Source organism: Lactuca virosa, chromosome 2 (assembly GCF_052849685.1).
Source record: "Lactuca virosa cultivar CGN04683 chromosome 2, Lactuca_virosa_CGN04683_v6, whole genome shotgun sequence".
Classification (NCBI taxonomy): domain Eukaryota; kingdom Viridiplantae; phylum Streptophyta; class Magnoliopsida; order Asterales; family Asteraceae; genus Lactuca; species Lactuca virosa.
The window spans coordinates 212,651,353-212,723,441 of record NC_136427.1 but is presented as its reverse complement, the minus strand read 5'-3'; positions in this window follow the sequence as shown (position 1 = coordinate 212,723,441).

Here is a 72,089-nt window from a genome sequence, read left to right as displayed (position 1 = left end):
TATTTATCATTATACTTATAATGAAGGAAGAATTATAGTCCTTGTCCTACCTGTTCGGCTAACGACCCTCCACCAGTCAAGGAAGCGGTGGGTGAGAGTGGACACCCATTAAACTGCCATTTTATAGGCAGTAACCTTATACCCCCCCTTATAGACCGGCTTTGTGAATGAGACCTACTAATGGTAAGACGACTTGCTCTTATACATATAATATATTAAACTTTTAATATTATAATAGTATAAGGGTGTATTTTAGACATTTAAAATACTTGGTGGTTTAATCTATTAATTAAACTATACTCTTAATTTAATTAAATTTAAACCATGTCATTATGGAATTATTAATTCTCTTTTAATTAAACACTTTAATTATCTATTAATAAAGTCCATAAGAGTTAATTGAATTATTCAATAAAAACATCATAATTCCAATTATTAAATTCAAAATTAAAACCATTTAATTAATTGTTTAAGTTATGAACCCAAGAGTTTTAGAATTCAATTCTTTTTTTTTATCATAAAAAACTTTTTCCAAATTCCAAAACTTGAGGGCAAGTTTTGTAACTCTTGAAAACTTTTGGATTCCATAACTTATGGAGTTAAATACTTGTTTTATGATGAAACGTTTCATGTTCCATAACTTAAGAACAAGTTATGGAATTCTTTAAAACATTAAGACCAAGTTTTGTAACTCCATAAAAAACTTTGAATCAATTTTTTTAAAAACTTTTTCATATCCATAACTTATGGAGGTTTCAAAAAACTCTTTAGATCAAACTTTTAAAACTAATAAAATAATCATATCATTTTATCTTTTACTAAATTTGACCTAATTCAACTCATATAGCAAATGATTCAAATTTTACAAATAATTAGTTTTTCACAAAAACAAGTAATTATCTTAAAATTTGACAAACGTCATGTTTTTTTTTCCTTTTTTTTCAACTTGAAAATAAAACATTTGCATCAATATAACAGAAAACAACCCATGGCTCTGATACCACTGTTGGGTTTTGAGAATTCTAACACTCCTATGGTGTACATGCAACCCTATAAACCTTGGATCTATGTTTTCTCTATTATACATGCAAATATTAACTATTCCAAGGTTTCATCCTAACTAGCATATTATGAAGCACCTATACTACAAAGTTCTAGTTAGATGACATACCTTTTGATGTAGCTTGATGTCTTCAAGCGTTAAGAGCTTAGCCCCAATAGTGTGGAAGCCTCAAATGGAATCACAAATCACCAAAACACCTTGGAAGAACTTGAGAGAATATGTATGCACACTAAAATCGGCCCACTCTTATTTTCACACACTTGTGCCAATTTTGTGAGTCAATGACCCCTTTATATATTATGGAGGATTATGGTTACATCCATGTAAACCCTAATACCCATGACCTTTCATTTACATAGGATCCATGGGTTAAAAGCTCCATGGACCATCCATGAAAGCTTAGCCCAACCTAAATGAACTTGGCCCATTCCATATATATAAGAGTCCATATTTAATTAGTTCTTTTTGATCACTTAATTAATTCTAAATTAATTCTTGATCAATACTAATTAAATAATATGATTCCATATTAATATACTAGAACTTATAATATATTAATATAAATCATAAATATACTATTCTCAAAAGACTATCCATATAAATTGTGCCGGTGAAGTGCAACCCAAATGGACCATGCCGGGTCGGGTCAAGTACATACCAAATATAGTTATGGACTTAGACATTAATCCAACATAAATTTCATGAGGAAGAAGATGGATCCCTTCCTTGAGCTGGAAGAGATCCTTTTATACCTGTTTACTAACGGATCGTGGGGACCTTGTCCAGCGAGTGTCAGACGTGGCCTCCTCTTACTGGGAGTATTATGCCCACGCTAACTAACTTCCAGGTAACGTCAGTTCTGGGCGTCACCTAGGCTTTTTGTCACGCCTTGATTGGTCGTGAATGAATGAGAAGATCACGGGGAATATTCTTTCCTCGTGAGGGAAAGTGAACTGTCACCCTGGTGTTGGCTAACTTAGGCCAAGGCCGGATCTTGGCCAAGGTTCTAGCGTGGTAACGTCTCAGTTATGCTTTCCGTTATATTTAACGTAGCCGTACAAGGTAACGTTAACAAGTCCCTTAGGCCAATAGGCTTCTGCGTTAATGACGTAGCAGAGTCGTTCTGGTCTACTCACAGACACGTGGCGGGATGCTACTGATAGCTTATGCGGTTGTCAGAGCAAAATCGCCATTCTTCGGCAGTTTCATCATGAAAACGGTTCGCTACCCCTTTAGTGGCATTTAAACATCTATCCTTCCGTGCGTTCCCTCCTTACCTCCTGCCTTTCTTTCTTTGTCTTCTTGCCTCAAAGAATCCTTTCAACCTTTTCTTTACACTCTTCAATGGCTACTGCACGTTCCTTGGGAATAGATCTTACTGCCGAGGAGTGGGAGTCTTTCGAGTTCCGATTCGGGTTTGTCCCCGAACACGGAGTGCAAATCCTCATTTCTGATGCATCGCTTTACAGCCCTCCCGAGGGCAAAGTCGGTATTCCAATCGCCCTATTTGAAGCAGGTCTGCATTTGCCTACTACAGATTTCTTCAACCTGATTATCTGGGAGTATGGGTTTTCCATGAGAGAGCTGACCCCTATTGCTATAAACAAGATAGTGGGCTTTGAACTCCTCTGTCGTGCCCTAGGGCACCTGCCTACTATTACGGCATTCAAGTACTTCTTTAATGATTCCACTCAGTCGGGGACTGGAACCCTTTCTCGCCGGCTGGGAGTCCCTACCCTTATTCACGACAAAAAGTCCAAGAGAACTGGCAGGAGTAGTTTCTGTGGGTCAACGACGACCTTGTGGTGCTTAGCTACCCAAGGACTAAGGTGTATGTGGATCGTGCTCCAACGCTTGTTGGTGCTGATAAAGAACTGGTTGATTCCCTGGAGAAGATCAACATCAACGGCGAGGTCTGGCTCGACTACTTCTTGGTCGTCGGGGGAATGAGCGCCGCTTGGAGGGCTCGAGGGAAAATGCCTGAGTTTTTCGTCGAGAAAGAAGGTATAATGTTTCTCCTTCTTTTTTCTCTTGTCCCCCCCCCCTTTTTTTTTCTTTTTACTTGGGGTATAACCCTTGAAAATGAGTAATCTTTACTAACTGTTGTTGTCTTTGCTCTGTTACCAGGTGTAGAGGAGGTTATACCCTTGGAGAAAGCTCTTCAAGGTCTATTCGACGGTGAACTTCAATGTCGCGACGTCGACCTTGTAGAGACTCTTCCACCCCCTGTTAATGGTCAAGGAATCAGGGCTACCGTCGGATCAGAAGGGGCTACTGGCACCGGCGAGGATCCAGACCTGCAGGACGTCGTTTTTACTGGCGTATCTTAAAAAGATCCTGCCCCTTCCGGGTCCCCAAGGAGTCTTCGCCGTGTTAAGAGGCGCTTTGCTTTTCTGGAAGCCTCTTCTGGCGGTTGTGCCGAGACGGTTATCGCCGAGCCCCCTCTCCGCAAGAAGCGTAATCTGAGTTTCTTGCTAAGTGGTTCCAAGAGTTCCGCCCGTGCCCCCGATGAAAGTCCTCCGAAACTGCTGGAGGGGGCAAACAACACGGCAACTGAACCGCCCAGTCATTCAGAGGAAGAAAACATCAACATGACCAACCCCGATCCCTCTGCCGGAGGAGCCGAGTCGAAGACCCGGTCTTCGCCTTCCCAAGGTCTGATATCAATTGTTGTTGGAAAGGCAGGAACTGTTCCTCCTTCTGCAGGGGCTCACTCATGTGCTTACAAACCATCTTGGAGTCTAAGCTCCAAAGACCTAGTATCTGACCATGACACCGCTCTTGAGTGGTGTCGCCATGCCTTTCCCCCTGCTACAAACTGAGTCTTTATCTGTTTTGGGGGATGAGCACATGGCCGACGGTCTCCGCTACGCTGCTGCCCAAGTGTCATCCTACCTGGTTGCTGCTGCTGAGCGCATCTCTGACATGGAGAATATCCAATCCCAGGCGGATAAGGTGGGGGTTGAATGTGTAGAGCTGAAAACCCAGGTGACAAAGATGGAAGCTGACAAGCACAGCTGGGAGGCCGAGTGGTAGTTGGCGTTGCTCGAGAAGGCGAGCTTGAAAGAGCAAGTGGCAAAGCTGGAGGAAGAGGTGAGGTGCTTGAGTGATCGTGTGGGATCCCTGAGTTTGGAGAATGTCGGCCTAAGTGAGCGGATGGCAGAGCTGGAAGTTGATCTGGTTGGGAAGAATGCTGCAAAAGGAGTGATGGAGAAGGATATCTCGTGGATCCTTAGCGATGGGCTCAGCCAAGTGATGGACAGGGTGATTGAGATCCCTCAGTTTCTTCAGGGTTTAGTTCATGTGTAGGCAGATTGTGTGGCGGCAGGTGTGGAGCAGGGGAAAAAAGCTGCTAGCGAGCTGGTGATTGTCGGGGAGTGTGATCCAGAGGGCAAGGTGGACGTGGCCGCCAAGACCCAAGAGATGGAAGATGCCATGGCGACTTTTACTGAAACAGATTTTGATGGCTATAGTAAACAGATTTTGATGGCTATCTTCTCCTGGGTAGACTGGACATAGTCGGGCTCCGTGATCTTTGCCAAGACGTTTAGAGCGATGGGTCGGGCCCAGACTCAAGCTCTTCCCCTGGTGATGGTAACACCCCTGCCCGTAAGTAGCGCTGTTTTCTTTGTTTGTTTTGATGTAACCCATGTGAACAATATTTTCTATGTCTTTCTTTGTATTTTGTTTTTGTTGCCCTTGGTAGCAGCCTTAAAGTCCGGGAGTCCGGCAATCTGACAATGTTTACTTTTTACTATTGGGTATGAATGTTTCTCACTACCGCATATATTCTATTGTTTTGTTGCTTTGTGTATGGTTTATGTTGACCATTACATAGTACTTATACATGGTTTGCTGATATCCCTGGTTTGACTTCATTTCTTTGTGAACTCTTTGTTCTTTTCTAATGCTGATCTTTGAGAAATTTGTTCTAATTTGCTGCTTAAAGACCCTAGGTGTAGCCAAGATCGTCATCTTGAGGCTCACCCGATTATGCTTTTCTCATTAGTGGAAGGTTATGACTCTTCTACACTCATGTCACATGGTCTTTTGTATGTTTGCTATGATGTGATTGATGAACATGTTTTAGGGGAAAGGTTATGAACCTTTTTTATACAAACCCCCTGGCTGCCTCCTTGTACTGGTTTCGCTTGTGTGACGTTGGATGATCAGTCCTTGTTGTCACACGGTAAACATACACAACCTCTTTATTTTACTTTTCAAGCTTGAAAATAAGAAGCATCTGAATTGCCCTTTCTTTTTATTCTAGTTTTGTTGTTAGAGTGTTATAAGACTGAAAGTAGTAAAGTAATTTTTGCTGATTACATTTACGTGTTAAAACTAATATACAATGCCTTTGCTAGCATTGAATCTATCTTTTACACTCATTTTAAGAATAAAAATGACGCAGGCTCTGTGCATTCTAAGTTCTTGGAATGACACGCCCGTCCTGAGCTTCTAGGACATAAGCACCATTCTTATGGGCTTCCACAATTTTGTATGGTCCTTCCCAAGTAACACTAAGTTTCCCCAATGGCTCGGCATGACTGGACTCGTTTTTCCTTAGCACCCATTCTCCAACTTTGAAATTCTTGACCTGGACTTGTCGGTTGTAATAGTTCTCGGTGCGCGATTTATACAGTGCTTGGCACATCTGTGCAACCTCACGTTTTTCTTCGAGCTTGTCCAGGTCCTGGCGTTGCCCCTCTTCATTGCCCGCTTCCTCAAAACTTTCTGTTCGCAGGGAGCCTGCCACTATTTCCAAGGGGAGGACTGCTTCCGTCCCATAAATTAGACTAAATGGGGTTTCTCCCGTGCTTGACTTTGTTGTGGTACGATATGAACACAACACGGTTGGGAGCTCATCCACCCATACGGACTTTGATCTGAGTAGCATTTTCTTCAAATCATTGACTATGGTTTTGTTTGATATCTCATTATGTCCGTTGGCCTGAGGGTGCGCTACTGACGTGAACCGGCGATGGATTTTCTTGTCTACGCACCACTCCTTGAAGGGATTTCCTTCAAATTGTGTACCGTTATCACTTATGAGGATCCTAGGAGTGCCAAAACGAGCCAAGATGTTCTTGCTCATGAAATTTATCATTTTCTTTCCAGTAACGGTGGCCAGTGGTTCTGCCTCTATCCATTTGGTAAAATAGTCCACGGATACCAACAAAAACTTCACGCCCCCCGACGCTGGTGGGAATGGTCCCACTATGTCGATCCCCCATTGATGGAAGGGTCAGGGGTTGGTGATGCTATTTAATGGCATGGCGGGTTGATTTTTGAAAGGAGCGAATGTTTGACATTCTTTGCATTTCTTATTAGGGCTGCGGCGTCGTTGTACACGTCTGGCCAATATACCCCTAGGCGGAGTATTTTTCCTGTGAGCGCTCGAGCACCTTCGTGTGCTGTCGCGTCCCCGGAATGACTTTCTTTTAGGAATGTCTTCCCCTCTGTTTTAGAGATACACTTGAGCCATGGGCTTAAATACCCTCTTTGGTATAGTTGGTTGTCCCTGATTGCAAAATGCGACGCTCTGATTTTGACTTTTCTCCCCTCCTCTGGGTCATCCGGGAGCACGCCGTGGCGCAAGTAATCGACATAGGGTTTGGTACATTCCGGAGTAGCCGATATTGTATTAACCTTTTGGTTATCGATACTTCTCTCCGGGAGTACTTCAATTAGCACTTTCTTTGTTAAGTGATCATATATAAAGTAGAGGCTAGCTTGCTGAGAGCATCTGCCCTTGCATTCTTTCCACGGGAGATTTGTTTTATTGAAAAACTTTTGAATGTGCTGGTTAAGCTACGGATTGCATCTAGGTATTCTTGCATCCTAGGGTCCTTTGCCTCATATGTTCCATTTATTTGGTTTGTGACAAGTAATGAATCACTGAGATCCACTAGTTGTTTTGCACCAACCTCCTTGGCTAGTCTCAGACCCGCTAGGAGTGCTTCGTACTCTGCCTCGTTGTTTGATACATGGAAGTCGAATCGCAGCGCGTAAGTGATCTCTTCACCCTTGGGGATTTGTAGGATCAGGCCTGCGCCTGAGCCTTCCTTACTTGCTGCTCCATCGGTGTACAACTTCCAAAGTTCCTTGTCGGCTTCAGGCTCTAAGGGATCAATAGAGATTGTCGTCGACACTCCCTTAATAGTATCTGGGATCTCTACCAGGAAGTCTGCGAGGGGTTGGGCCGTGATGCTGGTCCTGGGGTTGTAATGGATATCATGTTCACCAAGTTCGATGGCCCATTTGGCCAGGCATCCAAACTTTTCTGGCCTTAGCAGCACCTGCTTTAGCGGGTAACTAGTCAGAACATCCACCTTGTGGGATTGAAAATACCTCTGTAGCTGTCTGACAGCATATACCAGGGCGAGGACCAACTTCTCTAAGGTCGGTTAATTGACCTCCGGTCCTTGCAGGGCCCTACTAAAAAAATGGATGGGAACCTGCTTTCCTTCCTTCTCCACTGTTAACACAGAGGAGATAGCCTCTTCAGAAGCTGCTAAATACATCTGTAATGTCTCCCCTGGTAGCGGGTAGGCAAGAGCCGGTAGTTGGTGTAAGGCATCTTTCAGTTGTTGCAATGCCGCATCTGCTTTTTCTGTCCATGTTGAATCATGAAAGTGACCCTCTTGAACTTTGCTACCGCAGCCACTTCAGCACCCGCAGTCAGTCTTTTCATCAGCAACCGCAACCGGACTCTTGCTACCGCAGTCAACTTAGCTAGATTACTTCATTTGTCTTTATTGTAATACACTCTATTATCCAGTATGCCTTGCATTTCTGAGTTTCTATAAATAGAGACTTATTCTCTTGTATCCAATACGGATAATTTATGCTTCTATTCTAAATACATTTCTCTGAAGTTATCTTCTCTATTTCTCTATCTTTCTACTCTTCACTTCTTACTTGTTACTGGAACATAACTAATTATAACCTCTCTTCGGAGCAAGTCTTTTAGACTTAATCACCAAGTTTGATCTACCTTATTAACTCGGTTTGAATGCATTCCTTGTTATGAATCAACTTGTGTGTTTTCTTGATATAACATTTGTCGTCATTTCTATTTCTTTACATTTCCGCAACTAACTCTCTAAATATTTAACTCTAACTTATTAATATTATTGTTGAGCTTTCAGATCCTTTGAGATTAACTATTCCGCAATATACTTGTTCTAACGTTTTGTTCAAGTGTATCTCTAAGTTTTTCTCTCAACAATTGGTATCAGAGCCATAGTGGTTGCTTTTTGAAAACGGAACTCTGATTTTTTTTTCAAAAGGCTTTCTATACCACTTAAGCTCATCTCTCAAAAAAAAAACAACTTCAAAATGGCTCAATCGTTATCTATGAATGTTTCCAACAGTGTTGGTGGTTCTAACCGAGCCCCAATACTGGTAGCAAATGAATATCATCACTGGTCACAAAGAATGGAAAGGTACTTGAGAAGACTTGGTAGAGATGTATGGCGATCCGTAGAAGAAGGACCACATGTCCCAGTACTTACACCTGTTCAAACCGACGACGCTACAACCAGATTAGGAGGAGGTCAACCAGTCATGAGCCGTCCCACCAAGGATGATCTCGATAAAATGGAAAATGATGCTGTTGCTTTTTATGAAATCTCCTGTGGAGTTGCTCCTGACAACTTCGATATTATCATAAATTGCAAATCAGCAAAAGAGATCTGGGAAGTTCTCAAGAATTTTACGAAGGCTCAGAACAAGCACAAAACAAGAAGCTTACTACCGCACTCAATGAGTTCAACAACTTCAAAGCTCATACTGGTGAAAGTTTGGAAGACTCCTTCAAAAGGTTCAACCTGATAGTCACCAAGTTATCCAATGCGGGCACCATCCGCAGTAACCATGAAACCAATCTTCAGTTTCTTAATGGTTTGGAAAGACATTGGACTACGTCTAAGATGATAGTCCAAGGCGATAGAAAGATTCACTCTTTGTCACTCTACAAGCTCTATGGAGAGCTGCAAGCACAAGAATCCACCGTACTCAAGGATTGTGCTGACTTTGGAGGACCACTTGCTCTCATAGCACAAACTCCACCGCAGTCACCTTACTCTTCCTCTTATGACACTCCACCACAGTCATACGAAGCTGATTTAGAGTATGATGATGAAGAAGAATTTCAGAAGGCTATTGCTCTGGTTAGCCAACAGTTCAACCGTCTACCACCTCCTTCCTTCCGCAAGAATCAGCAGTTCAACAAACCTCCATTCAACCGTAACTTCGGTTCCCAGAATAACCATTCTCGATATCCCAAAAGTTCTCATCCACCACCGCAATCTCAAAATAATCAACCAAAGGAGGTACCGCAGTCTCCTCAAACCACTGACTCCGGTACTCCCTCAGAAGACAAGACTGATGTTGTAATTTGTCACAAATGCAACAAAGAGAATCACTTTGCAAGAGATTGTAAGGCCAATGTAGTAAAAGACCGAGCCTTCTACCTTAGAATGGCTCAAGAACTGGAAGACAAAGAAAAGACGAAAAAGGCAAGGGCATACGTGGCCCATGTCAAAAGAGACCATCAAGTTTGGTCATCCGGAGACGAAGATGAAGCCATCAGCAATGTCAAAGGAAAAGGGAAAATCTGCATGCTGGCCACTACGGATGATGATGGGTCTACAACGCTGAACTAGAACTACTGCTACATGGCAAAAGATGGAACTCTAAGCATTGTCGAACAGGTAAAACTCATGATCCAAACTCTAAATTATAGCATGCATGACTGTCAACCCTACATAGATGATCTTAATAACACGTGTGCTGCCGTCCTTTCAGACTATAAAAAAGCCTTAGATGAAAAGAACATTGCGTCCCAAGAGATGTTCCACGTAAGAGGACGACTAGATAACAAAAGACTTAAGATGGATATGTTAGAGCAGGACCTAGAGTTAGAAAAAGATGCAAGAATGTTAAGTGAAACCCAATTAGAGATAGCTTTGAATCAGAGAGATTTAGCTCAGAGTGAAATTGTACGCTTAAATCTCTTAATTGAAAAATTGTTTAATGAAAGTGAAGCTATTGAAAATTTGGTGAACAATGGAACCATGGACAATACATACAATTGGGGTTGGTCAAATGGATATCCTACCGCAATGGATTCCTCACCCCGGTTCAACAAAGACAGATTGTATGTCCCTCCGGACCGAGAATTTCATTTCCCTGTCAATGACAAAACCTTTCCCGAAGATATCAAAACTCACTTCAGTAGACTGCATAGTCTAAGCAATAGCTGTGTCATTGAGGAAATAGTGCCTGAGGTTTCGGGTTACACATGTGATCTAATTCCTATCTGTGGCACCGTTTATCCAAATTCTCAAACATCATCCGTAGTTGATGAAGAAATCGTTGTTGAGGGTCACACATGTGACCTAATTCCACCTCTGTCCTCAGACCGCAGTTCATCACACTGCAGTAAAAAAATCTCACAAAAGTCCCACCGCAGTCTCAACTCAGACTTACTCTGCAGTAGTTAAAACATCACTACCGCAGTCCTCAGCAAAAGGAACTGTGACTCTTCAGGCGATTCATCATGAATTACCTATAGAGAACTTTGAAGTGGGACAATGCTCTCAGATCCCAGAATCTTCAAGTTCGGATGACTCAAGCCCACGTTTTCAAAATTATCCTAAGAATTCCAGGAAACCGCAGTTGAACATCGATGACTGCGGTTCACCAAAATCCTTGGCCAAAAAGGCCTTCAAAGAGGAAATTAGATCTCGAGGCACAAACAGACAAAGTTTTTCAAAAAATAAGAAGCATGTCAGAATTCCTAAGTCCAAGAGTCCAGAAAAATTTGTTTTCTCACACTACATGTCAAAAAACTCTCCTATCAAGAAAACAAACAAAAAGGAAAGTCCAGCTTCAAAAGTCACTCCTGCTTCCTCTGTCAATACAAAAAGGGGTGTTCAGTCTTTTCAAAACAATGGTTTTCAGGTCTATTCCTCAAATGATCCTAAATGGAAAGGTATTTTACCCACACCAACACTTTTAAAGTCACGTCAAAATTTCAACAAATGGAAGGGTATTCTACCAACTCCACCAAAAGGAACTCAGAAATCTACATGTGCAAAATCTTTTCAAAAATGTACTTTTTCGAAATCCAACAACACTCATGTCAGGAATTACCCACCTCGGACCGGTAACAAGTCCAATTCATCCTTTAAACCACTGACCAAACATAATGTCAGAACAAAAAACAAAACCTCCTTTTGTAAATGTCAGTTCAGTTGTCAGAAGAATTTATCTTATGTCAAATCCAATCAGAGTCAGAAACCTAATACTTTTTCCAAAACTCACAACACTCCAGATCTGATCAAACACCCAGCACTAGGACTAGAAGTTGACAAGAGACCTGTCCCTGCAACCTCGGTCCATGCATCATTCAGAAACACATCAGTTGCCCCAGGCTCCAAACTAGTTTGGATGCCTAAACTAACCGTGTAATTCTCAGGCTTTGTGCAAGGAGGAACAAGAAGATGAGTGGTTAATTGACAGTGCCTGCTCCTTGCACATGACCGGAAGGTTAGAGTACCTTCGGGATTTCAGGTCAATATGCAATGGTGGAAATGTCACATTCGGCAACAATGCGACTGGTGTCATCCGCGGTTACGGTGTTCTCACTACGGGGAACTTCTCCATTCAGAAGGTTGCTTATGTAGAAAGCCTCAAACACAATCTCATCAGTGTTGGCCAACTATGTAAAGCATGACATCGTGTTGAATTTGATGATCAATTTTGTTACGTAATGACAAGTGACAGGAACACTTGCCTGATCAAATCCCGATCCGAAGGTACCATGTACCCCTTAGATGTCTCTCTGATCATTGGCAGACCGCAGTTATGTTTCCTGTCCAAAGCTGTATCAGAAGTCAGCTGGCTATGGCACCGCAAGCTAGCTCATCTCAATTTCAGGTACATCAACAACTTGGTCACATGAGAACTAGTCCGAGGTCTCCCTATTCTCAAATTCAGCAACAATACTCTCTGTCCGGCTTGTGAATGTGGTAAACAGTCCAAAGCAAGTCACCCTCTGATAATGGACTCTTCTATTTCTGAACCTCTGGAGCTATTGCACATTGATCTCTGCGGTCCATCAACCGTAGCCAGTCTCCACCACAAGAAATACATACTAGTTATTGTTGATGACTATACACGCTTCACATGGGTCTTCTTTCTCAGACTCAAATCAGAGACACCGCAGATTTTCATCAACTTCATCAAAGAAATCGAACTTCAGATCAAGCTTCCAGTTAGACGCATCCGCAGTGATAATGGCACTGAGTTCACTAATCATCTTCTCAACAGTTTCTTGGTGTCAAAGGGCATCACTCACAACTTCTCAGCCCCATATACACCGCAACAAAATAGAGTAGTTGAAAGAAGGAACCACACTCTAGTAGAAGCAGCCAGATCCATGCTTAACTTTGCCCATCTTCCTCTGTACTTCTGGGCTGAAGCTGTAGCAACCGCATGCTTTGTCCAAAACCGAAGCATTGTGTGCAAACACCTAAATAAAACACCATATGAGGGCCTTAACAACCGCAAGCCAAATGTTCGTTTCTTTCATATCTTTGGTTGTAGATGTTTCGTGATCAACAACCGCGATCAGCTTAACAAATTTGCACCGAAGTCTGATGAAGGCATATTCCTTGGTTATTCCACTAACAAGGTTGCTTCTCGAGTGCTCATCAGGCGTACAAGGCTGATCATTGAAAGCTTCGATGTGAAATTTGATGATTCTCACATCCGCAACGCCCCTCCATCCACTGAAACCACTGCAATCATGGAGAGTGACATTCCTGCTTCTTCAGGACCCTTGAATCTAGTTGAAGTCAATTATGATGATCTTTTCGATCCTGTTGAAACGGCGAAACTATCCGAGGTTCTTGTGTCACCCGCAGCTCAACAACAACACGCTGATGTCTCTGGACCATCTCTATCTGAAGTAGCATCTCTCAATACTTTCACCTCTCCGGTTGAGGGGGAAAGCTCTACTCCGGATCAAGCAACAACTGTCGAGGTTCCAGTACCTGATGCTGTTCAAAGTCCCATCCACAGAGAAGCAATACCATCAAACGTATCTTCAGATTCGGTTGATGAAATCATAGAAAACATTGACACCAGCACCGATCCAAGGATTATCACTCTCCCATCCGCAGTCCAGGGGGAACCTTCTCAGGTTCCAGATGAACTCCCATCAGCAATCCAGGGGGAACCTCTCCCAACCGTTCAAGAAAACTCCGCTCTCGTTCCAACAAACCAAGATGACTCAGCAGGATGTTCTCAAATCCAGGGGGAACTGCCATCCCCACCGCAGCTTCTTCTGATATTCAAGATATTCCCTCTACTGCAGCTGCTGATCATCTGCAGCCCCATCTACATGTATGGACGAAGGACCACCCACCAGGTCAAATCATCGGCAACCCATCCGCAGGCATCCAAACTCGATCTTCCCAGGACCTATCTGACCACTGCCACTACGCAGCATTCATGTCCTCGGTAGAGCCCAGAACGATCAAAGAAGCATTGCTTGAACCTGACTGGATAGCTGTAATGCAAGAAGAGCTAGAAGAATTTCAAAGAAACAAAGTTTGGCAACTCGTTCCAAAGCCACGTGGTCACTCCATTGTTGGCACTAGATGGGTGTTCAAAAACAAGCTGGATGAATCTGGTGCGGTAGTCAGAAACAAGGCAAGGCTAGTTGCAAAGGGGTATAGTCAACTTGAAGGCATTAACTACGATGAAACGTATGCTCCGGTAGCACGCATGGAAGCTATCCGGATCTTCCTTGCATACGCAGCCCACAAGAACGTCAAGGTACACCAAATGGACGTTAAGAGTGCCTTTCTCAATGGGGAACTAAAAGAAGAGGTCTATCTTCAGCAACCTCCAGGGTTTGAAAACGTTGAATTCCCAGACCACTGCTACAAGCTTGAAAAAGCAGTCTACGGTCTGAAGCAAGCCCCAAGAGCATGGTATGAGACTCTTTCTGAATTTCTCGTCTCATCCGGGTACAAGAGAGGAGTGATTGACCCCACGTTATTTAGAAAAGCTAATGGTGACCACCTTATGCTTGTACAAATATATGTGGATGATATCATCTTCGGTTCGACTGATCAAGGCATGGTGGATGAATTTGCTAAGCTCATGACCAACAAGTTCAAAACGAGCATGAATAGAGAGATCAATTTCTTTCTAGGACTTCAAGTGAAACAAATTCCGCAAGGGATATTCATTCATCAAGAGAAATACACCACTGAACTTTTAAAGAAATATTCCATGGACAACTGTTCTTCTGCTAAGGTCCCCATGGCCTTCGGTTATAAGATCTCTGCTGATCCTGCAGGCGAATCTGTAGATCACAAGACTTATCGAGGTATCATTGGTTCTTTGATGTACCTCACCGCAAGCAGGCCAAACATTGTTTTTGCAACTGGTGTATGTGCAAGATATCAGGCGGACCTAAAAGTGTCACATATGACCGCAGCCAAACAAATACTACGATACCTGAAAGGAAGCAAATCTCTTGGTCTATGGTACCCTGCAGGCAATGACATCAGCCTGCAAGCTTTCACAGATGCGGATCATGCCGGATGCAGATTAGACCGCAAAAGTACTTCAGGAGGATGTCAATTTTTGGGTGGAAGACTTTTCAGCTGGTCTTCAAGAAAACAAAGTTGTGTTTCTCTTTCTACTGCAGAAGCTGAGTATGTGGCCGCAGCCAGTTGTTGCTCTCAAGTCCTTTGGATGAAAACTCAACTAATGGACTACGGGTATAGAATGTTGTGGATACCGATCTATTGTGACTCAGAAAGTGCTATTGCTATCTCTCACAATCCAATTCAGCATTCCAAGACTAAACATATTGAACTACGATATCACTTCATCAAAGACCACATCTTAAAAGGTAACATTGAACTCATCTTTGTCCCTTCTCATGAAGAGATTGCTGATGTGTTCACAAAAGCGCTGGATTCCACAAAGCTTAACACCTTCCTGCAAATGTTAGGAATGATGAATCCATACCCGTAATTCTTTTTGAGTTGTTAGCTACCGCAGACCATCCTTGGTCTCCGTTGCGGTTCTAATTAAGAGTATCTATGATAGATGGTTATGGTACCGCAGTCTAGGTACCGCAACCATATATTATACTTATCTCTCATGGGTCTTTATTGTCTGTTATTACTAATCTTTGTACAAGTGTTTCTCCTCAGTTCCTCACTGCGGTCTTTTCCTTGTCCATCCGCGATGACTTTCCAACCGCAATGAAATTTCCATCCGCGATGACGTTTCCAACCGCAATGAAATTTCCATCCGCGATGACTTTCCAACCGCAATGAAATTTCCATCCGCGATGACTTTCCAACCGCAATGAAATTTCCATCCGCGATGACTTTCCAACCGCAATGAAATTTCCATCCGCGATGACGTTTCCAACCGCAATGCAGCTTCCATCCGCGATCACATTACTCATTTCTCAACTGTTTCATCAACTCCTAAATCTTTTGTGTGCTATTTAATGATCCTTCATTAAATAAAACATTAAATAAAAAAAACATTCCCTTAGAAACTGTCTCATTCTCTTTATGCATAATCCTTATGTCAGACCTATTTTAGGGATGATGACAAAAAGAACGTTTTCCCATAAACTCATCCTTAATTTGTCCTTTCCTCTCCCTAATACGTCCCATCCGTTACAACTTCCTCTCCCATCACCCCCACAATCACCTGACACATCGATTGAGGCCTGACTTTTCATTAAATGCAAACCCCTTTTAGTAAATCTCCCAAATCTTTTTTAAACTGTTTTAATTATTTGTGGATGAGATTTAACCCCAAATTCAAAGATTCCCCCCAAATACCAAACGACGTTTTTATCCTATCTTTATCTTTTACCTAGGGTTAAAATCTTTCAACCCTTTGTAAACCCATATTCTTCCCCAAATTCACTTCACTCTTTCTGAACATCGATCATTCCCTCTCTCTAAAAAAAAAACTTCAAGAACTCTGTTTTTCTACTTCTTCTCTCAAGCTCTCAAAAATGGTGAAATCAGGTGCATCAAAGAAGCAATCTAAGGCTTCAGGCTTAGTAAACCCCACTGGATCAGACACTCCAACAATCGCATCAAGCAACTTTCGAGCAGTGTTTGAAGATCATCCCTCGTACAATGCTCCAACCAAGATCATGATCAAATTTCTGAAGAACCATCCCCTATTTGGTCCATTTGACGCATTCACAGATGTTGTTTCAGTTTCAACTCTCTTCAAGTGTGCCTTTTCTGCTTATCGCCCACTAGAAAACCCCCAAGAAGTTCACCTCAACCTCATTAACGATTCTTTGGTCATCTTGTCCAAAGAAAAGTTCTTATCTGCCATTAATCTTCTGGTTCATCCATCCATCAAAATTTTCTCACCTTCAATGGCGGACGTTACATCTGCACTCTATCAAATGGGGTATCAAAAACCAATCAGAGGGATTGGTGAGTTCAAGAAGAACCAGCTACTTGCGGTTTGGCAGTTCGTATGCCACTTTGTCATCCGCTGTCTATCTGGCAGAACCGGAGGCATTGACAACATGGGATTAAAGCTTTTGGAATTAGTATGGAGCATATTCACCGGACATGACGTCAACTACGGGCAGATCCTTTGGGACGACTTTCTTCAGTACATTCCCAAGGAGAGCCCAAAGGAGAACCCAACAGAGCTCATATTTGCTCGATTCTGGTCTCTCTGCATATCAGACCTACATGCGGACGTTGGACTAGATATGGGTAGTGACATCAATTTCTTTGTCACTAAGGATCTCAAAAGGTACAATCCCTCTTCCAATCAATCTGTTTTTGGACCAATCCGCAGACTCCCTACTCACATTCTTTCAACCCTTGGTCTTGAGACTGCTGATGTCTCAGACCACATTGAGGCTACGGAAGGTATTGCCCCATACCCTCCTACCCCGCCTCTTCCTCAAATATCCGCAATTATAAACCCTGAGGGTACCGCAGTCCCTTCTGCCACTACACTATCCAATCTTTCTCAAAGAAGAAAGCAGTTGGCAACCAAGAAGCAGAGAACCCCAAAGAAAAATGCTCCCAAACCAACTGCACCCATGAAGAAACGACAAACCAAACCTACCCCAATTCCATCTAGCAGTGATTCTGATGAGGATAGGCAACCGATTGCTATCCTCAAGAAAAGAAAAACTTATTCCCCTAGCCAAATACGTGACCGGACCGATGCTGAAGCCTCTCAAAAGGCTCCAGTAGTCCTTGGGGTGGCCGCAGACCCATTCAACACCACCATCATTTTCCAGTCAGACTCAGAAACTGAGTCTGATTCACAACATCGTGGAGACTCCCCCCCCCCCCCCCAGTTCACTCCCAAGGGGATGATACTGGCGCACGCCCTAAGGTCTCCAGGGATTCCCGACTGCATTTCTTTTCACCAGAGGAGTTGAGCTCCATCCTTTTGAACGTCACCCATACACTACAAACACCTTCCCACCCGCAAGGCACTTCTTCCGCCCATGCCAGAACTGAGCCGAGGCCACACTTGACCACGGGTCAAGGAGACCGAGGAAGCTCATGGAATCCTACTCTGCTTACATCTTTTACAGGTGGTTTAGGCACGGTGAGCACAAATGTGCTAGGATCCGTGGACCCGAAGGACACTTCGGTGCATTTTTCAGGATTTGACGGAGAAGATTCAAATGATTCTTGGTTACGGTACACACCAGTAACCGAGTCAGATAAAAAGAAATATGTTGCATTCAGAAGGGCATTCCAAGCCCGCAAGGAACAACAGATCAAGCAGCAGCAACAAAAGGAGCAGGAAATCCAGCTCGTGGCTAAGTATTGGGCAAATGCCATCAGCAATGCCAGTACCGTAGCCACCATTCAAAAGATTCAAGCTTGGATGGATGAGATGGCTGAAACAATTTTAAAAGCTCAAGCTTCAGGTGCAGCCACGGGTACCTCCAACGTCTCTCCTACTCCAACCCCCAATCCAATTCCCACTCCAACAGTCCGTGAATCCCAAGACGAAGGTACTGCAGTCGAAGTCAGTTCTGTACCCACCTTTGGTCTTGATGATGAAGATATCCAAGAGGTCAACAAGCCCAGCCCCTCAGATGATGACTTAATGATGTTTGATGAGGAAGAGGAGTCCAGCGGTTCCCACCATTCAACTTCCAAGCCTAAAGGAAAGAAGAAAAAGAAGAAGAATGCGGTCTCCAGAAAAGAGTTCCTAAGCCTACAAGCCAAAGTTGATCAGATTTTGGCTGCGGTCAAGCCCACTCAACCGCAACCAGAAGATACTCCAGGACCGCAGTCCCTGATCGAACGTATTGAACGTCTGGAAACAAGGGAACGCATGGATGCTGAAAGAATCTCTCTCAAAGTAGAGATGGGAATCCGGTCCCTTGACAACAACCGCAAGGCGGACCACAAGGAATTTATGACTGCAGCGGAACGCCTCATCTCTGAGGTGACCGCAATCAAAACGGATCTCCAAGCGGCCATCACGGATCAAGCCTCTCAGTCTAAGAAATTGATAGATGAGACTCATACTGCTTATGAGTCCACTATCTCTGTTCTTCAAGCCACAATTAACATACTGCAGAAATCCCTGTCCTCCAACTTCCATGGTCCAGAGATCCTCCAGCTCACAAAGGAAATCCACAAGCTGCTCTTCAGCTCCTCCTCACCTAACAATCAATAATTGGCAGAAGCTCTAAAAGCTCAATTCCAAGAAGTCTGTGCCAAGGTTGATGGACTTAAGCAATGGCTTGAGGAAGCTCCTCCGTTGCATCCCTCAAGAGGGGGAAGTAAAGAAGAAGAAGAAGAGGAAGTCCATCACTCTGAATCCATTTCTCAACATCAGAGTCCCCCCATCACCACAGAAAAAATTCCCACACCGCAACCTTCACCGCAACCATCTCAACATACTCCATCTCCTCACACTTCACCTCGAAAGGAGTTCACTCCCAACAAGCCAGAAACTCCTCCCCACTTCAAAAACCTTGTGGAGAACTTGTCATCTCCAAGCTCAACAGACTCTCCTGCCACCGCACAAAGAAAACACAACTGGAAGGCAGCCAAACTGGCAGAGCTTATCTGGAGAGAATGCGGTTTTGATACCATGATGGATGAATCCTTGATAAATTCTTGGATCAATCCTCACTGCAGGTTGCTGGATGAAGACTATCGACCCCACCTTACCTACGCTGAACCTCCCTCGGACGGGTACTGGGATGTACCAATTTCTCCAAATGCCAAGTACTTCACCGTATTTGAGCAATTCGACCGCAGCCTTCCTGACCACAAGAGACTGCCAATGGAGTTTGAGAGACTTAGTCTTTTTCACGCTGAACATGCCTCCTCCATTGAAAACATATGGTCTAACGACAGACCATCCACAGTCAAGAACTACAAAGTCCGGAAATTTATGAAGGCTGAATACATCCAGTATACCCTCACAAGAAGGGAACATGACTACATCCGCAGCCAGGCAGATTTTCCTTTCATGAATCCGGAAGAAATCTTCCTCATTGCCAAGGTGTTTCAAAACAAATCAGAAAAGCACCCCAAAATGAAAATCGTGCTTGAAAAGGCCAACACTTTTCTGAAAGAAACTGTCCGCGATTTTGCCAAGATAGATGCGGATATCTACCCCACCATCCTCAAGAAGTTTGATCTCCCACCTCTTGAACCTGTGCCAATGCCTACTGAAGGCTTTCAAGAAAGATCTCTAGGCGCAACAAACTTTCCTGAACTTGGAGTCATATTCAAAAGGAAGACTGACAATGTCAAATACTTCATTCCTATGACTGCCATACATCGCCTCACCAGAAAACAACTTGACATCTGCCGAACCGCAGTCGAAAGATCGAAGCATACCACCGCAGAAGTCAAGTTCGAGATCTCAAGAAGAATCACCTGGCTGGAAAACATCAGGAAGTTTTGGTGGATTCTGATCAAGTTTCTCAAACTTGATAGCTGAACCGAAGTTAAAGAGGTCACTTAGGGGGAAATTGTTGAATCATGAAAGTGACCCTCTTGAACTTTGCTACCGCAGCCACTTCAGCACCCGCAGTCAGTCTTTTCATCAGCAACCGCAACCGGACTCTTGCTACCGCAGTCAACTTAGCTAGATTACTTCATTTGTCTTTATTGTAATACACTCTATTATCCAGTATGCCTTGCATGGCTACGTATAGAGATGTAATCTAGTGCATTTCTGAGTTTCTATAAATAGAGACTTATTCTCTTGTATCCAATACGGATAATTTATGCTTCTATTCTAAATACATTTCTCTGAAGTTATCTTCTCTATTTCTCTATCTTTCTAGTCTTCACTTCTTACTTGTTACTGGAACATAACTGATTATAACCTCTCTTCAGAGCAAGTCTTTGAGACTTAATCACCAAGTTTGATCTACCTTATAAACTCGGTTTGAATGCATTCCTTGTTATGAATCAACTTGTGTGTTTTCTTGATATAACAATTGTCGTCATTTCTATTTCTTTACATTTCCGCAACTAACTCTCTAACTATTTAACTCTAACTTATTAATATTATTGTTGAGCTTTCAGATCCTTTGAGATTAACTATTCCGCAATATACTTGTTCTAACGTTTTGTTCAAGTGTATCTCTAAGTTTTTCTCTCAACAGTCCATTTGAACTGCTTTTTGTCTATGCATCCTTTAAGTGTGTGGTATAGAGGAAGCGCTTTTTCTGCAGATTTGGCAATGAATCTTCCCAATGTCGTCAACCTACCGTTGATATCATGTACACCCTTGAGGTTGTGAGGGGTTTTTGACTCAAGGAACTCCTGGATTTTGGTGGGGTTGGACAGAATCCCTTCCTTAGATATCTGATACCCAAGGACTTTCCCTTCCTCCATCCCAAAAGTACACTTAGTTGGGTTTAATTTCATCTGCGCTTTGGCTAGCGTTTTGAAAGTTTCTTCCACATCGTGGAACATTGTTTATTCATTACGGCTTTTGACTACCATGTCGTCGACGTAGACTTCGATGTTTCTACCAATTTGATCGGCGAATATATTGTCCATTAGCCTCTGATATGTAGCACCCACATTTTTTAGCCCAAATGGCATTTTCTGGTAGCAGAAAGTTCCCTTCTCGGTGTGGAAGGCAGTTTTCGCCTCGTCTTCTCGTTTCATCTGTACCTGATGGTAGCCATTGTACGCATCAAGGAAAAATTTGAGCTGAAAACCGTCAAGCGATTGGACTTTCTGATCAATCTCCGAGAGAGGATAACAATACTTTGGACAGGCGTTATTAAGATCTGAGTAATCAATGCACATTCTCCACGACCCATTAGCCTTCATTACCATGACTGGATTTGCTATCCATGTCGGGAACATTACTTCCCTGAGTATGCCGACATTCACCAAATCAACCACTTCTGCGTTTATAGCCCTGTTCCAGTCTTCTTCCTGGCCCCTCTTCTTTTGTTTAACCAGATTGCTTCCAGGCGCGATATTAAGATTGTGTTATATAACCTGTCGATCAACGCCTATCAAATTTGTTGGTTTCCAGGCGAAGATGGTGGAGTATTGCTTCAGGAGTGCTGCCAGTCGTGCCCTAGTCTCGTCTGATAGGTGAGCGCCAATTCGCACGAGCTGTTTTGGATATTCCATGCTTATTTGGTGTTGCTCGGTGGAACATCCCTCCTTCGACCTCTTTGGTGCTCGCACCAGCTCGAGAGCGGCTATAATCTAGTAGCAATGTTGTGCCCTGGTGTTTGTGGTGAGGATTTTCGTTGATCCTTGGTGCGTGCTAAATTTAACTATGCCACGGATCGTCGATGGTACAAAGTGTAGCAAGGAGATTGTCGAACGTCCAAGCAGAATATTGTGTTCTGCTGCATACTGGATCACAGAGAATTCGATTGTTCTTGTGATTCGGTCCCTCTCTTCGTGACTGACCAACGTTAAGGGTAGTTGAATAGTGCGTAATGGCCATAAGCTATTCCCGGTGAATCCTACCAATGGTACACTGGTTGGGGGCTGTAGCCCCTCCTTCCACGCATTTGATAGTTTCCGGAAATAATGCTCATAGAGTATATCGGAGCAACTACCATTGTCAATGTATATTCGATATACTTTCGTGTTACGAATGAATCCAGATATGAGGAGTGGATCTCGCGGATCCCAGTTCAGTGGTCTGGGATCACTGCTCGAAAAACTAATATTGAGAAGATTTCTCGAGAGTACCTCTATCTCGTCCTCCGCTTGGTGAGTTGTGTTTCACATACGAGACTTAGAGATAGTGAGTACCTCTGTGCCGTCATGCAGAGTTTTCTGCAATAGATCGGGATGCGATATCGTCGTCTGAGGCAGTGAACCATCCAATGATAGTTACTGAAGACTGCTCTGGAGTACTGGCTCTGCTATTTCTGCCATAGGCGGTGGGATCTGTGCCATTAGCACCTGGATTGGGGCCTGTGATACTCGTGGTGACGATCGTTGCTTACCATTACCGATATTCTGAATAGATCTCCCGCTGCGGTCGCAGATGCGGTTGCATTTAGATCCCCCTTTCGCAGAGGACCAGCGTCATTTGTTGGCCGTATCACTCTGAGGATACGTCCGGATGGCGCCAAATGTTGTGACATGCTCTTCAGGGAAATGGAATGCTGGATGATGGATCGGACCTCGATGTTTTCCTAAGAACACAACACAGAAAGATCGTTAAAGGGCGTCCGTGTGTTCTCCTGGGACGTCGCTCCGACGATCAAGTTAGTTTTCTTGAGAGAGAGTTTTAGGGTATATTTCGTGAGGAAGAAGATGGATCCCTTCCTTGAGCTGGAAGAGATCCTTTTATACCTGTTTACTAACGAATCGTGGGGACCTTGTCCATTGAGTGTCAGACGTGGCCTCCTCTTACTGGGAGTATTATGCCCACGCTAAGTAACTGCCAGGTGACATCAGTTCTGGGCGTCACCTAGGCTTTTTGTCACGCCCTGATTGGTCGTGAATGAATGAGAAGATCACGGGGAATATTCTTTCCTCGTGAGGAAAAGTGAATTGTCACCCTGGTGCCGGCTCACTTAGGCCAAGGTCGGGTCTTGGCCAAGGTTCTGGTGTGGTAACGTCTCAGTTATGCTTTCTGATATATTTAACGTGGTCGTACAAGGTAACGTTAACAGTTTTGATTTCTCAATGATATTATTTATAATTCAAAGGTTTGATTGTGATGTTTTCTCATTTCACATGTATAAATGTCATGTATTTTGATATCACAGGTTCTGATTTTCAACATGAATGTCGATCATTTCATTAACTTATCAAAAGCTTACACTAATATTTAGTAACTGAGTAGTTAACTGGTGGTTAAATCATGTATAGTGATGCGTATTTGGATTTCGTCCTCAGCGATCCTAATGAAGTGAAGATTCTTGAGGTCCAAATCCTGAGATAACAACACAAAGTGAGTCGTCCAATGGGATTACTCGCGGGAGAACATTTCGATAACAAAGTCAGAAAGTCAAATAGCAAGTTACAATCATATAAGTATAGGTCACAAGTGTTGGTAACATACCTCTTTATAGTCCAGATTACCTAGGGAACTGACGACACGAAATGTACTGTGCAGACGAGGGTCAAATCCACATAAATGCTCTCCTTACCGAACATACAAGAATTGTACTAAGGAGAGGTCATTGGTCATGCCATTTTATTATTGGTAAATCGTTGGTAAACTAAAGTACCGTACGGTCTGAAATTTTTCAAAGTTATTAGTTGTGAGTTTGTTGCTTGTACCCAACGCTTGCTCCTTCGCTCGTATTTACTCTCTCGACCTTGCTTCCTTCACCCGGTTTTTCTTTCCTAACCTTGCTTCCCTTTGTTATCTTGGCCCATGGCCTCGACGTATGTGGTTTGAGTAACCATGTGTCGGTATCCTGGTTCCAATTCGGAGGTACATACCTCGGTAATAAGGTATATACCACGTTAAGTCTCCCTCGTTAGGGTTGTTGAGTGACAATTCGAACTAGTTGTTGCACTGTCAAGACTACCTCGAGAAACGGATAAGTCCAATTTAGGTCCTAGGCATTTGATTGGACAGATACCTATTTATGTTTTCCATCATTCCCATGTAACACCGCAACCATCACTTCGAACCGCCGACATTTTCCTATAAAGTCAGGATTCAAGGAAACCGCATCTTCTTCATTCGCCGATACTTCTTCGTTTTTTCCTTATTCTTAGATTTTCTTCCACAGTAACCTTCGATCCCTAAATTCTCTATGTAACATCCCAATTTTCAGGTCCAAAAATTTCTTTTTAATTAACTGACTCATAAAAACATTCATAAGAAAATACTGTGAAATCACATCATCTCACAAACAATGTATCATGTCTGAAAACCCAAGTCATAAAATAATAACATATCATAGTACAATCCCAGAAAGCTCCATGCGGAAATCGTGTGTATGTGTGTGTGTGATGCGATGCTACGCCGCCGGCTCCTTCCCCTTATACGAAGAGGTACCTGAAACCAAAACCGAAACCGTAAGCACAAAGCATAGTGAGTTCCCCCATCATACCACATACCATACAATATCCTCGGTATCTTTCAACCGGTAATCATCGTCGGTATCTTTCAACCGGTAATCATCGTCGGTATCTTTCAACCGGTAACCATCATCGGTATCTTTCAACCGGTAATCCTCATCGGTATCTTTCAACCGGTAACTGGGGACTATTCCACCCCTACCACTAGCATACAACAACAAGATATAAACATACAGTCAGGCATATCCGGGTACTGACCTACCCTTCGGTCCTAAGGACCGCTACTAGGGAAACCAATCCCTATCATACTCGTAACATATCATACAAATAAAACTCATGACCAACGCATATAACCGAACCAAGATAATTATCACAGAGACAATCATCTTCTAAATACTCCTCTTTGGTGGGCCGGCATTATGGCCTTAGACCCACCCCTACTGGAAGGTAACTCACCTCGTACAAGAAGCTGATGATAGTCTGTGCGGGAAACCTCCGTCCGCTGCTGCTCCGGAAATCCTTCGGCTACAATCCCCACAAACACTCAGTTAGAAACTGATATCTACTCTTAGGGTAAAATGACCATTTTACCCCCAACCAAGTCCAAGTCAAAGTCAACTTCCAGTTGACCCGACTCGCCGAGTTGGGCCGTCAACTCGTCGAGTCCCTTCCTTTTACTCGTCCTTATCCACGACTCGACTCGTCGAGTTTGGCAATGACTCGATGAGTTCCCCTTCCTTACGAACATCAATGAACCTTCAACCGACTCGCCGAGTCGTATGAACACTCGTCGAGTTCACCTTCAACTGATGAACAAGTCCTGACTTCGACTCGCCGAGTTGTATGAACAACTCGTCGAGTTCATCTTCAAATATAAGGAGATTGCCTTGGACTCGCCGAGTCTGTTCTAGCACTCGTCGAGTCCCATGAACTAGTGCGTTAGGTCACTCTTTCTGTACTGTTGCAACCTTTCTAACGCCCAACTGAGTCCTTTTGACCCTCGACAGAAATGGGACTGAAAGCCTTGGACTCGTCGAGTCCCAAGAACGGACTCGCCGAGTCGATAACGTCCACACCCAAAATCCTCGATTTCTGATGTACAACACTTAACCAAAAGATAGATCTAGGCTCCTTTAATCGTTCTAGGACGTAAAGTTACAAACTTTACGTGCATGCATGGGACTTTGAGCTCAAAAGGACATAAAATAAGCTCTAGTGTTGCATAGGGCTTTCCTTGGGTGCAAAAGCAACCCAAATCTGCCTTGTGACCCCTTTAAAGACTTGATTCCAAAGCCTCAACCCCCAATCATGTTTGCAATCATGGTTGGTTACCAAAATGGCTTATAAAAGCCCTAAATCTCCCCAAAAAGGGGATCTATCAAATGAAAGAGCATGGTATAGACTTTATACCTCTCAAAGGCTGCAAATGATGAACCAAACTTGGATCCTTTAGCCTCCTCTTGATCCTTCTATGCTCTTCCTTCTTCCTTGTGAACAAAACCACCAAGAATCACTCAAAAGCCTTGAATCTTGCACCAAAACACTTAGGGTTTGATATAGAGGGTTTCTGGGAGCATAAAGGGGCGATGGAGGTTGTATAATGTTGTTTAAATAGGGTGCAAACCCTCAGATTAGGGTTTTGTCTAGACAGAGCCTACTCGTCGAGTCCGGGACCCGACTCGACGAGTCCATCACTTAAATCCCGCGTCTCATCTCGCTCCTACTTGGCGAGTTGGTCCTTCAACTCGCCGAGTCCAAGGCCAAAATTGCAAAATACTTAAATAAAAATACATACCAAGAACCAGGTGCTACACTCTATTATGGCTAAAGATGTCTTTCGAATCCATACCACTTTGTTGATTCTTACTCATAACCAACTAAATAAACTAGTGAAAAGTTTTCGCATAGGTCCTCGATTCTGTCCCCAACTTCCATCTCCAAATCAAACCATCACCGATCCTCCACTAGGTTGTGTTGGTGTGTACTTGATCTTCTTCAAATTAGGTTTACGCCTTCCCTCTTTTCCTTCCTTGGGAACCATCCTTGATTAATACAAGGTTCACATTGCCCAAGTAACTCCGAACGGCTTCCGGAAGATCATGTGCTTTGTGCTGCTATGCAAAGCCCTAGACGTTCCTCTTTTACTATCTATTTTCTGCTATTTGTATGTTCATATGGTTACCAAGGACTGGGTCTCTTTTTCCCTGCGTCGTGGTGGAATCGACATACGCGACGGCCTTCTGACATCCATCAAGAAGTGGAAAGAAGAGTTTTTCTTCATTGATGCTTCGGCTATCGCCACACAAAGGCAGTTTGGCAATCTGGCGAAACGTGATCTCGACCCTGCTCCTGAACTAACTATTGCAAAGCATGATGTGATTAAGAGATTGATCGCTAGTGACCTCTTTTGGTTTGACCCTGATGAGTCAACCTTGAGTTTGGCTGATTTAGACAACACTTACGGAGCTCCTGCTGTAGTTTCAGTCCCCAATTTGACAGGCAGTGACCTTTCCTTACTGGAACGACTTCATCGGAAGCATCGGTCTAAAGCCGTAAAGGTGGGAAGTTCGTCCACTCCCAAATCCGACCCATTGTCTGATGTAGATGTCTAGGAATAAGCCTAGATTCCGTCATTCCCGACAGCCCGGTGAAGTCCATTGCTCCTACCCCTTTATCATCTGAAAGTACTCACAGCAAGCCCCCCACCAGTTCCTCCAAACCCGTCGTCAAAAAGGGCTTCCGGTGCCGCTCCTATTGAGGTTCACAAGCGTAGATTTCTAGCTTCGTATTCTTCGGCTACTAGTGGTATTCATCCCTTATCTTCTCCTAAGAAAATGTGTATTTGTTGTTCTTCCTCTAATCGATACCCAGGGGTTGCCGACGCCGTGTTTAACTATTGACTTTTGAGCATTCTAACACTCCTATGGTGTACATGCAACCCTATAAACCTTGGATCTATGTTTTCTCTATTATACATGCAAATATTCAATATTCTAAGGTTTCATCCTAACTAGCATAATAAGAAGTATATACAATACATGAATCTAGTAGAATGACATACCTTTTGATGAAGCTTGAAGTCTTGAATCTTTAAGAGCTTAGTGCCCCAAGTGTTGCACCTCAAATGGTTCATACAACACCAAGAACCCTTGGAATAACTTGAGAATAAGGATACTTGCATCAAAATCGGTTTTGCCCTCTTGTGTACACACACAAGTGCCTATTTCATGAACTAGAGACCTCTTTATATAGTATGGAGGATTAGGGTTACATTCATGTAAACCCTAATACCCATGACCTTTCAATTCCATAGGATCCATGGGTCAAACACTCCATGGACTATCCATGAAAGCTTATCCCAACCTAAATGAACTTGGCCCATCCTATATATAAGAGTCCATATTTAATTAGTTCCTTTTTTTATCACTAGATTAATTCTAAATTAATTCTTGATCAATACTAATTAAATAATATGATTCCATATTAATATATTAGAACTTATAATATATTAATACAAATCATAAGTATCCTTTTTCTCATTTTGTCAATCCAATTGTTCCGATGCCATGCAACCTAAATGGACCATGCCAAATCGGGTCAAGTACATACCAATTATAGTTATGGACTTAGACACTAATCCAACAGTCTCCCACTTGGATAACTCTAAAACTATTATTGCGTATGACTCCAAAACCCGACTTGCAATCGTAGCTCTTAAAGCCGCTTTCGAACTCTGACCAAGTCAATGACTTGTCCATTAGATAAGGGATCATATATTCCTCCATTCTAGATATCATATGAACTGAGACATAGATTATAATTATTCTCTCTGTCCATTTGTTGTTTCCTGATTTCCGATTTATGATGACTCACTAATTGAACAAATCAAATCAGTCCTGGCTTGGCCAAGCACTTAGGGGGTGTCATCACTAAATCATCGAGGGGCCCACAAATATCGCTTTTATCCCTACAAGGGTAAAAGGAATGGATAAACTTCTACTCATATGCTTGTTCTACTACTTGTTGAATCATACACAAAGGCACGTTTTATAACATCGAGTTACCAATGCGTTTTCGCACAATCAATGTATAACCAACTCATAGTCAACAACTCATATCTCTAGGTTTGAAGAATATAAGATATTAACGTCTCATGATTCACTCGTGATAAAATCCATGAAGTGATTCAAATGAGCATGGGTTTAATCCAATACTCGAATCTCATTCCAGGAGCACTCATGAAAGTTGTAGCAACTCTTGCTATGTCCAACACCTTAGACATTTACAAACCCAATTCATGACAGTCTTACCTTAATACCTACTTCCAACGTATTATCGACTGTGGATGGTTTGAATAACTTAGTCAATCGGAAAGAACGACCTAGTTATTCTGGAAGTTAAAACATGCAAAGTGAAACATAAGAGTAATCGAATCCAATATGGTCTCAGAACTTATGAATATAAATAGAAAACCTTTTATTTATCACCATATTTATTACACATTATTCATTGCATAATGTTTCATATAATCAACTTAATACTTGAATTAAAACAATAGTCATGCCATGCTCCAAGCATGCACACTATGTTTGTCCAAACAATAGTTATGCCATACACCAAGTATGCACACTATGTTTGTCTATGATCCTTACTTTGTGGAATAGATCAATTGAACATAATTTCAATGATTCTCATTTTACAATCCTAAATCCTTATCGTAAATGTAAGAATTCCAAATTCCTGCCATTTACCGAAATCTATTAGATTCTAAACTTATATGCACTGATCCTCTTGTAATGATTATGCACAAAGTCACAAAGACTTGTCAACAGACATTACAGAGTATTCCAATGGAGATCAATTCCGTTGAAATGAAGTCTCATATTCAAAGTACATTGCTTTGAACATCCTTCTTGCATTAAGTTTTCTAATCTTACACAGATTGAATAACTTCCACCTATGGAAACATTTCCATATTCCCATTTTGACTATCACTTCTGAATAAGAGTTGCCTCTTTTCAGAATATGTCAATATGGTCCTTTCCAAAAATTTACACCATACTTCCAACTGTCCATGAGCAACCAATCTTTGGTGAACCTTAGATTGTCCTCGACAATTGCTTAATCATTTTAGTCATATCCACTTCTAGACCTTTTCCCCTCTTAATGCTCTGGGCATTTGGAAAATTTAGAAAGGATTATTATAGCACATGCAATCAATCCTATATCCGAAGCATATGGGACACGATTCATTATGTCTCACATAAAGATATGATATTAGATCAGTCTTTTGCTATAATATTTCTATTTCTATTTTCCATGTTCTCATAATTCAGATTATGAAAAGGAATGTCGTAATCATAATCGAATTTTAGAACGCAAATAATGTTCCCATATATAGAATTTCCTTATGTTGAACCATTCCAACATAACATTCATATATATACTTGACTAAATTTGATTAAAATCTCACGATCTAAGCTTTTAGATTTGAAATGAAGTATACTTTCCTCTCCCTTAATTATAGCAAAACAACTTTTCCCAATTGAAACTTTTGTTTTCTATAATTAACATTGCTAACTTGCAACACTTATCATAATTATCATGCTCCCACTAACATGATGATTATTAGTATAACACTTATGCTCCCACTAGCTTTGATATGTATCCAGAAATTAGTTGGACTTCTAGAAATCAATACTTTATTGACTTTCTTACCAAAGTTCATATTTCTGATACGAGATGCTTTGATAAAACTTTATCAAAATCATACACCTTTCCTTAGATAGCTCACATGTGTGTCTAAACAATTGTAGAACTATGAAAAGGGATGTCGTAATCATAGTCTCAATTGTTTAGACTTTTTCCATTTCTCACAAGTCCATGTTAGTGTGCCAGTTACCCACACGCGCTCCACAAACGACTTTGAGAATGCAAATATCACAATTGCTATCTACTTAAAATCTACTTAGTGAAAGCGTTTCCTCACCATCATTTTCATGAATCGGAGAGAAACCTTATGACACTTAGATTTTATGGTGTATGTGTTCATATACATGTGAATTTGTCAAAACCATAACCACAAGACAAGGTTAGTGACAAATCCAAATTCACATGGACTGAACTTGTGCAATCTTAAATTCTTGCCACTTGGCAGCACAAGGGCATGCCATTGCTTCCAAGTAGTTATGCAAACAATTGAGAACTTGTAAAACTCAGATGCATAGTCAACTCTAACTGGAATAGGCATAGAAATAAGAATATGTCAACACGATAGGTTACAAACCTCGAGTCGTGCGCTAGCGATAAATTACAGGTTTTTATTCTCGATTAGTTCTTGAAACTCTTACTGGATCTTTTAAACTCCCACTATCCTCTTGACATATAAGACTCTCTTGCCAAGAACCATTCCTTGACAAAACAAATATTCAAGAGATAGTGCGGATTCTTATCAAGACAAACACTTCACACAATTGGCCTTAGTTGGTCTTTGTTTTATCCAAAACATCACAGCTTACCAATTTCAAATGTACAAGAGTAGAACACATTTTACTCTTACATTTGACAAGTGTTATAAACCTTCTTTAAGATGTGTCACTCAAGTTACAATCTTGGAGTATGACTCTAAGACTTGTTTTGGAACGAAGTATAACTCATCTTCTTGATTTAACCACTTCAACAATTCATGACTCCTCTTCTTAGCCATAAGAATGCACTAAAATGTCCTTAGAGGATGAATTGTGATATGGTCTCATAATCATTAAGATGATCATAAAACATGATACTAAAGTACTCTCCCATTTTTTCAGATTTGAGAAACTTTTATCTTTCTGCCAAATTTGATTCTTCTCATTCGTTCTACCATACATTGAAAATTTTCCAATGTTTCAAAGTTATACTTAAGCTTGTAAGTATAACCATATTTACTAAACTTTAGTAAATCATGACGAATAGTCTTATCGATCTTTTGTGGACTTTGACCAGTGCACAAGAAGGTGTACTCGATCCCTTAGTCCTTCACTTGACTCACATATACATGTGAACAAGGAATTAGTCTTAATTTTCCAAAGATGAAATATCTCATTCATCATACAATATAACTTGCATGATTCCAAGTTTCGGTCCAATTGAAACTTGGGTGAAGAGAATCTTTCCTTATTTGGTAAATTTAGACACTACCACAAATGAAAGACTCAAATCCATTTTCCAATATTGCTATCAATGGAATCATATAAACAACATTTTTTTTCCACAAATGCCATTGTAAGGAATTTTAAAATAAATAAAATTAAATCTTTTTCCTTTTATTTTAAAAACTTGCGGAAAACTTATCCTTAAAATGCAAATGCATATGAAAACTTGTTGTTATCTATTCCTAAGCAAAATATCATAACTCTTAAGCAACAACTCAAAATTCTGATTACTGAATCATGCGATCGAAATCCATCTTCGCGATCAGAATCAACATATTCTTCCTTTAAGCTTCCTCTTTTCTTTGATTCTTAAAACATCAACATGTGACCTAGTCACATCATGTATAAGAATCTCAAATAGGTACTTAATAGAGTTAGATAGTGGACTTTACCCGAAGTAGAGTCAAACTTTGACTTTTACCATCCTAGTGTACTTTCAGGTAAATAGGGCAGCTTCACAACCAATGCCCCTTCCTTTGGCAATAGGAACATATGGACCATTTGGGAATGGTATAGGGGACAATCTCAGTCTTAGCCTTTCTCTTTACCATTTGGTCAACTGAGTTGACTATGGCCAATCCCTTTCCATTGGGAAGAGAAAGCTTTTCTGGATTTCCAATGTTACCATTGTCAATGTCCATGGAAGTTTGGGAAGTCGATCTTCCAATCAAATTTGCTTTACCAGTGCTCTAAATCATTGCTGATTCAGCAGCATCAAGCAAATGGGTAAGATCATTAAGGGTCATGTCATAGTCTGTTACATAGTAGTCCCAAAGGAACTCACTATGTGACTTAGGAAGTGATTGAAGAACCTAGTCAATGACCAACTTCTTCAAGACTTTGACACCCAACTCTCCCGGCCTGTCTATATATGACTTCATCTCCAAGATGTGAGCACACATAGACTTTGCCTGCCAATAGGGCTTGAGTGACCTTGAACTTGTGGGTTAGGGAGAATAATTTGAGGAGGTGGAGGAAATGAAGTATGATTTCCATGATCTAACCACGAGACGTCATCTTCATTAGGAAAGCTTGTTTCAAGAGATTTGAGAAGATCATAGTTGTCTGAACCAGACATATAAAATGGGAGAAATTCAAGTTAGTTGACTTAAATCCTTAATAGAACACCCAATATGAAATATTAAGGCTAGAACCCAACACAATATTTTATAACTTGGAAGAGTGATGCCGTAACCCAAGCTACAAAATATTTGAAGGTAGGCGAATGACGATTCACCAATTTCCACCATGAAAAACGAAATAGGAATTAGGTTTTAATTGGTATGAAACTCCTAGATCTTTTGAGATTTATTAAACTTTTCAATGGCATGTTTCAATCTCGATTGTGCGCTCTCAAGTTTTGTGACTGGGATGCCGAGGATCACAAAACAAGGTGTGAATAACCATGAAAATATACTTGGTATTCTTAATTTTTATCACCTAATCGATATGCCGGTTAACCACACGCGCTCCACCGATCTATGATAAACCTTAAACCACCCTTTGCCAACCTTGTTAAATCCAAATTAGTGTGCCGGTTAACTACACACGCTCCACTAACGACTTAAGCAAGGTGCAAAGTGTAATTTCATGGGTTAGCACCAAATTCACATTTTCCTAAGTAACTAAGATTGGGAATTTATAAGTGTTTAGTTACTTAGTATTTATCATTACACTTTTAATGAAGGGAGAATTATAGTCTTGTCCTACCTGTTCGGCTAACGACCCTCCACCAGTCAAGGAAGCGGTGGGTGAGAGTGGACAACCATTAAACTGCCATTTTATAGGCAGTAACCTTATACCTCCCTTATAGACCGACTTCGTGAATGAAGCCTACTAACGGTAAGACTGACTTTGTTCTTATACATACATATATATATATATATATATATATATATATATATATATATATATATATATATATGTATATATATATATATATATATATATAACTATTAACTATTAATATTATAATAGTATAAGGATTGAATTTTAACTTTTAAAATTCTACGTTTAACTTGGAATTAAAGTATTCATGAGGGGAAACTTTACAAATTCCAAAACTTGAGGGCAAGTTTTGAACAATTCAAAAACATTTCAATTCCATAACTTATGAGTTTAAAGTAGTTTTAATGAAAAACTCTTCAAGTTCCATAACTTGAGGACAAGTTATGGAAGACTTTAAAGCATTAAACAAATGAGACTCTTCATTTTTATAACTTATAGAAATCTTATGAGTTTTAAAAATCATAAATGTGACTTTTCATATAACTTGAGGACAAGTTACAAAAACACATATTATGAACAACATTTAGATCAATTTGGATCGAAAACAGATTATCACATAATTTTCTATTAATCTAAACTAACTCATAAGAACAAGATAATTCAAATCAAACAATTTTCATGAAATTAGCCTAACCATTAAACTAATACAAAACATGAATCTATTGATAATTATCTTTGAAATTGGATTAGCATGAACATTACCACATCAAAAATAGGTTTACAAGTTCAAAAACAGCTTAGGGTAATGTTCCTAGTCCAATTCCAGCCAAAAACCTCGAATATATGCTGTCAGGGGGTCCAACTATTCGATTGCATGAACCAACTCGACGAGTTGGATGAATTTGCACATGGAATCGTCGAGTCCCTCCATGGACTCGTTGAGTCCCCTATCCATACAGCAAAAAAACGATTTTCTAGCTTTTTTCAGCAAATTCCATCAAGTATAATTGAAAACAAGCCTAGGCTCTGATACCACTGTCTACTTTTGAGCATTCTAACACTCCTGTGGTGTACATGCAACCCTATAAACCTTGGATCTATGTTTTCTCTATTATACATGCAAATATTCAATATTCCAAGGTTTCATCCTAACTAGCATAATAAGAAGTATATACAATAAAATAATGGTTCACACAACACCTTTTGATGAAGCTTGAAGTCTTGAACCTTTAAGAGCTTAGTGCCCCAAGTGTTGCACCTCAAATGGTTCACACAACACCAAGAACCCTTGGAATAACTTGAGAATAAGGATACTTGCATCAAAATCGGTTTTGCCCTCTTGTGTACACACATTAGTGCCCATTCATGAACTAGAGACCTCTTTATATAGTGTGGAGGATTAGGGTTACATTCATGTAAACCCTAATACCCATGACCTTTCAATTCCATAGGATCCATGGGTAAAACACTCCATGGACTATCCATGAAAGCTTATCCCAACCTAAATGAACTTGGCCCATCCTATATATATAAGAGTCCATATTTAATTAGTTCCTTTTTTATTACTAAATTAATTCTAAATTAATTCTTGATCAATACTAATTAAATAATAAGATTCCATATTAATATATTAGAACTTATAATATATTAATATAAATCATAAGTATCCTTTTTCTCATTTTGTCAATCCAATTGTTCCGATGCCATGCAACCCAAATGGACCATGCCAAATCGGGTCAAGTACATACCAATTATAGTTATGGACTTAGACACTAATCCAACATTAAACTTCCACCCATCACTCCTGCTTTGTCCGGTGAGGCTCTTCACGAATGTTTGGTAACTTCTGATCATGCCCTAGTTTCCATTGTAGATTCAATTTCATCCTCCCCTGAGGTTCATCCAGCATCTTCCGAAACTGCAGTCTATCCGACCCTGATTCAATCGAATTCCTCAGTTATTACTACTAAATCAACCCCTATTGATTCAGTTGACAAGGTTCATCCTTGCAGGGGGTGAGCTTGCAAAGCTTCTTTTTCATCAGATGTTGTTCAACGCTTTTACTCCCCAGGCTTTTACACCGAATCTGTTCCCGTTGTTTCTACCGACACTCTAGTCATTACTCCAATTGTTCCTATATCTACCAAGGTTCCATCAGAACTTGTTAATGTTATTAACCTAGACTCCCTAATTCCTGACGTGGCGAAGAATTTTGATTCCACTGGACCTCTCCTTGGTTCATCCTCTTCTAAGCTTTTATATCCTCCAAAAATGGGTAATTACTTCTTCTATGTATCATTTCTTTTTTTTTTAAATAATTGAAATGATATTGAACTGCTAACAAGTGGTTCCCCGTCTTTTGTTGCAACATCCCTAATGATTTTGGTGTCAGTGGCCTCTTCACTACGACCCTTCCTTCATCCTTTTATCAACACCAAGTTTTCCCAACCTCCTTCATTGGGGAACATGACCGATGATGAGGGTATGAATAAGGATCGTACCCATATCGTGGAGGGTCTGCATTGGATGAACGAGGTTTTGTTGCGGAGAAAAGCTAGGTTTGTTGCCTTTTCTATGCATAAAATTGAGTTTCAGAGGGCTTCCAAGCTTTTAGAAGAGCTTCGGTCAAACTATCAAGCTTTGGAGAGGGAAAAATCATGGCCTATCTTAGAGAAAGATGATTTTGCTGCTGAAATGGTTGTTTGCTTCGGGATATGGACCGATATTACCAACACAATGAAGAGATTTGAAGGGTGAATGACGAGTTAAAGAACGTAATCAGCAAACAGAGTGCCCATCGTGATGTCGTGGCCAGAGAGTTGGAAGAAATTACCAAACAGAACTCTGACTTGGGATCGGTTTGTTCTAAGAAAGAAACCCAAATTGGCCAGCTTAAGGAGAGTCTCGCCGAGTGTCAACTTAAATTAAAAGATTAGACAACCCATTCTGAAGAATTACATATCAAAGCCTCTACTTCTAGGAAATAAGCCCTGTTTCACCAACACCTAGCCGAGCAGAGATTTGAAGAACTTCGCTGGCTCTTAAGGGAGGGGATATCCTCTTTGGTTCAGTATTTTCTGAACTTAGAAGAGTTTAGCTCGATGAATGTTGCTCTTCAATCTTCAGTTAGATTAGGTGTCTAAGCTCATACCTATAATTGGTATAAACTTGAATTGATGGTAGCACAACCTTTTGGGTTGCCCTCAAACCTAGCAATTGGATAAGATGATTTTTGAGAGAGAGGTTGATTTGTTATTTGATTAATAAATTGAAATAAATAATTTATTAATATATTATGAGAATAATATATTAATTAGAAATAGTAATATTTAATTAATAATTGATCAGAAATTAATTAGAATTAATTTCGGGATTAATAGAATTAATTAAAAGTGCAAGGGTTAAAGTGAAATTGTTTAATAGTTGAACAAAAGGCTCTAGAACCTTCTTGGTAAAGGCATGGACGGTTTCTAGGGATATTCTAGGGTTTCTAGAATATCCCATGTGGATAAATAGGAAGTTGGATAATTACCAATTTAAGATAATATTATTATATTGGTTTTAGGGTTATCCAAGGTTTCCTTGTTGCACTATATAAAGGCCCCTAGGCCTTAGATTTTCAGCACTCGTTCTTTAGAAGAGCTAGGCTGAAAATTCCCTCATCCTCCCTCCCATCTCCATAATCTCCTTGTTGCTAGCGTGGGTGTGAACCATTAGAAGCACGACGTTTGTGGAGCTTGCTTCCAAAGCTTCAACAACACAAGGATCATTTTTATTTGCAATAATAACAATAAGGTATGTAATCCTTACTCTTCTATATGATTTTTGAAAATAAACTAGGGTTCCTAGGGTTCTTAATTTGATGTTCATAGTTATATGTTCAACAATAAAACATAGATCTTGTTTTAGGATGCATGCACACTTAAGAGTTTAAGTTTGTTTTTGTTATGACTAAAACTCATCATCTTCCGTTATCAAACTTGGCCTACACCGGGCTTGCCTTGAGATGAAGAGCAAATACTCGGCAGAGCTTGATGGAAGAGAGGTTCTGTACTCATCTGAACGTCGAAGAATTTATATTTCAACATTTATATGATCTTACCAATTATGACTATCCTTTCTTCAATATGCTAGATACTGACATCATGGACGTGGGTTTATTGAAGAAGCATTTGGAGGATTCTAAATCAGCTACTGATGCTGATTAATGTATTCGCTTCAGCGTGATCGAACTAAATATGCATTTGTGTGTTGGCTATAGCCATTGTTTGTAATTTCTCTATATAAATTTAATATTTTTTGTTTCTTTCACACTGTTGTTTGAATCCATACGCTTAACTTATGTGTACTCAATTGGTCGATCCTTGTTTAGCTCATTTTAGGGTTATTTATAGTAATTTTATAGAAACATAACAATTTGCAGACGGACCAGAATTTATTTAAGCCACATGGTTAAATGGTGATTTTCCATACCCAAGCCATGACGTTGTGTTTAAAGGATGAACCAAGAGATGACAATCATGGTGAACTAATATGACCGGACTATGGTATTGGGAACATAGCGATATATCTAAGAGTCAAACCATGATGTGCGATTCATGGAGACCTAACATTATCAGACCATGGTATCGAACCATGGTTGTATGTTAAAGGGTCAAACCATGATGTGAAAGTCATGGTGACCTAACATTACCGGACTATGGTATCCAAACCATAGTGGTGTGTTAAAGGGTCGAACCATGATGTGCAAGTCATGGTGACCTAACATTACCGGACATGGTATTTGAACCATGATGGTATGTTAAAGGTTCGAACCATGATGTGCAAGTCATGGTGACCTAACATTATCAGACCATGGTGTCTGAAGCATGGTGGTATGTTAAGGGGTCGGACCATTATGTGCAAGTCATGGTGACCTAACATTATTGGACCATGGTATCTGAACCATGGTGGTATGTTAAATGGTCGAATCATGATGATCAAGTCATGGTGACCTAACATTAACGGACCATGGTATCCAAACAATGGTGGTATGTTATCTAATTGTTACCCACGAAATTCAATATAAAACAAAAAGGCTTGCTTCTTTGAAAATGACATGATTCATTCTTGAACTAAATGATTGGAGTTCTTTATTCTTAAAAGTTTTTCATACGATGAAAAATTCAAAAAGGAAAAACTTCATCTTCAGCTCTTATTGGCCAAGCTACGCCGCTCCAGGCTTCTCCGTCAGATAGTTCAAAGTCTAGAAATGGAAAACATGCAAGTTATGCATGTTCCATGTTCTCGGTAATCTTACCCCCTGCATGCTTTCAAACACATAAGATACATTACTCCTTGCCTCAACTACTTTGTACGATCCTTCCCCATTAGGGCTAAGCTTTTTGATGTACTCTTGTATACTCGCTTCATTCCTACGGAGGACTTGATCACCGACCTTGCATGCCCTTCTTTTCACCCTTTTATTATGATACCCTTCCACCAAATTTTTATATGCGGCATGCCGTATGGAAGCATTACGTATTTCTTCAAGTATATCCAAATGCTCTCTTAGGTTGGCAGAATTTGTTTTGGGGTCTGGTTGCATGGTTCGGGTGGTTCGAATGGTTACTTCAATGGGTATTGTAACATCCCAAAAATTTCAACCAATTTAAACCTTTCAAAAACGACATATTTATTAATAAAAGTGTTTACACACTATTATTTCCAAAACATTAATTAAAATTAGAGTCTTCCAGGATACAATCAGTTGTAAACCAAGGATGTGTACGGTCACGCCTTCGCCTTGCCACGGTCCACCGAAGTTTTTGAAACCATAAACCAAAACTGTAAGCACGAAGCTTAGTGAGTTCCCCCAAAATACCACCACACGAATAGATAACATATACCAACAAAAAACATGCATACAGGGCCTTCAGCATGACTGGAACGCCCCACCGACCTATAGTCTATCCGGTACACTTACAGAGCCTTCAGTCTGACTGGAATGACCCACCGTCCTACAGTCTATCTGGTACACTCACAGAACCTTCAGCATGACTGGTACGCCTCACCAGGCCTTCATCCTATCTGGAACATTCTCCGGGCCTTCGGCCTGACTGGTACGCCCCACTGGCCTTCAGTATATCCGGGACGCACTGGGTCTGTTGGCCTTCAGCACCAAGCAGGCCCGCCTCAACCCAACCACACATACACTGTGTCGACACACATATATAAATCCGAAACACATATAATCCCAGTAAACTATAGCAACATATCGATATACACGTTACCAGGTTTGTTGACTGACAGCACGAAGCGTACAGTCTCAACCCACCCACACCACAGCGATATATACACAACTAAACATATAACCAGGCAATCAGGCAGATCCTACAGATCACTAAGCATGACATCATCCTACATATCAGGATACAGATCTAACAGATCACTACAACATTATAGCATACATATCCAAATATCAAATCCAAAGGACCGGCCTTGGTGCCTTCGACCCAAAAGTACAGTGAGGAAAACTCACCTCGCAGTCTAGGCAGAACTGATAATCCATGATAGTTGGTCCGATGATGCCCCGAACTATCAATAGCCAAGAATACCCAATTAACAATTGGAATCAAATCTATATCCTCCATCCATACTTAGGGTAAAAGACCATTTTACCCCTTATCTAGCTTGGGCCAAGACTGAGGCCCAAACATACAATCCAAAAGGACTAAACATGGCCCAACATATCCCATGGTCAACCCTGATCAAACTTCTGGTCAAAGCCAAAGTCAACAGCCCATGTTGACCAAACACGCCGTGTTTCCCCTTGGACACGTCGTGTTCTTCCATCATCCAGATAATCATGAAAACCTCAGCCAACACTCCGTGTTGGCTTGCAAACACGTCGTGTTTTCCCGAGATTTAACAACTTAATACAATAAGTTGTTTCTCCGATTCCAACAGCTCCAAATCTGAGATCCAGAAGGATAAAGTTTCCAACTTTATCCATTGGGACTACCTAAAAAGGTTCAAACCAAATCCATAAAGCTTAATAGTGCAAGGGCTTAACCAATAAACACTTAATCCATAAAGACATAGCCCCCAAACATAGATTTGACTTCCTTGAGCTGGAAAACCACGTAAAGTTGCCAAATTTACGTTCACGCGTGTCTGAATGAAGCTCTTAAACTTAAAAGGACTTAATAATCGACTTAATGCATGCATGACACCAAAACTCTCATAAAGTTTGCACCTTTATGCTCAAGGATACCAAAACAAACTCAGATTTGAAGGGACAAGCCCTTAAATGACCAAACTCATCCATTAACCCAAAAAGGGACCAAAAGCACAATATAAGATGCAACTTGATACCTCATAAAGCTTCCCTACAAGATGGCGATTCTGGATCCAAAGCCTTTTCCCCAAGCAAAGCAACTTCAAGATCTCCTCCTCCTTCATAAAGACCAAAAATGAGCACCAAGAACCTCTTACTAGCTCAATAACACCACTAAGAGACTTAAAGATCGATTTTAGGGTTTTAGTGGCAATGGAGGCAAGTAAGGAGGCCAGCCATGCGGACTTAAGGCCTTTATATAGGGTACAACACCCTAAAAATTAGGGTTTTCTCCACTAGCCGCCAACACTCCGTGTTGCTCCATAAACACGTCGTGTTGGCCTTAACGAAAGCCACGTTTCTACAATCTAGACACACCGTGTTGGTTCCTCCAACACGCTGTGTCTAACCCTAGAAAGGGGATTTATTTCCAATAATTGTTCCTCAAGATTTCGGGTGTTACAACTCTCCCCCACTTAAATTAGATTTCGTCCTCGAAATCATTCCTTACTATCTCCTTTTACAAACTGACGATCCTGCCTGAACTCCCTGAATCCCAAAAATGACTAGGGAAGTCACCCCGCTCTGAAGACCGCCCACCGTTACTGATGTTGAATCCAAAATAGAAGATACCCAACCGTTATACCTAAAATTGAAAACCCTGAACAATGTCGGACTCCATGACAGACATCACCAATCAAAACTGCCCCATAAGGACTCAACCTCACAACCCAAATCGATCAACCTATCCAGTCTGAACAAATTTACGGATACCCGAGGACATATACCCCCGACCACCTACCAGATCCCTGATAAAAGATAACCATCACTACTAAGCTCAAAACCAGGAATTCAATACCTTACCTGAAAAGAACCCAAAAACATAAATTACAAATTTTCTACTAATCCCAAGTCCATATGTCACACCCCGGCCGTCGGCGGAAACACCAGGCGGTGTAACGTCATTTCTCGTATCATAGTTATCAACTTCCTGAAAACACATGCAATTTAAAATACGTCAACATAAAGTTGGTGAGTTCACAGGTTTTGACTCTAAGTAGAAATAGTACTTTTTCTCAATTCAAAAGTATAGTTTTGAAAGTATCGTTTTGACTCTTCAACATTTGATATATATATATATATATATATATATATATATATATATATATATATATATATATATATATATATATATATATATATATATCCTAGGTATAATGGTTTACTTACCAAATAAGTAGTATACCTATAAGTCTCATACAAATGTTTGTAACCCCATACAAACTAAGTTGCTACGTATAAATCTTATTTCAACTCTATACGAGTAAGTAGAATAAGTATAGTGGTCTACTTAATATACAAGTAATATACCTACTAGATTCTTATACTTAGAGTATAAGTATTTGAGAAATTTATACTTAACATTCATACTTGTATATCGACAAAGTATAATGCTTCTAAAGTTGTGCTACCATGAGTCTGTAGTTGCGACTGTATGACTTAGTTTTATACTTCTTATTATTATTACAAGGATCACACATTGCGGTAGTACAAGGATCACACCTTGCGGTAGTACAACAACTATATTTAGAATTAAAACCAGGTTTTATCTTGACATAAAACCAATAACAACAACATATAACATACCTAGTTTTATCTTGACATAAAACCAACAATAACAACATACTTATCAATTAACATATAGTACTTCCGAGTATAATTCTAGAACTATATTGCACACAACATATATATATAGAATCCTAAGTATAACTCAAGATCTACATTAGTATACTACTATAACAATAACATGCTAACAACTTTACGATAGTTGTATATTTTCAGATACGAAATAACTATATCCCGGTTATTATAACTATCTACGTTGATACTAATATACTATCATATAGACATAATAATAACGAATATACAATATTTAGCATGCACTTTCCCCCGAAAACATTAGAAAGTGGGGCCGTGAAACTCACCCTAGTAGCGTGATCTATAGAATCTAAGCGGTCAGAGGCTCGTCGTTGTCAGGCTCGGGAAGGGAAACGACCTTCGGAAATGAGAGAGAATGAAAGGAAAAGGTGTAAGGAATGAATGAGCTTTGATCGCTATTTATAGGCTATTCTGGGCCATTTCACGTCGTGACATACCTTGGGTCACGTCGTGAACATCCATGAGTCACCCCGTAGCTTTAACACGTGTTTTCTAGCCCCGATTAGTTTCACTAACATGTTTCACGTCGTGAAATACATGTTCACGTCGTGACTTAAGGTGGCTAGGGTTTCTGCCACGTGTCATGTCCTTAGACAGCTGCATCTTCGGAAGGTCATAACTTTTGCATACGAACTCCGTTTTTGACGTTCTTTATATGCACGCGTAGCTAATTCCGAGTACTACGACTTTCTTTTAGACTCCAATAGCTAATTCTAAGTCTATTTTAAATTCCTCTTATTATAGATATTTTATAGTGTTTGGGTTTATCATAACTTCTTCACGCGAAGTCAGATTTAGACGTTCTCTATATTTTTGGAATCGTATGGACGTATACTCTGATTTATACTATAAAGTATGTATGAAAGTTCATATTTATATTAGAATTATCATGAAATACATAGTGAGTTTATCATATTACTAGTTTAACAAAATCACATTACATGATTGGTATAATAACATGTGATTGTTATTGACCTATTTTGACTATTGTTACACCATAAGATGCACCAAAAGCCTTTAACTAACCTGTGACTCCCTAACATGCCATTCCAACCACTGCTCCTATGAGCAAAGATGAGAATTCCAGGAATTCCACATTTACCTTCAACCCTTAATAATCCATATGTACCCCCATCAAGCAAAAAATCTGATACATTAACGAAGAACTTTTGATTTGAGACTTCATAACCGGTTCCCAACCTTGATAAACAACCCCTCATAACGGCTTGCAAGCAAACGGGATTATAGTGCAAATATTCCGAGAGACTTCCTGATACATGGCTGATACCCCCAACAACCTTTAATTGTTCCCTTTATCTGACCCAGCTGAATGTGAGCCTCCCGACTTCCATCAATGCACCAATACCGGAAGCACCATAATCAGAAGAATTCCATCAATCAATCAATCAATCACTGATCCCATAACCTATATCTGGAACTCTTGAATCACACCACGGGCCAAAAGACTCTCAGCCTCTTCCCACTGCCTTGTAGGTACCTAAACAATGTCCCTCTCAACACTAACTGCACAACAAGGCGAAGACTATACCACACCCAATCCCTTTCACAGAACTAGCTGCTACCAATGCAGAGCTGACGAAGTCATGGTCGCCCACGACCCGAGAACCAGATAATAGTTGTATCCTTGATCCAATTCAAAGCCAACCACCCAAATGAACCATGCGCATAATTCGAACCAAGTCCCAAATCTATCTTGTCCAACCCACATACACACACACACTGAATTACCACAATGCACATCCTTAGGGTACCCATGAACTCATCCAAACGAGCATAAATGCTAAAGTCCTATCGAACGACGAACCTCAACATTAACAGAAGACATCCTTATGATCGATCACAACAAGATTTCGTACTTGATTGAGATTGAACAGTGTGACATCCCCATTTTCACGGCCAGAAAAGACCGATTTTGTTTATGCTTTATAAAAACCAGAGTACCTCTTTTAATAAAAATGTTGCGGAATTTGTTCCCAGAAAAAACATGATAAATACGTTATCAAAGCATTTCCGAAGAAATGTATTTTTATCCATTTTAAAACATTTGGGATGTCATCGTCAATACAGAAACATAAGCATAAACATAACTTACATTCATTTTCACTAGTGATATACATCTCTTTTAAATCCCTCAGTGTAAAGTAGCTTTATTTCGACACCTGTGATACAAATAAACTGAGTGGGTCAGGTTGGGAAACCTGGTGAGTACATAGGGATTTCAATCCCACAATGTTATATCATATATATAGTTTAGAACTCACAAAATATACATTTTCACCATATATATATATATATATATATATATATATATATATATATATATATAAGCAACTCTTACCCTACCCTGTTAATCCTTTCAACAAGACTATCCATACTCTCAGACCTTAATTTTTTTACCTCTTACTTAACCCTTACTCTCGGATCTGATTTATGCTCTCGGATCAATAATTGTGCCCGTTCCATACTCTCGGATTAGGGACAAGTGTCTATGATACGATGAATAACTATGTCCTAACCATACACCCGGACTGAGGACGACTGACTATATCTTAATCCATACTCCAGGACTAATGACAGTTGGCTATGTCCAATCCATACTCTCGGACTAGGGACAATGACTATGTCTAATCCATGCTCCCGGATCAATTACATATACTAAAGTTCTATTCTCTGAGTATAACTCACTCGTACTCGTAATAAAATACTACCCAATATTCCCCATAATTAATTTAGGTTTACTCTTTATCCTAAATCATCATATATAATCAGGTATGTTCTTTAACACATACTTCAGGCAACATCAAATAACTCACACATAAACATATATTTAATACTTCAATCAATACTTGTATTAAAATCATGTTCATGAAAGGGACTATGCACTCACCTGATAAGGTGGTCACTCGGTACTCGGACAGCGCTTCGTTAATCTTAAAACAATTTCCCTCGGACAAAACCTAGTATCATTACCACTAGAGTTTAGTTTAACGTTAATCGCGACTAATTAATAGTCTAGCTATTATTACTATTATATAAGCGTTAAGCAACACTCTTATATAACTCATAATAATAGCCCAAATAATTATTTTAAGGTCCTAATAATGTTACTATATTAAAACATAAGTTATACTAAAGATAGGGTAGGCATAGCTCACTTACAGCAGGTTTTTCGCAAAACCGGGCTTCGCTGGAGCAGCGTTCCCGAGCCAAAAGGCTCTTTTCTCGGGACTCCGGGAGCCTCGGGGTTTCCTTCGGGTGCTAGGGGGTTTACCTAGGCTTAGGGGGGGGGGGGTTAGGAACCCTTAGAGAGAGAGTGTAGAGAGAGAAAGTTGAAGGGGAGAGGTGTGGGAAATGAAGGAACCCGACACCTCTATTTATAGGCTGATTTCCTAATGGACTCGCCGAGTCGGTTCATTGACTCGCCGAGTCAGTGCCATGTGTCATCACCTGATGGCTTTTCTTGGGGAGAAAGCCTGGGCCCATATTCAGCCACGTCACCCCTTTTGCAGCAGCACCCTGCCGACTTCTAAACCCCGTAACTTTCGCATACGAGCTTCGTTTTCGACGTTCTTTTTTTCCACGCGTAGGTAAAAAAAAGATATTCAACTTTCATTTAGACTCCATCGACTAATTCTCGACCGATCTTAAATTTAACAGTAGGAGGATATTTGGCTGTTAAATGACCGCGAAGAGTTCATAACTCCTTCATACGGACTCCGTTTTCGTCTGTGTTTTTACCGTTGAGTTCGTATTAATGAGATCTTCTAACGTGGTCCTGATTGCCACCCAACCCAAGCCTGCTATGAACTAAAATTCCATACCATTATTGAGGGTAACCATACCTAGAGACCAAAGGAACATAGAACATACTAAATTTGATGATACGTTGACACATCCATAGAACTATAACTGCTACACTCAAAACCTTCAGAGAACCTTTTTTGAATTCCCAAACGATGCGACCAATAATCGGAATACATGACATTAAATCGAATGAACCAAAATCCTCGCGGGGCTGAACATACCACATTCTGAAATTGATTCCTTGATCGATCCATGCCCCAAGTTAGACAATAATTAGAAATCCTTACACCCAACTGACAATTTTCCCTCCGTCATTGATACTCGACATGGGTAATCCCAACGGTTCCTTATCTATTCATTGGTACCCCAATAGGAATCAATATCTGCAACGGGCTCCTTGAGCATTCCCTTCCTGATGAGCGACAACCCATGTGTCTCCTCCACACATGCATACGATCATTACCTACTATATAACCCTTCCTTGACTAAACCCTGAATCGAGATTCCACATAATCGCACCGCAAATCCTTAAAATTCATTCCTCAATACCACGAACCCAAACAGATCAAAGATCCTCCAAGATGAATACCCAGTTCTCCCCCACTTAGGGTTTGAACTACCACCCACTGGTGGTGCAACCAACCAATAACCCACCCGTCTCAACCAGGTACAACCATCCCCTGACCCCGAGAATGAATAATACACACAAGATGATCTTCCATATAAGGATTACACAAATCCGAAGAGAATCCTGAACTTCAACTGAATATTTCCAAAATTTCCCAACCATGACCACTTATCACTAAGGATCCCTTACAAGATCATAAACCCATACCGACTTATGATCCAAAAACATACTTTCCTTGCTTGTACTTCTAACCGCCAGTCTGGTGCCCTCCCTGCTATAACCCAAGAACACATACCCTTAGTTATATCACAAAGCATCCAAAACACATCAATCCATCTGCACATTACCGCGCTGACATCCTGTCTCCAAACACCGCAACCAACAGACCCCAAGCTGGGCTTACATCCCAACCTTGAAGGTCACAAGTCTACTCACTCTTTCCATGAACTCGGAAACTGAAAGAGCAAAATCCCCACCATAGATAACGACATTCCAACCATCAATCAACCATTCTACATCCAACTGCAATCCCCAAACCGATCATATTGGTCGATCCATCCTTGAGTCTCGCGACTCGAATGCATGGTATTAAGCAGAACCCTCGAGACCTCAAAACCAACAAGCTCATCTATATCTGCACCAATCAATCCAAACCAATATATCCGCTGGGAATGAACCATTACAAGACCCAACCTTACGCCCGAGCAACCATAACCATGATAGACAGACACAGAGCTAATGCCACGGATCATGGTATCCAACCATGCTATCTTCTCCCGACCAGTCCTTAGAATCCCCGAAACTTTCCTCGATTCAAGTATGTGTAACACCAATCAAAATAGGTCAATAACAATCACATGTGATTATGCCAATCATGTAATGTGATTTTGTTAAACTAGTAATGTGATAAAATTATTATGTAATTCATGTTAAATTATGAACTTTCATACATCATTTTTTATACAACTCAAAGTATACGTCCATACGATTCCAAAAATATAGAGAACGTCTAAATCTGACTTCGCGTGAAGAAGTTATGATAAACCGAACACTATAAATCTCTATAATAAGAGGAATTAAAAATAGACTTATAATTATCTATTGGAGTCTAAAAGAGAGTTGTAGTACTCGTGAATACCTATGCGTGGATATAAAGAATGTCAAAAACGGAGTTCGTATGCGAAAGTTACGACCGTCCGAAGATTCAGCTGTCAGAAACCCTATTTTGACTGAACTCACGACGTGAGCACAGAAACTCACGACGTGAGGAGTCATTTTGCCACATTTTAGATCTAGAAGGTGCGTGACGAGGCTACGAAGTGATAAGATCCAAACTCACGACGTGAACATTGATATTTCACGACGTGAGGAGTCATATGGCCACCTTCGGAAGCTAGAAGACGGATGGCAAGTCTACGAAGAGATAAGCTCGAAACTCACGACGTGAACAATGAGTTTCTCACGTAGTGAGGGTCCAAAATCCTTCCTATAAATAGCAAGTCCGACCTTGACACTTCCTTACACCATTTCCCTTTCTCCTCTCTCCTTTACTGAAGCCCTCTTGCATCCCGAGCCCCGACGACCTCGTACCGCTGACCGTTTCTGCTTAGATTACATAAAATCACGCTACTAATGTGAGTTTCACGGCCCCACTTTCTAATATTTCGGGGGAAAACGCATGCTAAATATTATATATACGTTATTATTATGTCTATATGATAGTATATTAGTATCAACATAGATAGCTATAATAACTGGGATACAGTTATTTCGTATATGAAAGTATACAACTATCGTAAAGTTGTTAGAATGTTATTGTTATAGTAGTATACTAATGTAGATCTTGAGTTATACTTAGGATTCTATATATATTTTGTGTTCGATATAGTTCCGAAGTTATATTCGGAAGTTCTATATGTTAATTTATAAAGTATGTTGTTATTGTTAGTTTTATGACAAGATAAAACTTGGTATGTTATATGCTGTTGTTGTTATTGGTTTTATGTCAAGATAAAACCTGGCTTTACTTCAAGCTATAGCTGTTATACTACCTAAATGTTATGAAGTTAGGAGTAATGTTTAAAAGCATAGTCTACTAACTTAGGGTTTTAGACATGAAGATGCTTTTGTTATTAGAGCTATAGGAAGCCGTCGAAGTCTACATGAGTAATTGTATTCATCAACTAAGATTGGGGATCTTAGTGGAAATCCTCTGAACTGTAACCGTTAATCCCGTGTGAGCGAGGAAGTCATGTATAATTAGTATACGGGTTGACCACCCCACTTGTGACTGTTAGCTACAGTCAACCATAAGCAAGTGACGAACTATCCTTTTACTTGTTATTGTTCCAGCGTCGATGAAGCGTGCGGTGTTCCTCATGTAAATCATGAGTGGGTTGTCCTCATATAAATCATGAGTGGGTTGTCCTCATGTAAATCATGAGTGGGTTTTCCTCATGGAAATCATGAGTGGGTTTTATCAGAGGTATTATGTCATAGCATCGGTTACAGGCTCATGGTAGCAAATTGTTAGAAACATTATACTTTGTCGTATACAAGTATTAATGTTAAGTATAAGTTTCCCCCTACTTATACCCTAGGTACTACTTGTATATTAAGTAGATAACTATACCTAACACACATACTCGTATAGAATTGAAATAGGATTTATACGTAGTAACTTTCGTTTGTATGGAATTACAAACATTTATATTTATAATATATGAGACTTATAGGTATATACTTATTTGGTAAGTAAAATTTTATACCTAGGATATATATACTAAACGTTGGAGAGTCAAAATGATACTTTCAAAACTATACTTTTGAACTTGGAAAATGTATTATTTTATGGAGTCAAAACCTGTGAACTCACCAACTTTATGTTGACGTATTTTAAATTGCATTGTTTTCAGGAAGTTGATAACTATGATATGAGAAATAACGTTACACCACCCGGTGTTTCCGCCGACGGCCGGGGTGTGACAGTATGGATCTTGTGCTTCCAGTAGTAAGGGCCCAATACTACCTTCAACACCTATCCATACTTTCCTCAACGATCACCTTGGGTCCTCTAAGACCTACTCATCATAATACTCCCAATACACGCTCAACAGCGAAACGACCTCACAAAATACTTCCTAGGCTTTCCTAGGATTTCCCCGCCTCCCCTGCCATCAACGGCTGAAGAACTCCAATCAATGTCAATCAACCACTTCATGAATACAATTACATGCAACAAAACTTAAATAATCTTTCGACTAAAGGACTCAACCCTACAACGGTTAGACTCAAACGAGAGCTGCGCAATAGGGCTGAATCCTTCACTATAAGGTTATTGTAACATCCTGTTTCAGATCGTCCGTGATTTAGGGTTCGTGGGCTGCAACCCGGGCATGAGGAAGCCTCGAGGCTGCGACGAGTTATTACAAGCGTAGGGCTTCTCGTCACCTTTCCGTGGATATGAGGTTCATGGGAAACATAATTATAACGAGGAAGTTATGATAGTTTGAAGTTTTGGCAAGATAAGTCCCTTAATTGAGAAAAGTGGCAGCTGAGTACGTTGGGCGTACATGTGTGTACACTTAGCATACTCTTGATCGTGAAATTGAAGCGGAAACACCTAGTACGCTGGGCGTACTAGGCACAGAGTGAAAACCCTCAATGAGGGGGGTGTCCCTATATAAAGAATGCGATGGCCTCATTCCTGGCCACCATTTCCAGATCTCAACTCTCTAAAAAACCCTAATTCCCGTTCTTTGAGCTTGAGTGACCATTGTGAGCTTATAAGTGTTCTTGTGGGATTTTTGGAGTGAAGAAGGAGCACGGAAAAGAATAGAGTTGGAGTCCAGGCTTTGGATCTAAGCTTTTCTGTGATTGGAGCGTCATTTGAAGGTATAAAGCTCATAGTTTTCCCATCCTTTTTATTTGTGCATGATACGGTCCATTTTAGGGTTTTTGGTCCCAAAGCTTGAAGCTTTATGAGTTGTTGCACTCCAGAGCCTAATATCTGTCCTTTTAAGTGTTTCTAATGGAGAGGCTCCATAAAAATGAGGTCTTGGACGTGAGAATGAACCCATGCATGAGATATGTGCATTTTGAGATGAGAAAATGAGAGTTTTGGGTGTTTGTCACTTTACCAGCCATGCAAAGGCTTAAAGTCACATAATTTATGGAGTAAGAGCCTCTAGGGAGTCCAAATCTGTGATATGAGCTAAGGACTTAACGAGTTAAGACCAAGAAAGTGAGAAAAGCCATACTGGACGTACGCCGAGCGTAATACTAGTACGCCCCGCGTACTGGGTTGGTGCCCCCGATCAGATTTCGTGCATGCTTGCGTACGCTGAGCGTACCAAGGGAGGTACGCCCCGCGTAACCTCACTGTGGACTTTTGGGCTAAGTCTCATTTTGGGCCTTAAGTGTTGGGCCTGGAGTTTGGGCTTGTTGCACTAGAGTTTTGGAACAGAGGAATATACATATATATATATATATATATATATATATATATATATATATATATATATATATATATATATATACATATGTGCCTTGGGCCCTTTAGTTGGGCTTGTCGCTTGGACTTGAGAGTTGGGCCTTGGGAGAGCCCATTCATTATTGGGCCTTGGTGGGCCCAATGAGTTTTAGGTTATTGATGGGATATTTAGTGGACTACCTTTAGACCTAAATAGTGAGGATTTGGACTTAGATCTTAATTGGGTAATTGTGGATTTTGGTCCAGTGTTAGAGGCCGGTGTGCAGCAGCAGCATCTATAGGAGCTGTTCATCATCTGAGGTGAGTCTTCTCACTATACTTGCCTAGAGTGGTAACCTTTGTGTGACTGGAGGGTCTTATGTGCTTATTTGAGTTATGTGATATTATGCATTTTTTTGTGTGATATATATGCTATATTCTGTGTTTTATTGAGACAGGATCGGAGGGTCCAACCCGAGTTGTGAGACCGGAGGGTCTTCACTGACATACCGGACTGGAGGGTCCACCCGAGTTGTGGGACTGGAGGGTCCCACTGAGACACATTGACCGGAGGGTCTTATTGAGTTATAGCCATGAGAGGATAATGAGATATGTGTGGTATTTTGGGGAACTCACTAAGCTTCGTGCTTACCGTGTTATGTGATATGTCTTTCAGGTTCTTCTCAGGATCGCGGGAAGGCACCGGCTTGATTGTACACACCAGAGAAAGAGTTATGTTTTGAGGATCCTGGATTATTAATCAAACAATTATGGAGTTGCGTTTGTAAATTAAATAAAAGGGATTTTTGTGAAATGTGTTATGAGAATTATGTGATTTTAAAATGAAAATTTTGTTTGAAAATTTACGGTGTTACAAGTTGGTATCAGAGCCTTGGTTTGAGGGATTCGGATGCACCTTCGGGTATGTCTGGACTCAAACTGAGGATTTGAGAAATTTTTTCAAAAGAAATGATTTTTCTAAACTGAGTAAGAGATTTTAAGGGAAAACGAGAAGGAGCAGTGTGTACAATCAGCCAATGCCGAACGATGGTTTCCCAAAATACCCTTAACTGTTTACTTTCCGAGATATTTATGAGATACTTATGAGATATTAGAAATGCATGCTAGAGAGTAGGCGAGGTATTTCATATTCTAGGGCTAGGGTTGCCTAATTTTTGATGCCTTAGCCTAGGAGATGCTTTTGATCAGTGTCATCTGTTATTTACTCTGAGTATGTGTTGAATTCTGAGTCGAGAGATAATCTAGGAGAGATACCTAGATGTGCATTTGAGGAATCTACTGAGAAAGTAGTGAGATACCGCGAGAGGTAGGGTTGCCTGAGTTTGGTAATACCTTTTGAGTGTGAGTAGAGCAAGTGGATTTGTAACCTAGAGTGGTTTTAGGTGTTGGGGAAGATTATTCGATACCCGAATGTTGCTTGCTTTGTAGTTTGTGGAACTCTTGATGATGAGAGTCAGCTACCAAGTGAATATGACGATATTTAGGAGGTAGATGGTTGGCATCATGAGGAGTTATTCAGCAGCTGATGGAAGAGATGTGTGAGAACCTAGGAAGAGCCTAGGGGTGACTTTAGTCAGAAGAGTATGCTGACAGAGGAGAATATTAGCTGGAGAGCGACCATGTGTAACGGGATTAGTGATCGAGAAGGCTGAGCAGCTACTTAGGAAATCTGGGACGATCCGTGTGGAAAATATGGGTAGATGTGGCAGTTAGTATGGGCCCGTACTACTGAAAGTAGAGGACCCGTACTCGAAACAAGGAGAATTCCAGAGATTCTAAGTAGCAAATTGAGAGGTGATAACATGGTTCTGTTGGATTAGTGTCTAAGTCCATAACTATAATTGGTATATACTTGACCTGACCCGGCATGGTCCATTTGGGTTTCATGGCATCATGCATTTGGATAGACTAAAATGAGAGAAATAACACTTAAGGTTTATTAATATATTATAAGTTCTAATATATTAATAATATTATTTAATTAGTATTGATCAAGAATTAATCTAGAATTAATTAAGTGATCAAAAGAAGACTAATTAAATATATGGGTTGATTGTGTAAATCATCCATACTTATATAGTAGGCTAATGCTCCATGGATTATCAAGTTGGGCTAAAACCCATGGGATGCTCCATGGATGCTCCATGGTGTATTTGAACCCATGGATCCAAGGAAATGGAAAGCCATGACAATTAGGGTTTACCCTAATAGTGTCACACTATATAAACATATCATTATTGTCAAAATCGGACACTAAGTCTATGTGTGGAGGGCAAACCGATTTCATGAAGTGTTCTACTTTCTCTCAAGTTATTCCAAGTGTTCATGATGTTGTGTGAACCATTTGAGGTGTCACACTTGGGGCACTAGGCTCTTGAGCTCCATGGAATCAAGCACCAAACAAGAGGTATGTAATTCTACTAGAATTTATATTATGTGTACTTTATATTATGCTAGTTAGAACAATACCTTGGAAAATTGATATTTGCATGTATAATAGAGAAAACATAGATCCAAGGTATTTAGGGTTGCATGTACACCATAGGAGTCTTAGAATGCTCAAAACCCAACAGTGGTATCAGAGCCTAGGCTTGTTTTCGCTTATACTTGATGCAAACTGCTTAAAATCGAAGTTTTTTGCTGCTGGGACAGTGGACTCGCCGAGTTCACTGATGGACTCTACGAGTCCAAGGCAAAATGCATCCAACTCGCCGAGTTTGTTCATGCACTCGACGAGTTGGACCCCCAACAGCATATCTTCGAGTTTTGGCGCTGGAATTGGTCTAGAATCATTACCTTTGATTGTTTTGGTCTTATAAAACCTGTTTTTAATGTGGTAATGATTATGTTAAACCAATTTCAATGCTATAATCGAAGTTTCAAGTTTATATGTGTTTATGTAATTCTTGAAAAATGTTGATTATGAATGTTCATGCTTATGAGTTTTGGTAGATCATAGGAATTATGTGCAAATTGTTTCTTAGTATAATTCTTGATCTCAATGAAATTGTATGGAGTCCATAACTTGTCCTCAAATTATGGATTACCAAGAGTTTTATGTTTCCTTGATTTATGAGTTAGTTTAGATTAATGAAAAAAAAAATTGTTTTAGTTGTTTTCAATCCAAATTAATCTAGAGAAGTTCATAAAAGGTGTTTTTGTAACTTGTCTTCAAGTCACATGAAAAGTCATATTTATGAATCTTAAAACTCATAAAAGTGCCATAGGTTACACAAAATGAAGAGTCTTTTTCATTAAATTGTTTTATGACTCCATAACTTGTCCTCAAGTTATGGATGTTTAAGAGTCACTTCTTTAAAAGTGTTATTAAAGAATAAGAGGTTACATAAAAATAAAGAGTCTTCATTTTAATGAACCATTAAACTCATAAGTTATGAAATGAAAGGTTTTGAATAGTTTCAAAACTTGCCCTCAAGTTTTGGAATTTGTAAAGTCTCACACACATTAATGCTTTAATTCCAAACTCTACAATTTTAAAAGTTAAAATTCAAACTTTATGGACTTCATTAAATTAATTAAAGTGTTTAATTAAAAGAGTTAATAATTCCATAAAGACATGGTTTAAGTTTAATTAAATTAAGAGTATAGTTTAATTAATAGATTAAACCACCAAGTATTTTAAATGTTTAAAATACACCCTTATACTATTATTATAATTTTAATTATATAGATATGTATAAGATAAAGTCAATCTTACCATTAGTAGGCCTCATTCACGAAGCCGGTTTATAAGGGGGGTGTAAGGTTACTACCTATAAAATGGCAGTTTAATGGGTGTCCACTCTTACCCACCGCTTCCTTGACTGGTGGAGGGTCGTTAGCCGAACGGGTAGGAAAAGACTATAATTCTCCCTTCATTAAAAGTATAATGATAAATACTAAGTAACTAAACACTTATAAATTCCCAATCTTAGTTACTTAGGAAAATTTGAAATAGGTGCTAACCCATGAAATTACACTTTGTACCTTACCAAGTCATTAGTGGAGCGTGTGTGGTTAACCGACACACTAATAAGGACTAGTAAGAGTGGCAAAGGGTAACTTGACCTTATTATAGATCGGTGGAGCTGTGTGGCTAACCGGCACATCGATTAGGTGATAAAGTTAAGGTTACCAAGTCAATTTGCATGGTTATTCACACCTTGTTTGTCATCCTCGGCATCCCAGTCACAAACTTGAGAGGGCACAATCGACATTCAAACATGCCATTGAAAGTTCAATGTATCTCAAAAGATCTAGGAGTTTCAAATCCAATTAAAACTTAATTATATTTTGTTTTTCATGGTGGAAATTGGTAAATCGTCATTTACCTACCTTCAACTATTTTATAACTCGGATTACGACATCCCTCTTCCAGTTATAAATAGGTTGTTGGATCCTAGCCTTAATGTTTCATATTGGGTGTTATATTAAGGACTTTAAATCAACTAACTTGAATTTCTCCCTTATAGATGTCTCCTTCAGACAACTATGGTCTTCCCAAATCTTTAGGAACAAGCTATCCTAATGAAGATGATATCCCAAATGGCAATCAAGGTGAAAGATCAATCCCTTTGTTGTGCATTAGTGGGACTGGAAATCATACTTCACTTCCTCCACCTCCTCCAATAAATCTCCCTATCCCACAAGTTTCAAGACTTGATAAGTTCTAAGTCACTCAATCCCTATTGGCAAACAAAGTCTATATGTGCTTAGGTCTTGGAGATTAAGTCACATATTGACAAGCCGGGAGAGTCGGGTGTCGAAGTCTCGAGGTAGCTGGCTGTTGACTTGGTTCTTCAGTCACTCCCTGATGACAGATCACGGCATGACCCTTTAATGATCTTATCTATTTGCTTGGTGCTGCTGAATCAGCAATGATTTGGAACACTGGTAAAGCAAATTGGATTAGAAGATCGACTTCCCAAAACTTCATGGACATTGACAATGGTGACACTGGAAATCCAGAAAAACTTTCTCTTCCCAATGGAAAGGGATCGGCCATAGTCAACTCGGTTGACCAAATGGTAAAGAGAAAGGCTAAGTCTGAGATAGTCCCATGTACCATTCCCAAAGAGTCCATATGTGCCTATTGCCAAAGGAAAGGGACATTGGTTGCGAAGCTGCCGAATTTACCTGAAACCTCATAAGGATGGTAAAGTCAAAAGTTTGACTCTGCTTCAGGTAAAGTCCGCTATCTAACTCTATTAAGTCTCTTTTGGAGATTCTTAATACATGATGTAATGTAATTACATTTTGATGTTTTTTTTTGAAGAATCAAAGGAAGCTTAAAGAAAAAAGTGTGTTGATTCTGATCGCATGGATCGATGACCAGAAATTTTGAGCCACTACATAAGAGTTATGAGATATTGCTTAGGAATAGATAACAACAAAGTTTTCATATGAATTTGCATTGTAAGGATAAGTTTTTCCGCAAGTTTTAAAATAAAAGAAAAGTTTTGATTTTATTTATTTTAAGTATCCTTACAAAGGCATTTGTGAAAAATTGTTGTTTATATGTTTCCATTGATAAGCAATATTGAAAAATGAATTTGATTCTTTCGTTTGTGGTAGTGTCATAATTTATCAAATAAGGAAAGATTCTCATCACCCAAGTTTCAGTTGGATAGAAACTTGGAATCATGCAAGTTGTATTGTGTGATGAATGAGATTTTCATCTTTGGTAAATTAAGACTAATTCCTTGTTCACATTCGCATGTGAGTCAAGCGAAGGACTAAAGGATCAGGTACATTAGGTTGTGCACTAGTCAGGTCCACCACAAAGGTTGATAAGATTATTCGTTATGATTTACTAAAGTTTAGTAAATATGATTATGCTTACAAGTTTAAGTGTAATGCTGAAACATTGGAAAAGTTTCAATATATGGAAGAATGAATAAGAAGAATCAAATAAGGCAGAAAGATAAAAGTTTCTCCAATCTGAAGAGATGGGAGAGTGCTTGTGTATCTTGTTTTATGATTATCTTAGTAATTATGAAACCATATCACAATCAATCTTCTAAGGACATCTTAGTGCATTTGTATGACTGAGAAGAGGAATTGTGAATTGTTGAAATGGTTAAATCAAAAGATAAATCATACTTCGTTCCAAAAACAAATCCTGGAGTTATACTCCAAGATTGTAACTTGAGTGACATAGTCTTTAGAAGGTTTAAAACACTTGTCAAATGTAGAGTAAAATGTTTTCTTACTCTTGTACATTTGAAATTGGTAAGTTGTGATGTTTTGGATAAAACAAAGACCAACTAAGGCCAATTGTGTGAAGTATTTGTAAAAGAATCCGCACTATCTCTTGAATATTGAGCAAGAGAGTCTTATATGTCAAGAGGACAGTGGGAGTTTAAAAGATCCTGAAATATTTTCAAGAACTAATCAAGAGTTTTGTTAATCACTAGCCCACGACTTGAGGTTTGTAACCTATCGTGTTGACATATTCTTATTTATGTGTCTATTCCAGTTAAAAGTTGACTATGCTTGTGAGTTCTATGAGTTCTCAATTGTTTGCATAATAACCTGGAAGCAATGGTAGGCCCTTGTGCTGACGGGTGGCAAGAAATTAAGATTGAACAAGTTCAGTCCATATGTGTTTGGATTTGCCACTAACCTTGTCTTGTGATTATGGTTATGACAAATTCACATGGATAGGAACACATACACCATAAAATCTAAGTGTCATAAGATTTCTCTCTGATTCATGAAAATGATGGTGAGGAAACTCTTTCACTAAGTAGATTTTAAGTAGATAGCAATTGTGAGAATGACAAAAGGTCTAAACATTCTGATTACGACATCCCTCTTCATAATTGTTTAGGCACACAAGTGAGCTATCTAAGGAAAGATGTATGATTTTGATAAAGTCTTATCAAAGCAATTGCGTATCAGAAATCTGAACTTTGGTAAGATAGTCAATAAAGTATTGATTTCTAAAGCTAGTGGGAGCATAAGTGTTATGCTAGTAAGATAATAATCATTATGCTAGTGTGAGCATGATTATTATGTTAAGTGTTGCAAGTTAGCAATATTAATTATAGAAAACAAAAGTTTCGATTCGCCTTGAAAAAGTTGTTTTGCTATAATTAAGGGAGATGATTTTATACTTCATTCCAGTTCTACAAGCTTAGATTGGGATTTTAATCTACTTTAGTCAAGGATATATAAGAATGTTATGTTGGAATGGTTCAATATAAGGAAATTCTATATATGTTGCGTTCTCAAAATTCGATTATGATTACGGCATACCTCTTCATAGTTCGAATTGTGAGAAAATGGCAAATAAAAATTTTTATAGCATGAATCGTGTCCCATATGCTTCGGATATAGGATCGATTACATGAGCTATAATAGTTATCCTTTCAAAATTTTCCTAATGCTCAGGGCATTAAGAGGGGAAAAAGGATTAGAACCGGATATGACTAAAATGATTAAGCAATTGTCGAGAACAATTTGAGGTTTACCAAAGATTGGTTACTCATGGACAATTGGAAGTATAGAGTAAGGACCATATTGACATATTTTGAAAAGAGGCAACTCTTGTTCAAAAGTGATGGTCAAAATGGGAATGTGGAATTGTTTCCATAAGTGGAAGTTATTCTTTGAATCTGTGTAAGATTGAAAGAACTTAATGCAAAGAAGGATGTTCAAAGGAATGTACTTTGAATTTGAGACTTCATTTCCATAGAATTGCTTTCCATTGGAATACCTTGCAATGTCTGTTGCCAAGTCTTTGTGACTTGTGTGCATATTCATTACAAGAGGATCATTGCATATAAGTTTAAAATCTAACAAGATTACGGTAAATGACAAGAATTTGGTGTTCTTACATTTATTGTAAAGGATTTGGGAATGTGAAATGAGCATCGTTGGAGTCGTGTTCAATTGATCTATTTCACAAAAGAAAATACCATAAGTAAACATAGTATGCATGCTTGGTGCATGGCATGACTATTGTTTCAATTCAAGTATTAAGTTGATAAATCGAAACAATGAATAATGAGTAATCAATATGGTGCTTAGATAAAAGGGTTTTTATTTACACTCAAAGTGTTGGGGCCATACAGGATTAGTATTATTTTTGTGTTTCACTTTGCATGTTTTGACTTCCAGAATAACTAGGTTATTCTTCCCGAATGACTAAGTTATTCAAACCATCCACAGTCGGTCATATGTTGGAAGTAGATATGAATCAAGACTGTCATGAATTTGGCTTGTATGATTTGCCTAATGTGCATTAGATATAGCAATGGTTGCTGCAACATTCATGAGTACTCATAAGGCCTGAGTATTGGATTCAACCCACGCTCATTTGGATTCACTTCATGGATTTTATCACGAGTGAATCATGAGACGATAATATCTTATATTCTTCAAACCTAGAGATATGAGTTGTTGACTACGAGTTGGTTATACATTGATTGCACGAAAACGCATTGGTAACTCGATGTTATAAAACGTGCCTTTGTGTATGATTCAACAAGTAGTCAGTACAAGCATATTAGTCGAAGTTTATCCATTCCTTTTACCCTCAAAGGGATAAAAGCGATATCAGTGGGCCCCTCGATGATTTAGTGATGACAAAATGTAAGTGCTCGGCCGGGCCTGGACTGATTTGATTTGTTCAATTAGTCAGTCGTCATAAATCAGAAAACGGGAAACAACAAATGGACAGAGAGAATGATTATAATCCATGTCTCAGTCCATATGATATCTACAATGGAGGAATATATGATCACTTATCTAATGGACGCGTCATTGATTTGTTCAGAGTTCGGCAACAGCTTTTAAGAGCTACGATTGCTGGTCAGGTTGTGAAGGCGTACTTGCAATAATAGTTATTAGACTTATCCAAGTGGGAGACTGTTGGATTAGTGTCTAAGTCCATAACTATAATTGGTATATACTTGACCTGACCCGGCATGGTCCATTTGGGTTGCATGGCACCATGCATTTGGATAGACTAAAATGAGAGAAATAACACTTAAGGTTTATTAATATATTATAAGTTCTAATATATTAATAATATTATTTAATTAGTATTGATCAAGAATTAATCTAGAATTAATTAAGTGATCAAAAGAAGACTAATTAAATATATGGGTTGATTGTGTAAATCATCCATACTCATATAGTGGGCTAATGCTCCATGGATTATCAAGTTGGGCTAAAACCCATGGGATGCTCCATGGATGCTCCATGGTGTATTTGAACCCATGGATCCAAGGAAATGGAAAGCCATGACAATTAGGGTTTACCCTAATAGTGTCACACTATATAAACATATCATTCTTGTCAAAATCGGACACTAAGTCTATGTGTGGAGGGCAAACCGATTTCATGAAGTGTTCTACTTTCTCTCAAGTTATTCCAAGTGCTCATGATGTTGTGTGAACCATTTGAGGTGTCACACTTGGGGCACTAGGCTCTTGAGCTCCATGGAATCAAGCACCAAACAAGAGGTATGTAATTCTACTAGAATTTATATTATGTGTACTTTATATTATGCTAGTTAGAACAATACCTTGGAAAATTGATATTTGCATGTATAATAGAGAAAACATAGATCCAAGGTATTTAGGGTTGCATGTACACCATAGGAGTCTTAGAATGCTCAAAACCCAACAGGTTCGAGTACCATGATTCGTAGCAGATTGAGAGGTGATAACATGGTTCGAGTACCATGATTAGTAGCAGATTGAAAGGTGATAACATGGTTCGAGTACCATGATTCGTAGTAGATTGAGAGGTGATAACATGGTTTGAGTATCATGATTTGTGGCAGATTGAGAGGTGATAACATGGTTCGAGTACCATGATTCGTGGCGGTTAGTGCTTCAGGGTTTACCAGTTATCCTGTTGTGATTGATTAGACTGAGAACATATATGATAGAGTGTGGTGCCAGAGGGCCATGTCGAACGAGTTTCAATGGAGCACACCTTGAGCAGGGCCAGTCCTGACGGTGGGCAACCCGGGCGACCGCCCAGGGCCGACGTCTCCAGGGGGCCCAAAATTTATGGGCTATGTAGTGTATATATAAAACAAATTATTACCTAAATGATTTTTAGGACGTAAAGTTGGTTCAAACTCAAATTAACTCAAAAGATAAACAATTTGACTTGTTTGTTATTGCTAATTGAACACGTCTATACCGAAGAAAAAATGATATTTTTTTCTAATATTTATTATATTTGTCTTTGATGGACCATTTTTTTCTCTTCGCCCCGGGCCCCATATACGTTTGGACCGGCCCTGACCTTGAGAGGGAAATCGAGTTAGTTTCCGAGAGATTTTATTGGTGAGATGCCAGTTGGAGTCGCAAGACTTAGGGATGAGTAGAGATGATGCTTATTGGAGGATCGCGGTCTGAGTTGAGCAATCGACCGATAGATGAGACGTCACCTTCTGTGAAAAGAGTTGCGCTGTCCTCGTTTCCTGCGAGAAGCAAAAGAGATAACGAGCTTCCGGTTTCAGAGTTTGAAGGTAAACCCCGTGGGGTAGCATTGGGTTGCAATCTTTTCACCAGAGTATTTGGGCAGTATGTTTGCTGTGAGGTATTTCTTATACCATGAGAGAGTCATTAGTGGGACTAAGATGGAAGAGAACAAGAAGGTGCCTTATTGAGGGAGGCATACTTTTAGCAGCAGTTTCAAGTGATCAAGAGGAGTATACTGGGGCGGTGGCCCTCGTTGTCCACAATGTGTATCGATTGTGAGAGTGAGGTCTCTGTTTTATGATGATCCACGCGATGGAGTGCTGGTCGAGGGGTCGTATATGCGATATGTGATAGTGCATTACTGCCAAAGTAAGAGTCGTGACTAGTTCAGTACAGTTGGGGTATCTGGCGGTGTGTCAGTATGAGATTTCGGGATGACTATAGGCAGTCGCGTTGGGAGGGTTCATAGGATTTTGTAACGCCCGTGTTTCTAGGCTAGACATTAATGATGATGTAATAGTCTAGGCCAACCTTTGTAATTTGTTTTGAAATAATAAGATGTATTATTTGATTATTATGTGTTTTATACTTAATTATTATGATTTAATGAATTAAGGATAAAAATAAGCATCGAAAATAAATGTTAAATAAAGCTGATAATTATGAAGAAAGTTGTAGTGGTTGAAACAAGGATTCCAGAGATATTAAGAATACCGAAATCCGAGTTATAACGAAGAAGTTATGACTTGTCGAAGTTTCGTGACAGAACCGGCACGACGCTGTATGACGTAAAAAGTGAATTTACGATAAAGTGCTTTTTAGCCTTAGGGATCTAAATGAAAGTCGTAGTATACGTTAAACCGAGAGCGTGCATAAAAAGAATGTCCAAATCTGACTTCGTATGAGGAAGTTATGAATTTTCTAAGATTTGGCATAACAATATGCAACCCGAAACTCGAATTTTAGATCGAGTGATTTTTAGCCGAAACAATCTAAACGAGAATCGAAGATCTTTTTGATAGTAGTCCAACGGTAAAAAGACAGACGAAAACGGACGTCTGATGAAGAAGTTATGAATTTTTAACGAACTTTTCCTGTCCCAGCCGGTTAAAAATATAACTTTAAAAATAAAGTCAAAATTAGCCGATGGAGTCTAAACGAAAGTTGTAGAGCATAACTTCACTTACGCGTGGATATGAAGAACGTCGAAAACGGAGCTTGTATGTGAAAGTTATGAATTTTTGAAGTTTGTGGCACACATTTCGAAGCTTATCTGAAGGGAACGCCCCGCGTTCGCATGCTCGGTCAGGAGAAGGCCACGTCGCCTCAGCCAACTTCGGACACGCACCCCCCTCGGAACGCGCTGCGCACCCGGAACGTGTTGCGTCCCTCCGAGGAACGCCCTGCGTAGCCGAGGCCAGCCCCCTATAAATAACGGACGATGCCAACCGAATTGATGCTACCATTTTACTCCTCTCACCCTTAGATTTTCTTGAATGTTGCACTAAATACCTCTAAACCTTAAATACTATCTTAGCATCGTAAGCAAGCCCCGGAGAGCCCGAAAATTCCGAGAAAATAGTTTTTTGAGACGAAACTCTGCCTGCGTGAAGCCCGGTTTTTGAGAAAACATTTCGGTTTCATCGAAAAATATTGTTTTAAGGGACGAAGTGATGTCCAATCACCGTCTTATCAAGTGAGTGTGTAGTCACTTTCATCTTACACATAGATATGAAGTATTTTCTATAAAATACGTGCTATGTGTAATTATATTGTTTGTTTATTTGAGATAGGTGTTGAATAAATGTTTTATAGAAGTTTTAAACTGTATATGTATTTTTATCTACAAATATGTTGAGTAAAACATGGGTAGATGAATTAGTTGATGTGTGTTAAAATGATGAGAGGCCTCGATATTGTTGTTGTTTCAGTCATCTAGCGGAGTATAGATGACGACCACGGACTTTTCTAGACAGTCCAGTGGAACGCTAGCAGGATCGCAACCTGTAGGTGTTTTTGAACTTAGTGTTCAATGGTATACTCCATCCCCCTCATGGTTGCCTTATTTGACATAAATTGTTGAGGAAACCCTAAAGCAGTGTTGTCACCCCGATGAAAATCCTTAGACTAGGTCCCTTATGATTGGTGTTTAGGGACGTAAAGTGAGGATAACGGGAATGGGTAATCTGGGTTATTGTTGGTTGATGAAATTAATAAATTTATTTTTGGTTGATGAATTTAATAAATTTATTATTATTTGTGGGTTGAAAACCCTATATGCTCACCAGGCTCCCAAGCCTGACCTACTCAGCTTTTTATATTACAGGTAGTGGACCCAGAGCATAGTTGGATGATGACGAGGGATTTTTGGATTATAGGCCAGTAGATGTAAATATTTGTCGTAAGGCTTATAATGTATTGTTTATGCTTTTGGTCTGTATCGGAACATGACATCTCGAGGTTTTGATATATAATGAAAATATATATTTCTTTAAGAAATGCTTTGATAAATTTTTATCATGTTTTGTTTTGGGGACAAATTCCGCAACATCTTTTAAAAGATTACTCTGATTTTATTTTAAAAGCATAAACTAAATCGGTCTTTTCTGGCCGAGAAATTTGGTGATGTCACAGTTGGTATTAGAGCATTAGTTTAAGCGAACTAGGAATTTATAGGATTTCTAGACTTAAACTTAGAATACTAAGTGATGATTGTGAGATGAGTGTCTACCATATTTTAGACACGAGCACTAGTATATTTTAGGAAAGATGCCCAAAATGCTTTTATGTGCTAAATGCTATATGTTTGCCATATATGCCATTATTTGTTCGGATCTATGGTCTGTTGCCGACCGGATCTGGAAACCTTATGTGTTTAGGATTCTAAGCGTACAACTACGATATTAGAACTAGCATGTAACGTTTCGGAGTGATTTAAACGTCTATCGTGAATAAAGATCTAAATTCGCCTTATTTGGTATATAGATTATAATGGCAAGAACCCGAAGTGGAGCTGGAAATGAAAATATAAATCAGCAACCTCAACCCCAAGTGATGGAATGGGTGCCAATAGTAGAAGCTGCACCAAAACCAATTACAATGGCTGGAGTACAAGCCTTGATTCGGCCTATGATGGCCGAACAAAGGGAAGAGATGAGAAAAATGTTGTTGAACAATAGGGATGAACCCTCAATTCCTGACGAACAACTAGAACTGAATGACAGACAGCCAGAAGAAGGGGACGATAGTAGGACTATCGGTCAAGCGGAACCCCCAGTGGCAGAAAGGAATGACCCGGAAGGGAAAATCAACAGAGATGGGCGAATGTATAAGAATTTCTTGGGCGCCAAACCGCCAAGTCTTTCCGGAAGTCCAAAACCTGTAGAGATTATGGACTGGATCTCCGAAATGGAGATGGTATCTGAAAGTTGCAACTGTAGCGACAAGCAGAAAACTGTTTTTGCGGTCAGACAATTGAAGACCGAAGTTTTAAGTTGGTGGAAGCTATTGGCAGACGCGATGCCACATGGATAAGCCCTGAAAATGTCTTGGGAAACGTTCTTGGAACAGTTAAAGATGCAGTACTGCTAAGAGATAGATCTGATAGATCTAAACAATGAATTTCAGAACTTAAAGAAAGGGAAAATGAGCATAGACGACTATGCTACTGCGTTTACCGAAATGATGAAGTTATTTCCATACTTAGTGCCAACTGAACTCTCAAAAATTGAGAGGTTCGCAAACGGACTGCCAGCCGACTTTGGCCCAACGGTCAAGATGGCAGCTACTCTGAAGACAGCAGTCCGAGCAACTAAAAATGTGGAAACCCAGTTAAAGGAAAGGGGTCAGGAGAGGGCAGAGGTTGGTGAGAAAAGAAAGTTTGATGGATCTTCGAGGTCCAACAAGAAAAGTAAATTCTCGAAGTCTGATTCAAGAGGAAGAAGAGGCGAAGCAAAGTGGTGTGATAAGTGTAAGAAGAAACATGTTGGAAAATGTGGCGAGGAGGTCACTTGTTTTAAATATGGGAAGCCAGGGCACTACGCTAGCTAGTTCACAACCAACAAAAGGGTGTGCTATTGATGCCACGAAGAAGGGCACATTTTGAAGGATTGACCGAAGAAAAAGGATGTAGCAAAGCCTAATCTCCCACCAAAACCAAAAGCCAGAGCTTTCCAGATGACATGGAAGCCGCAAAGGATGCAACGGATGTCGTTTCAGGTACCTTTCTTGTAAATGGATTGCCTGCCAATTTATTGTTTGATTCCGGAGCGAATTACTCCTTTATATCACATAAATTTGGTGAAAGACTAGCATTGCCTATAGAAAAACTTGATGATGCCCTAATTGTAGAAGTTGCTAGTGGCAAATTCATACCTGTTAGCGATTGTATTAGGAATATCATCATCAACCTGAACAGAAACGAATTCCTTGAGAAGCTATTACCCATTGAGTTGAATGGTTTCGACATCGTTCTAGGAATGGATTGGCTTAGCGACAATGATGCCGAAATATTGTGCAAGAAAAAGATAGTAAGGGTAAACCCGCCTAGAAAAGAGTCGTTTATGGTATACGGAGATAAGCGCAAAGTAAATTCAGGAATCATTTCCCTAATGAAAGCCAGAAACTGTTTATCTAAAGGATGCACCTCATACTTGGCATTCGTGATCGATGCTAAGAAAGAGAAAAAGAATATGCAAAATATACCAGTGGTGTGTGAATATCCAGAAGTTTTTCCCGAAAATCTTCCTGGATTGCCTCTTGATAGACAAGTGGAGTTCAGAATAGACTTGTTACCAGAAACAACACCAATAGCAAAAGCCCCATATCAATTAGCACCGACGGAGATGAAGGAGCTTATAACGCATCTTCAGGAGTTGTTGGACAACGGTTTCACTATACCTAGTTCATCACCTTGCGGAGCTCTAGTGTTATTCATAAAGAAGAAAGATGGGAGCATGACAATGTGCATAGATTACAAAGAGCTGAATAAGGCAACAATAAAGAACAAGTACCCGTTGCCAAGGATTGATGACATGTTCGATCAGTTGCAAGGTTCGAGCTATTTCTCGAAAATCAATCTTAGGTCAGGATATCTTCAGCTAAAGGTAAGAGAGCAGGGTATTAAGAAGACTGCATTCAGAACAAGATATGGACACTACGAGTTTTTGGTTATCTCGTTTGGACTAACCAATGCTCTAGCAGCATTCATGGATTTGATGAACAGGGTTTGTAAACCATTCCTCGATAAATTCGTGATAGTGTTCATAGATGATATTTTGATTTATTCAAAAAGCAAGCAGGGGCATGACAAGCATCTGCGTGAAGTGGTAGAAGTTCTGAAAAAGGAGAAGTTGTATGCAAAGTTCTCTAAATGTGATTTTTGGATTCAAGAAGTTCAATTTTTGGGTCATGTGGTTAACCAAGAAGGGATAATGGTTGACCCATCTAAGATTGAAGCTATAACAAAGTGGGAACAACCAAAGAGTCCTACGGAGATCCGAAGCTTTCTGGGATTAGCCGGATATTAAGAAAGATTTATCCAATGCTTTTCTTCGATAGCTGCTCCATTGACAAATTTGACCCACAAAGGAGCTACTTATGCTTGTAGTGAGAATCATAAGGAAGCATTTGAGAAACTAAAGAAGAAATTGTGTGAAGCACCGATTCTTTCTTTACCTGAAGGAGTTGATGATTTCGAAGTTTATAGCAATGCATTTGGAGTTGGGTTAGGTTGTGTTCTGACCCAAAGGGATAAAGTGATAGAATATGCATCAAGACAATTGAAAGAACATGAAAAGAACTACCCCACTCATGATTTAGAGTTGGCAGCGGTAGTATTCGCCCTAAAGATATGGAGGCATTATCTTTATGGCACAAAGTGTAAACTTTTCACTGATCATAAGAGTCTTCAGTATCTCTTTAATCAGAAGGAACTGAATATGAGACAACGATGTTGGCTAGAGTTGCTTAAGGATAACGATTGTGAAATCCTTTACCACCCTGGTAAAGCAAATGTTATAGTTGATGCTTTAAGCAGAAAAGTGAGCCTTGAAAAGAAAAGGGCGAGAGCATTAAGAATCGAAGTTGTCTCAACGATTGTAGAAAGTATCGAGAAAGCTCAGATAGAAGCTTTAGAGAAAAATGACTGAAAGGAAGAACGTTTGGGCAAAACGTTAGTATTCGATACAAACGGTAAAGGACTGAAGGTATTCTAAGATAGGATTTGGGTACCTAAGACGGGAGGAATAAGAGATCTTCTGATGGAAGAAGCTCACAAGACCATGTACTCTATTCATCCCGACAACACGAAAATGTATAGGGATCTGAAACCCTACTACTGGTGGTCGACGATGAAGATCGATGTTGCAAAGTATGTGGCCGAGTGTGTGACATGTGTGAGGGTTAAAGCACAACATCAGAAACCATATGGGATTTAGAACCTTTACCTGTATCCATGGGTAAATGGGAAGACATCACCATGGATTTTGTGACTAAACTGCCCATAACGAAGAGCGGTCACGACATGATTTGGCTGGTCGTTGATCGATTTACTAAAAGTGATCATTTCATAGTAGCCAATGAAAAATGGTCTATAAATAAACTTACAAATGCCTGCGTGAAGGAGATAGTGAGACTTCACGGTGTTCCTTTAACGATTGTATCAGATCGTGATAGTCGTTTCACGTCGAGGTTTTGGAGAAGTCTACAAGAGGAATTGGGTACGAAATTGTGTCTAAGTACAGCCTACAATCCGTAAACTGATGGTCAGAGTGAACGAACGATTCAAACATTGGAGGATATGCTAAGAGCATGTACCATGGAATTTCAAGGTAACTGAGATGAACATTTACCTTTGGTAGAATTTTCATACAATAATAGTTTCCACTCGAGCATCAAGATGGAACCTTATCACGCTTTGTATGGACAAAAGTGTCGAACGCCGTCATGTTGGCTTGAAGTTGCGGAAAAGCAGTTTATGGGACCCGAGATAGTTCATCAAACTGCTGAAAAGCTGAAAGTGATTGGGGAAAGGATGTTAGCAGCTCAGGATCGTCAAAAGAGCTATGCTGACAAGAAAAGACAACCCATAACATTCGAAGTTGGAGATTTGGTTTTACTTAAAGTCTCGACGTGGAAGGGACTTATAAGATTTGGTAAAAGATGAAAGTTGAGACAAAGGTTTATTGGACCGTTTAAAGTTCTTTAGAGGATTAGGAACCAAGCTTACAAGCTAGAACTACCAGAAGAACTAGATGGTATTCATAACACTTTCCATGTGTGTTATTTGAGGAAGTTCACGGGAGAAGTTCCCGACATAATTCCAATTTCTGAATTAAGGTTGGATGAAAACAAGAGATTAATTGAAGAACCTGAGGCAATTGTTGACCGTAAGACTAAGAAGTTGTGACGCAAGATGGTCGATTTAGTGCTTGTGCGATGGAAACATTCGAATGGGCCAAATCTCACCTGGGAAACGGAGAGTGACATGATGAGTCGCTATCCGCATTTGTTTGCTGATGTGTGATTCCGAGGACGGAATCATCCTAAGGGGGAGAAAATTGTAACGCCGGTATTTCTAGGCTAGACATTAATGATGATGTAATAGTCTAGGCCAACCTGTGTAATTTGTTTTGAAATATTAAGATGTATTATTTGAGTATTATGTGTTTTATACTTAATTATTATGATTTAATGAATTAAGGATAAAAATAAGCGTCGAAAATAAATGTTAAATAAAGCTGATATCTATGAAGAAATTTTTAGTGGTTGAAACAAGGATTTCGGAGATATTAAGAATACCGAAATCCGAGTTATAATGAAGAAGTTATGACATGTCGAAGTTTCGCGACAGAACCGACACGACGTTGTATGACGTAAAAATTGAATTTACGATAAAGTGCTTTTTAGCCTTAGCGATCTAAATGAAAGTCGTATTATACGTTAAATAGAGAGCGTTCATAAAAAGAATGTCCAAATCTGACTTCGTATGAGGAAGTTATGAATTTTTTAAGATTTGGCATAGTAGTATGCAGCCCGAAACTCGAATTTTAGATCGAATGATTTTTAGCCAAAACAACCTAAACGAGAACCGAAGATCTTGTTGATAGTAGTTCAACGGTAAAAAGACAGACGAAAACGGACGTCGGATGAAGAAGTTATGAATTTTTAACGGACTTGTCATGTCCCAGCCTGTTAAAATATAACTTTAAAAATAAAGTCAAAATTAGCCGACGGAGTCTAAACGAAAGTTGTAGAGCATAATTTCACCTACGCATGGATATAAATAACGTCGAAAACGGAGCTTGTTTGTGAAAGTTATGAATTTTTGAAGTTTGTGGCACACATTTCGAAACTTATCCGAAGGGAACGCCCCGCGTTCGCATGCTCGGTCAGGAGAAGGCCAGGTTGCCTCAGCCAACTTCAGACACGCACCTCCTCGGAACGCGCTGCGTTCGCAGGAACGCGCTGCGCACCCGGAACGCGTTGTGTCCCTCCGAGGCACGCCCTGCGTAGCCGAGGCCAGCCTCTCCTATAAATAGCAGACGATGCCACCCGAATTGATGTTACCATTGTCCTCTCGCCCTTAGATTTTCTTGAATGTTGCACTAAATACCCCTAAACCTTAAATACTATCCTAGCATCGTAAGCAAGTCCCGGAGAGCCCGAAGATTCCGAGAAAATAGTTTTTTTAGACGAAACTCTGCCCGCGTGAAGCCCGATTTTTGAGAAAACATCCCGGTTTCATCGAAAAAGATTGTTTTAAGGGACGAAATGCTGTCCAATCACCGTCTTATCAAGTGAGTGTGTAGTCACTTTCATCTTACACATAGATATGAAGTATTTTCTATAAAATACGTGCTATGTGTAATTATATTGTTTGTTTAGTTGAGATGGGTGTTAAATAAATGTTTTATACAAGTTTTAAACTGTATATGTATTTTTATCTACAAATATGTTGAGTAAAACATTGGTAGATGAATTATTTGATGCGTGTTAAAATGATGAGAGACCTCGATATTGTTGTTGTTTCAGTCATCTAGCGGAGTATAGATGACGACCCTAGACTTTTCTAGACAGTCTAGTGGAACGCTAGCAGGCTCGCAACTAGTAGGTGTTTGTGAACTTAGTGTTCAATGGTATACTCCATCCCCCTCATGGTTGCCTTATTTGACATAATTTGTTGAGGAATCCCTAAAGCAGTGTTGTCACCCGATGAAAAATCCTTAGACTAGGTCCCTTATGATAGGTGTTTAGGGACGTAAAGTGAGGATAATGGGAATGGGTAATCAGGGTCATTGTTGGTTGATGAAATTAATAAATTTATTTTTGGTTGATGAATTTAATAAATTTATTTTTGGTTGATGAATTTAATAAATTTATTATTATTTGTGGGTTGAAAACCTTATATGCTCACCAGGCTCCCAAGCCTGACCCACTCAGCTTTTTATATTACAGGTAGTGGACCCAGAGCATAGTTGGATGATGACGAGGGATTTTTGGATTATAGGCCAGTAGATGTAAATATTTTTTGTAAGGCTTATAATGTACTGTTTATGTTTTTGGTCTGTATCGGAACATGACATCCCGAGGTTTTGATATATAATGAAAATATATATTTCTTTAAGAAATGCTTTGATAAATTTTTATCATGTTTTGTTTTGGGGACAAATTCCGCAACATCTTTTAAAAGACTACTCTGAATTTATTTTAAAAGCATAAACTAAATCGGTCTTTTCTGGCCGAGAAATTTGGGGATGTCACAGATTTCATCTGAGATTCTAGATATTTGGGGTTGCTTGGTCTAGATCGGAAGGATCATTGAGTGTTACATTGTACGATTCCACGAGTCAAGAGGGATGTATCTCGTGGAACAGCCTATGGAGTAGACTGTTGGTATGCCAATTGGTGATAGGTTCGAACCCTGAGTGGGGGAGAGCTGAGTATTCCATTGAGAGGATCAGCAATCTGTTCAAGGGCGGTTAGAGCATTGGTTATGGAGATATGCTGTGCAGACACACGAAGACTTGGGTTATTGGTGGATGAGGCAAGGTGCAGAGCGGGATGATGCATGTTATACGTGTTCTTGACATTAACGATTCCT